General features: G+C 45.6%; 2 long non-coding RNA genes across 2 annotated transcripts; both read right to left on the minus strand.

Annotated features, from left to right (window-relative positions):
• Positions 1-34,599: 34,599 nt before the first annotated feature.
• On the minus strand, positions 34,600-36,079 carry LOC125758769 (uncharacterized). Its single transcript, XR_007416400.1, has 2 exons — positions 35,953-36,079; positions 34,600-34,770 (listed from the first exon to the last, which is right to left on the minus strand). It is a non-coding gene; the product is annotated as an uncharacterized LOC125758769 (long non-coding RNA).
• Positions 36,080-45,863: 9,784 nt separating this feature from the next.
• Positions 45,864-47,358, minus strand: LOC125758770 (uncharacterized). The gene is made up of 2 exons (XR_007416401.1): positions 47,131-47,358; positions 45,864-46,018 (listed from the first exon to the last, which is right to left on the minus strand). It is a non-coding gene; the product is annotated as an uncharacterized LOC125758770 (long non-coding RNA).
• Positions 47,359-69,708: the final 22,350 nt, after the last annotated feature.

A 69,708-nucleotide genomic window follows, 5' to 3' on the forward strand; every position in this document is an offset into this window, starting at 1 on the left:
ATGCGCCCTCAATTCAAGAGGGAAACCAGATCTGCCAGCACTCCTTCAAGAGAAAGAAGGATATGCAAAACAAAGCAGATGCAATGCAAACAAAACGTGTTTTGTCCGTGGCCAGAACTGCTGCCACCAAACTTCACGTAATCGATTCTTTTTAAACTCTGCATTGATCACATAAGGTTTGACAACGTACACATTTGGGCCAACAAAAACCACACCTCTTGGCGACCGCTCTCCAGAAATTCATTTCCATTCATGAAGAGACCTTGGCTTTTATACCAATCTCTCAATTCTGGCACAGCACATCATCATAAGAGACGCATGGCGGGAATGCGTTCTTTAGCACTCAAGATATGAATTATACTCAACTGAAACAGATGAAAGAAAAGGAGGCTACAACTGAAAGTGCATACTGTGGACTGAGGGATGTCTAACACTGGCGTGAAGTCGCAAACCACGCGAATGCATTTAATTGGAACGATCTTTTTTTTCTTTACAAAACAGTTCCCACTTTCCAACAATAGATCATTACTGCTGTTTAGCGAAGCTCAGAGAATAAAAAAGACGTGTTACTGTATTTTTTTGTTACTAGAGATGTCCTTTACGCAGTGGCCACCACGCTCTGGAAACACAATGTTTGACATTTTCTGCTTTTGTTGTAATAAAAATGATGCAACATGTTTTTTCATAATATCATTCTGCAGTCCTTTGAGAACATTTTGGGGGACTTTGAACAAAATTGAGATTGGGTTTTTTTTATTATAGATTTTTGAATGGAGGAGCACTTTTCTCTTTTTGGTGTTTCGAGCATGAAAATTTACTACTTTGAAAATTATTAGAGAAATACAAATGCAGAGGTTCATTATTCACATAAAGGCCTATTCATACTGCAACTATGAACAAGCTAAGATGTTCACAGAAGTAGCCATAGCGTCCCAAATTTGACTGATTTTCAAAAACGCAGCGTTTTTCGTGAATTTTTAAAAATACATAATTTACTCAGAATTCCATGAAATGATAAGAGCTATTACCTCTTCACTTCTACTTCCGCCAAAAAGAAAGATATTTGTAATATATAGCTTCAGTGGCTGCCAGCATGGTTCCGAAGTTACGAAAACGCATTCTTCGTAAAATGGTCGTCGTCAACCGGCGACACTTGTCGAATTTTCCTGTGTTGAAAAAAATTTTTATTTGAAAACGAACTGCGATTTCGTGCTGTGCAGTCATATGTGCACAACATACAAAATCATCAAGAAAATTGGAAACATCAAATATACACCCTTTTTCGATCTTTCGTGGAATCGAGCTGCTACAAAACGCCCTTCATGATCCCCTGTGTACTTGCAGAAAAAATGGGCACAGCCCAAGCAACCCTGGCCGACTGCCGACGTTTGGCTGATCACTGGCAAATAGCCGGCAGCCGACTTCACTGGCGACCAGGCATCCGAAAAGGGTCGGCCGGAGGTGCGCTGCCAGCTACGTCGGCACTAAGTCGGCTGCACGATTCGCGCCACCGTCGGTGGCCGAGTGAACGCCGAGCGCGCCAAACGCTTGTCGGGGCGACAAGTCGGCAACACGTCGTGCCAGCCTTGGTTGCCGACAGAGGATTCGAACAGCGTATATTAATTTTAGGGCTGCATAAAATACACTGTAGGAAGTATAAAGATCTCCTACAGTGTGATTTTTTAAACATTACAAAAATCACCTGTGACACACAACATACTTGTGGTCCTTCAGCTGATTACACCAAGTGAGATCATTTGTGCGAACAATCCAAATACATTATTGGCTAAATAACAAAAATAATAGCGAGCCATTTAATCCGTGCATGGTTTCGCCAGGCGTGATCTACTTTAAGAGATTTTTTCGAGACCATCATTCGCCAAGTGTGCGACAGTATTTATATACATGGGCATTAAACTAGGCTTTTGTCGTTGTTCGATGCTTAAAACGGATTCTTACAAAAAAAAAAAAACGTGACCGAAGCAAACAGTGAATTTCTACCTCAAATTTGATGGCATAAATATTAAATCGTAAGATTTCATTCCAATTATTGCAAACTCAGTGGCTACAGTTATTCAGTCGCAGTAGGTAAGTCAGTGTAATTTTAAGGTCATTAATGAACTTTATTTAGATAGGCGATTATTTATTTTGCTTTTTCATGCAAGTAATGTCACCCGCTTGCATTAAACCGAGCTCACGTAATACATTTATGTCATTTCTGAACTAAAACGGCCATTAAAAACCATTCTGTATAATCTAAAAGAAGCATCGTCTGTATACAGACAACATGAAGCATGAAAATTTTTTGCGTGCTGCCCGAGCAGCGCTGCACCCAAACCCTGTTTTGTTCTAACAGCTAGTCCTTTATTATGTAATTTGCGCAATGGAATGAGTAAAAGTTCTTATCTTTCGCTGACGGATAAGTCAGGCAAACGGAAATACCATATACGCTATGTGAGAAAAACTCATCAAAAGGCGTGGCCGCAATGCAAGATTTTAGTACCAATACACGAACAAGAAATATTCTTTCAAGATTGTTAGAACGAACACATAGCAATGGCAATCCACTGAAGACTCGTGCTGTGAAAAATAAAACGCAGGAGGCGGGAAAGAAGAGGGTCAGAAGGAACCGCGCTGCTCTACAGTATAGAGCGTGGAGTGAAAAGCACATTTAAAAAAAGAAGCAAAAAAACATGCGCTACGGCGGCCCGCGCCCCGGAAGGTCCCGGTGGGGAGAGGGAAACTTCTTTTTTTCTTTTTTCCGCTGTTCTCCGGTTTTCTTTCTCAGCGTGGAGCCGCCTCCTCTTCGAAGAAGCCGCACATCTGCAGGCCCGCCGTCAGTGCCCAGCAGTGCTTTTTGCCGCCAAGATAAGAAAATGGACACGTCCGAACAGCACCGCTAAAGACTTCGTTTGTCAAAATTTACGCATGTACGTCTAGGTAGCAACAATTTTCAATTAAGTTAAAGCGAATTTATCTTTTTTTTTTATTGTGCAATGTAGTTACACCTTTACCTCCCACAGATAATAAGCTCTGGCTGAAACCAGGGAACTATACAGTTACGACGGGTATAGGCACCGTGCATACGTTAGGAGCCGCCACAGTCGCGCGCGGCCTCCAGCGCCACAGCGGCCACGGCAGCAAACTTGACGGATATGGGAGCAGACGACGCAAGCGGCAGCAAGCCTCTGCGCCGTGTTCTGCTGCTTCGCTCGACGCGTTTTCGTTTCCGTTCGCTTTCAAAATACGTTAATTGTTAGCAGCTGCCACAGACCCTTGATGTTAGAGGGTATGCTTCTTTTCGCCAGACCTCGTGCACCCTCAGGGGAACGCGGCAGCATGAGCAAGGGAAAACTGCGCGCCGCTTCGTTCACTAAACGATCACAGCTTGTCACCCTCAGGCTAACGTGGCAGCAGACTTGGCGGCTGCTTGAAAGAGACAACACCGGCGACTGCATTGCGTTCACTGCGCCGATTTCAACCAGTGCAGCCGAGCGGTCGTCACAGCGGCTGTTAGCTAGCCATGGCACTGCAAAGCGTGTCAATTATTATTACATTTGGGTTCAGAGAGCTACGTGCTATAGATGGTTTCTTCCGAGGAGCTAATTTAAATAAGGGCAGAGAGCTTCTCGATCTAAGCGAGGCTGGCGAGGCATGTTCACGGCTTCGTGGAAGAGACGTTGCACGGCTGATCGTCAGTCACGGGGAAGTGCGCACCACAGATGCGAATGAACGCGCCGGGAAGATCCGTGAAAATCGAGGTATGTCGCTTAGTTTGCTTTTTGTTAGTTACAGGTCATGTAATGTTTTCTTATCACTTAAAGCAGGGACATCCGTGCGGCCAACTGGGAGTGCCGTGCCGGAGTCGCAGGAAAGTATAAAACCGCCTGAATAAAATTACTTGCGCATCGAAGACAAGCAACCCGCGTTAATGGGGCTTCCTTTAATTAAAAACGTCTGCCCGAAACACTCAACTGTGGCAATCACAAAAGAACAAAAGTGAGCGATTTTTTTTTTCTTCTCTCCTTTTGTCAGCGTTCATTACAAATAATTCTGGAGGAACTTGCCTCGCTTCTACAGTTAGGCAAAGAGTCATCGACGTCGAGCAATGTGCTGAGGTTTTTTCTGTCAGCAACTGATGGTGCAACTTTGTCTGAACGTGCTACCGGGCAGAGGCCAGCGATGCGGCATCGCATGTCCAAACCTCATGCTCCTTCCTTGCCTCTACTCAAACTCTGAGCTTGTTTTGTTTGAAAACGGATTATTTGCTCATTTTTATGGAGGCTCTCATGCAAAGCTGCTGAGTATATCACAAGGCAGTATGTTCGAAGTGCCACACTCAGGAAGTGGCCTGAAACTGGGTCAGCACGCAGGTTAATTAAAACAGAAATGCTTCGGCAAATGAGCGTTTCTGCCTAATTAAACTGCGACAAAGGTGTGAAGTAATACCTTTTAACACTTCGTCTTGGCAATGAGTCTTGCTCTGCGATGTACATTTAGTGCACTTGTTTAGGCCGGCACATTTTTTTTTCTTTTTGTACCCTCCAAGGCGCACAAGGTAATTGACATGCTGAGCAAACGTGCAGATTGCGTATGGTCTCGTGATTGGAAACCAGTAAAATCGCGTACCTGGAGAATTTCTGTAGGTGTTACTGCACCCAACAACGCAGCAATTATTCTAGAGTTTGGCATAACCGACACATAACGAACAGCCCGCGAGAAGGCCGCGCGCCGTCATCGCGGGAACCGTTGCAGGGCGAGCGGGTGAGAGTATCCCGTCAAGTCTGCGCTTGTTGTCCGCTAGGGCCCGCCTTCACTGGCGGCGGAGTTACGTCTGCACGAGCTTATATTCCCCGATATGCCTATTTGAAAAGTTTCTGTTAGCCCATCACTTTGTCAGAGGTCGCCTTGTATATGTTGTGACATTCATCCTTTTAGCACAGCATTTCAAATAAAAATGAACCCTTGTTTTTAATAAAAGACAAAGCAGGTACACCGTAACCTACATTATAAAGAAGTTGAAATACTGCACAATTAGGATATCACTGCCTCAAGATACGAAATAATGCCAGTCAGAAGTCGCATTGTGGTCGTTTTATACGTCTTGAAAATACTAAACAAAAAGATAAGCGAGCGAATATGATGCATGGAAATGCATGAGAAACATTCCGCGGATTTTTCTAATCTTCTTACTCATACGTATAAAAGAATCGCATATAATGGAGCATTTGCGGCGGGTAACGCGCAACGCACACTGCTGTTCTGTTGGATCAATGTTAATAAAATGTTTGCTAGTTCCGTTATTTCACAGAATATTAATTATCCATAGGAGCAACACGTGCTTAAAACTGGACGCTGTAGCTTTATATTTCTATGATTCTATGGACGCTGTAGCTTTATATTTCAAGACGCATTAGACAAGTGCATAGCTAGTGCCTCGCGGTAATCTGCCGTCGACGGTGCCTCGCATGCAAACCGAAAAAAAGTAATAAAATTACATTGCTAATAGTAGACGCTTCACGTGCCGTTGACGATGTGTGTGGCTGACTGTCTGCGCAACGTGAGCGTACAACACGTTTCTACACATATGAGAGCTTAATTATCAAGTCCCTTGCCGACGCACCACATGGGACCAGGTGCACTGCTCGACACCGTTAGATTGATTTATATATTTGTCCAGCCTTACATCGGCTGCATAAAGTGATGAGGATTTGTCAGCAGAGCTCATCAATCTAACGCCGTTGTTATCGAAAGCAGAGCAAAATAACGCGACGCGGTGAAAAGTATTCGTCTGTGATCGAGTGACAAGTTGAACACTGGTCAATTTTACTTTGAAATTCAACATTTAGGTTTCGAGCTAACAAGCGCGAGCGCGTTCGGGCAGTATGTTGAGGAATAAGTCATGTAGTGCAGCTGCAAACGCGATGACGGCCTTTGGTCAAACAAGGAAAACAGCAATGACCGTCAACCACAGACGTAAGGGAAACTTCTGGCTAAGGGATAACATCGAGTTTTGCTCTGCAATAATATAATAAACTGACTCCCAAAACCCCGAAGTGAGAGACGCCGTAAGCTATTAATCGGATGCTGACTGCAGACAGCCGCCGGCAACCGGGAGACATGCGATGGCCATAACCACATAATGATGAGCGCATGCATTGGCATCAATATGGAAGTTGGAGTTCTTCGGCGTTGTGAAGTCATTCGATGAGAGACATATCGTTCAAATATTTTTATAACCTTGAGAAATCTCAAAATTTGAACTCTGGAGATCAATGTATTTGCCGCCAGGAAGTGCATAACGGATAGGAAAGTGAAATCACGCGAATTTATCTTTAATGTGGCTTTACATTGGTCCCTTGTGCTGCGGTGAGAATTGACTGAAATAGTTCGCAAATGGCCCGTTGATTGTAAGCGACCACGTACATTAAACCATTGATTACGAATAAACTTTATTGAAAATGAATTAATTCAATTTTTCTCCCATCGGAAAGGTTTTGGCTGCTTTATTGCGAGCCTAAAAATTATTAGTTTCGTCACACAAAACGTGCGAAATATATAGAGTTCTCGCGGACTGTACAATTTTGGTGGAAAATTTCAGCTGCGTGTTTCAGGGGTGCGACAGCTCTAACTGATTATATTCAAAGCTAAATTGCGAAGTGATCTCAAAATATGGCGTTCTTGCAGCTTATTACACGTCCATTTGTCTAAGAATGATGTCGCATTTGCAGTTCTGCTGCAATCAATAACCCCAGCACTAAAGTTAGGTTTGCTGTGCCTCAGTTTTCCGGAATCCAGCCGAATATTTCTGATGTGCACGTTAAGTATTTCACCAGGAAATGGTACAATTACGGAGTTGGTTAGGATGCGGAATTTAAATGTCACAGTTTTTCACCTGTTTCGCAAGAAACTTCACAACCTTTAGCGATCGGGCCGCCGAGAGCCCTCCGCCACATTTCATGAGTACCGATTCAAGCCCTACCTCTTTACTGATGAAGCACTTATATGCTCACTGTACAGTGGTACGACATGAGTGTTTTTCAAATGTACTGAGGATTTACGGTTTCTGCTCGAAGCTCATGAAAACGTACCGCCTTTGCATGCATTAGATGCAAAGCACTTGAGCTGAACAACAGCAATAAATGGGAATAAATGCGAGTGCCGAGCAGAAATTTAATTTTGATCGTGATACTATAGCGCGCTAGGCTCTATTAAAATATCTTACGATTTTGAACTGTCCACCGAAAATTATGATCCCCGCCTCCGCCTTGTCTATGAGCTCAAGTGGAACAGTTCGGCACTTCTGGAACGCTAGCACGGTGCCCACGCTTTAGCACGGTCCGTGAATATAAATATATGATTGATCTGATCGAGCGCATGACAAGGGAGGACATAGATATAATGGTTACATATAGAATGTGTGCGAAGATTGAACATTTGGAATATCGAATCGAATATCGTCATACTTGATTCGGTCTTCGGAATAGCCCATATGCGTTAATACGAATATTTTCAAAATATCTATGTCCAAATAAACACAAAATTAGCGTAAAATACGATAATTTTCTACGGTCATAAGCTATACGTCGCTTGCAGAGCCAGAATTCGATAGTCCGCACACTCTGAACAGTTTAAAATTCGTACTTGATGCTCAGTTTTAGGTTTTCATGTTAATTTGTTTTAATGTTAGGGTGCCAACGATATTTTGTGTTAACAACGAAAACGGTTCAATTCAAATTCTGTTCGCTTCTTGGACGCATTAGCGCTGCCCTAAAATGTTTAGGCATGTGCTTGAGTGGAAATTTCGCGCGCCTTTTTTTTTTCTCACCAGGCAGAGCTGATATAAGCAACATGTGCGTTCCCCCGAAAAAAAAAAAAAGTGGTGAGATAGGGTCTTGTGAGTTTGGCTTCGGAGAGAGAGCACACGCCAAAGCGCACGCGGCCTGCATCATATCCCTCTCCCAGAAAGAATGACAAGACCTGAAAGGAGGACCGGAATGTGCCAGCATCGTCGTGGTTAAGAGGGTGGCGGGTCGTGCAGTGGGGCGCCGGACCCCGGGACCTCTCGCGTTTTTTTTTTTAAAGACGATAGTCTTTCTTGGGATACTTAAACGGAGAAATTTTGGTCTGTCTTTCTGTTTGTCGGCACGTCACTCGATTCAGCCAATCGGCCAAAGTGAACCACTTGCCCAAGGGCCAGCCATCATGAACGGCTGACTAGGTTCATACTTGTTTAGACTGTCGATCAAAAATCAACATTACGCATATCTGAGGCGCAACACTCACTAGGTAAGTATTAGGTGGTGTGTGTTCTTTAATAGAAAATGCATACATACGTACTCTAAAGACCCTAGTTTCTTAAGCTGCGCTGAAAATGCGACTGCACGTTAAACTGACTTCCTCCGTGCCCTCTGCACGAGCTCATTGTTGTGTTTCGGTTTCGGTTCTGTATTGCCCTGTACGAATGCCATGGGGCGCCGCTCTGGCATTCCTGTTTTTACTCAGGCGACGTGTAAATAAAAGAGTGTGTGGAGAGTACTCGTTGAGTGCGGGACGTTTCTTCTGCTTCAGCGCTTCGCGCCAAACCACGTGTTCGGGCTGGCTGGCGTCCCTGCCGGTCGTGTTGGTCACCGCCGGTCTTCGCCTGCTGCTGCGCCGGGACTACCAGCCCGCAACACAGCACTCATGTCTCCCGACGTATTGCCAGATGGCGTCCATATCTCACGCAGCACCTCTTCTATCGTCTTTAGACGACATTTGCAGCGAAGCACGCAGATACGCGGCCAATTTTTTCTTTGTCACAGCGCTGGGGAGGGGAGCAAGCTCCGTTCGTGAGTTCCCGCCAAATCGTTGCTCTTTCGAGCGAGGACGTGCTGTACAGAGACGGGCAAGCACTCAGAAGCATTTCGTCTGCCTTGATCCTGGAGGCGGCCGTCTCCCATTGCCGAAGATTTGAAGCGAACTCGTAAGTGGCATTCTATTTCCTCGGCGTATCGCATGGTGAGTTTTGTCTAGCGACAAAATAAAATTTTATTTGCACAATTGATGCGTCAATTTGGTCGTTTCTTCTAGCTGGCAGATCAGAAATGTTCAGGCGAACGGCGGTTATATTTGTCCGTGGACCCAAGACTTCGTTGACGGGCAAATATGTAAGATTTCTTTGTTTTTTATTTGTGGCATCTTATTGTAATACCGTGACATATTTTGCTGTTTTCTCTAGCGAACACTGCAACAAGGGCTGTAGTGTGGATAACGTTCTGCGCTGCTCTCGCCAACTGAAAAGAATTCTGGTAAGACGCATGCTTGGTTACAAAAGTCTCACGCAATCGCTTTTCACATTAAATTTGGTCGCAGGTGTGCTGTAAATGCCGACTGCACAATATGTGACTGGCCCGCGGCCGCTTTGAAGGTAAGATTGTGTTCTCATTAATCTATTTATTGTACCATTTGTTTTCCAGTCACAGCCAACAACTAAAACCTCGATTCATCCTGTCTCCACATATTATCTAGTTTGTGCGCTGTGGAGCTTGAAGCACTTCTGAGAATTTCAGCGCACTCGCATTTATTGTAAGTGCAGTGTTTTTCTTATTTGTGCAGTGACAAAATTACTTTGTTTAGTTGTGTGAATAGAGTTTCTAGACGCGACATGTCTGTGGAACTGGTCAAGTAAATAAATAGTCTACCTTTCTCAGAGTATTATTCATTGTTGTTTCTTTCAGTTTTCCCCGACAGAAGAACAATGCAAGTCTCACATCTCGACGGTAAAACGTCGCATCTGCGCACGTGTTCAGGGCCAAGAGCACGAGAACTGGCCGAAAGAGAGCCGATCCAACAGGAATGCTGTCCGTCTTTATATTTATATATGTCGGCGTTGTCATGCCGTGATCACATGGACTGTACGGCAGCGTTGCACAAGGGCTGATGCAAACGCTCCGTGCGAACTATGTTGCATGTAAAATTAGGGCATCTATACAATTGCGAAATAAACATCTAAAGAGGGAATATTCATGTCTTGCTTTTATTGTGTGTTACGTATTAACACGTTAACAAGCGCAGACCGTTAGAGGCGTTTAATTCCGTCTTACATGTGCACTGTGCCCGTAATTCAGATAGAGTTAAACGCCTCTGTGAATTGCCCGTTGACATTAAATACGACATGCACCAACATACCAGAAAAACAATTGATGCGTTTTGTTAGAACACGCACAAAAAAGCAGAGCAATACTTGCGAGAAACGTCCGCAACTTACCTACGGCCGTCGGTAAACCGACGCTTATGTAAGGTCGGACCTTGGTCAACCTGCGAGCGGCATGCACTCGGCCTCGTCGGCCACGGTGGACGGGCCTACATTAGGTGCCGACGCAGGCCCACATGAGGCCAATGTCAATCCCCGAGACCGGCCCTACATTGGTTGCCCGAGACCGGCCCTACATTGGGGCCTACGACAGTGCAGTTGGCCAGCGACGTCAGGCCGACATTTTGCCAAGGATAAAATGTTGCTTGGGAGTATACCACTGCCGAATAAACATTCATTGTATCCAGTATGTCCGCTCAACTGTTCGCATCATGAGCCCCTTTTTACAAGAAATTATCCTATGTTAAAGTACAATTGTTAGCGAAACATGCACCATGCAACAAAGCGTAGATATTTGCCACTTAAAACACCTTGCTGTCGATTCCATGTTCGGGCACCACCACCTAGATTACTGGGTCGGGCCGGGTCGGGTAGGCAGAATTTTAACACGAAAGTGTTTTATGCCGGGGTCCACCACGGCTCCACTGACGCATTTCCGTCACGGATATGACGTTGTAAAATAGAAAGACTAACATATGGCAAAGAAAAAAACTCTATAAGAATAAGTTCCGTCACCGGGAGTCGCACCTACGACCTCTCGATCGCCAGTGCGCAGCGCGAAACGACTCCGCCACAGACGGCATGTTCTCTGCTATGCTAACGGCGAGCTATTTATGTACACCATTTGCCGGCGGCGGTACTCAGAGATTGGCGGTACAGCGTGTTTTCGTTATCACTAGCGAGATGGCGCGAAGGGCTCGAAGAGCGCGCTTTAAAAGTCGTCCCCACGCGGATTAGCGCGCGCCTCGACAGGGCGTGGTCGCTCGTGCGGGCGCTTATCTCTTGATCTCGGTGGTTTGTACGTCTTTCGCTCTGCCTGCAAGTTTTCGTTGAGAGCACGAAGGTCACCTCGCTCATTGCAGCGGCCGATTTTGCGAAAGGAGCGCGCTGCTTACACAGAAATAAGTTACAACTGTGACAGTTCGCGCTCATCCTGTGTATGTTCGTTCCGCGCGTCCTTTCTGCTTGAGCAGCGCATTGCAAGTTTCGAGCGGCTTGCCGTTCTTCGCTTAACATTACAATTTGATGCTGTAGCCTTCATTCCTTCGCGCTTGGGGCGAAAGAATGCACAACAAGCGCTCAACTACGTCTGTGAAGCCACGTTTCACTTTCGTGTTATACCGATTCCTATGACAGAGGGATCAGCCGTGTTTTTTTTCTCGGGTTCGGGCCGGGCCCAGGTCTCATTTTGAGTCACCGGGCCGGGTTCGGGCGGGTAAACTTGAACGAGTTCCGGGGCCGGGCCCGGAATTACGGCCCGTGCAGTGCTCTAATTGTGGTGCCTGGGAATGCATCGTATATATTTAAATGTGAACATATTCGACAGAGATCATTCTGGCTGGGTGAAAATTCATACGAAAAAATAATACACTCTCCAGCCACTTATCGTCCAAAGTTGCTAAAGTTAAAATAAAAAAAAACTATAAACTGACCCGCCGTTTCGGGACCAATTCGGTCCCTTCCTCAGTGGTGACTGTTCGACCGGCTCCGAATGCGTGTCTGGTCCCCTTTATTTCCATCGATATTAGCTGCCCGCCGTCCTTCCGTGGTGCGAGTCCCAACGAGCCACTAAGCTAACGACTTTTTTGTTGGTGTCCCCCTCTCCATCGTCCTTCTTTCCGCCGTTCTTGTTGCTGAGGTATCTTTTCCAATGGTTCCGTAGACCGTGCACGTACACACTCGGTAAGGTTCCAGTTGAGGGGTTAACATTTCCAGGTGTTGTTTGGATATGCCATGACTCTAACTGTCTTTTTGTGTGGCTGCGTTTCGTGTCGATGACCCGGGCGTCGTCAAAATTGATGCGATGGTTCATCTTTTCGCTGTGCTGTGCGAGAGCGTTTCGAGCAGCGTTGAAGATACGCACGTCGTTTCGATGTTGCCGTATCCTTTCGGGGAAGTTTTTTGTCTCACCGATGTAAGTGGCGAATGAGAAAATCCGTAAACATAGGGTGGGTGCTCGAGCCGACGTTTCGACAAATCGACTTGTCTTTTTCAAGGCTGGAACTCCAGCCTTGAAGAGGCATTGCGCAGCCATGGAAAAAATGTTTCAAAGAAGTGGATTTCTTTCCTGCAAAGGTAAAGGCCAAGGCTACCGCTCTTCTTCAAGATATGAAGCTGGATGCACTATGCAAGATGGTCAAGTCGTGCAAGGGTGAGGGACTCAAGGCTTTCTTTACCGCAAAAACTCATGAAGCACTGTGCCCTTTTCGGGTCATCGTTACAGAAACTGGCAGCTGGCAGCGTAACGTCAGCGCCTTTCTTCAGCTTCACCTGAAGATACTCACACCGGTGGACCCCTTTGTGCTGAGGAATTCGGACGCTCTTGTGCAAGACTTGTGGGGAACCCAGGCGCGCCCGAAGCCACTGCGCGGGCATTTCGCCGTTCCGCGAATCCTTCCCCCCCCCCCTCCCGTTCTCCCGCGACGGCAAGTGGCGTCATCTTACGCTACGCGCCGGCTCTCGTGGTGGCGCTGCCCGCGGTCTTGGAGCCGCGAGATTCGGCGACTGACGCGCGTGCACGCCGGGACTAACTCTCTCTCTCCTCGGACGCCGCTGGGTAAGCACGTATTTCCTTCCGGTCCAACGTCCCCTTTGGGAATCGCTGGGCTGTAGTCTGCCTGGGTGCCTCGGCATCCTTGCAGGCGTGTTTACCTCAGTGTTAGCTCCGGTTCGTACGTGAAACCAAAGAGCGGTGCCTAGTGCTCGTGCGCGGTCGTACCACGCCGAGCCGCACTTGCCGGAGGCCCACGCGTACGGAGATTGCCCTAGCTCTCGCGACCAGGCCCAGTGGTCACCGCGAGAGTGCGCAGCATAGCCGCGAGGGACCTTTTCCCGAGCGGCGTGTAAAAGCTCGCCATTGCCAGCTGCGACGTGCTGGCGGTTCCCCTTGGTGTATCGTCCGCGTGGGAAGCCCTTTGTTCCCCGTGCCCCGGGAGCGGACGTGTACTCTGTGTGTGTTGGGTGCCGCCATAGGTCGGCAAACTCACTCATGAGTAGACTCACTCAGACTCACTCAGACTCAGATCGAGCCGTGAGTCTGAGTGAGTCAGGCTGAGTAATATTTTTGTGAGTCTGAGTCCGAGTAAGTCCGCTTGAGAAAAATTTCAGTGATTCTGAGTCCGAATGAGGAAATGTTTGGTGAGTCTGAGTCCGAGTGAGCCTTAAGGGCAAAATATATTTCATGAGTGAGTCTGAGTGAGCTCAAAATCTTTGTGCCGACCTATCGTCCTATCTATTCAACTTCAGCATTACTATCAGCCTTGTGATGACTCACGTTTATGCTCACGTCTACTCACAAATACTTCAAAGCACTGGCGTTCATATGCCATTTCAATATTTATTGATCAGAGGCATCAATTACGGAGGGGGGCTAGGGGAGCGGGGTTTGACCTCCCTCTGGAATAATCTTTCACGGCAGGGCGTAGCCAGAAATTTTTTTCGGGGGGGGGGGGGGGTTCAACCATACTTCATGTATGTTCGTGCGTGCGTTTGTATGTGTGCGTGTATATATACGCAAGCAAAATTGAAAAATTTCGGAGGGGGGGTTTCAACCCCCCAACCCCCCCCCCCCTTGGCTACGCCCCTGTTTCACGGGAAGTTCTTGATGAAACTATCTCGTGTGAGTCATTTCTTCCAATAAAAGTATCCTTACTGGATTGCAACCACTGATAACTCGTGTTTGAAGATACGAGACCAAAAGGTGTCAAGTAGAGCACCGATTATGCGAGATATTGGTGTTAAAGAGCATTGACACCGTGGTCGAAAAAGCTAATGATACACTAATGGACTCATGAGTCGACTCACTCAGATTAACTCAGACTCAGATCGAGCCGTGAGTCTGAGTCTGAGTGAGTCAGAGCGAGCAATATTTTGGTGAGCTTGAGTCCGAGTGAGTCCGGTTGAGAAAAATTTCAGTGATTGTGAGTCCGAGTGAGTCCGAATGAGGAAAATTTTGGTGAGTCTGAGTCCGAGTGAGCCCTAAAGGCAAAATGTATTTCATGAGTGAGTCTGAGTGAGTTCCACATTTTTTTGCCGACCTATGGGTGCCGCAGAAGGCAAATAAAGTGTTTGTGTGTTGTTTTTGATCGAACACTGTGTTTCTGTCGCGCGGCGCTCAACGCCTTTGCTAGCTGAGCGCGTGCGGAGCGGGGCGCTAAACGTAAGCAGGCAACAGCACACGCGGCCCTGTGGCTCGCTAAGCCTGAACCCGCGGTGGTCTCTACTCCGGTGAGTTTTGAGGCTACCACAGACGTGAAGATGGGATTGCCGGGAGCCAATTACGCGCTGTAGGTGGACATTGAGGACTTATTCTACTCTGTTCCACACGACAAACTCTTTGTCTCAGTCCGAGAGGCAATTGACTCGTATGGTGTGGTGTCCTTCCAGAATGGCTGCCTGGTTACGGTGGATAGTTTCATGGAGTTATTGGCATGCTATTTGGCCTCTACCTTTGTTAGCTTTGACAACAAAACGTTTTTACAGAAGAAAGGAATCTGTATTGGTTCGTGTGTGGCGCCAATTTTATGCGAGATTTATCTTGCCAAGTTTGACCGTTTGCTTCAGCAAGAATTGAACCGCTCACTGGTTTTAAAAGTATGTAGATATGTCGATGATTTTATTGTTTTTATCGCGGTCCCCATCAACGCTTGCCATGAAGACGTCACTGAAAGTGTATTGAATTGCTTTAAGCAGCGTTCACCCTCATTATCGTTCACGAAGGAAATTCCTGACAATGATACACTCCAGTTTTTAGATTTAGCATTGTTTTTCAATTGTGACGACCACATTTGGCGGGAGTATAAACCAAGGTCAAAAAAAGCCATCCTGCCTTTTGAATCATCTCATACTAAACTAGTAAAAAGAGTGATTGCTTCATCATGCCTCCACTCGGCTCTGACAAAATCATGTTCTCATAAAGCCAGCCTTAGCTATAACCACCAGATTTCGCGCCTTCTTGCGTCGGGTTTTCCTTCCACTTTGCTCGTTGCCGTTGCTTCCACCCTTTTTAGACAGATTGGTGCCTCACCCAGCGTTACAACACGACAGAGGCCCAACAGTTTGTTGTCATGCCCTACATACATAAGGTTTCACATAGCCTTAAGAGGATAGGATCAAAGCACGGGGTAGACCTCGTCTTCACGGCACCCCTTAAGCTTTCCCGTTTATACAATTTTGCATGTGAAAAAACTGAGAAAACAGTCTGCAGTAAGAAGCATAGGGAGCCATTTGTTCCCTGTGCTGCGGAAGTCGTATATAAGATACCACTCAGTTGTGGAAAATCTTACATAGGCCAAACGCGCCGCTGTCTTAACGACAGAATAAGGGAGCATGCAAACACGGTGAAAGCTCAGAATGATGGGGCGCACCTTCCTGCGCATTGCAGGAATTGCGGATGCAGAGCACTTTAGGAGGAGACTGACGTCATGAGCAGAGTAAAAGGCAGGCGAGAAAGGGAGATCGTAGAGGCTGACCAGATAAAAGCTGCCGTAGACACGTGCATCAGTGCACCTTCGGTGCATCTGACAATGAAGGAAATTGAGTTCCTTCAAAGCGGATAAGTGTAAAGCTGATCAAACGCAACCCTTAAACGGTATCGTAGTTTGTAAACGCGATCTTTCTCAGGAATTTGTTATCGGGTGCGTGACAATCTGCTGTGACGCGCCTGCGCATACGTTTTCGTGGTGAGATGGTCTTTCGAAAATAAACTCAGTTGCAAGTTGAGCGTCTGTTCTTCTGTGTGGTCCTGTCCTTCCTTCCAAGCCTTCGCTCTCCCAACCAGATAAATTGCGCAGAGGCATTGCGTTTACACGCAATGCCTCTGCGTTGTTTTGTATTGTATTTGCATTGCTTTGTTTTGTATATATATATATATATATATATATATATATATATATATATATATATCTATATATATATATATATATATATATATATATATATAGGAAGAGAGCAGAGTGGGTCAGGGAACAAACGGGGGTTAAGGATATCATAGTTGAAATTAAAAAGAAGAAATGGATATGGGCCGGGCACGTAGCACGTCGGCAGGATAACCGGTGGTCATTAAGGGTAACTGACTGGATTCCAAGAGAGGGCAAACGCGTGAGGGGAAGACAGAAAATCAGGTGGGTAGTGAGATTAAGAAGTTTGTAGGTATAACGTGGCAGCAGAAAGCACAGGACCGGGTTGATTGGCGGAACATGGGAGAGGCCTTCGCCCTGCAGTGGGCGTAGACAGGCTGATGATGATGATGATATATATATATATATATATATATATATATATATATATATATATATATATATATATATATATATATATATATATATATATATATATATATATATATATATATATATATATATATATATATATATATATATAATTTACTTGCCTGACTGCACTTGGGTATCAATTGCGAGTGTCTCTGGGCCCACACCCTTATGCTTTCCATCACACTTAGGCATTGTTCAGCGCTCACAGGTTGAAACTGTGCAATTTAAAACTGAGTTATGAATGCAATTTCATTTCTAGCATCTTCAGTTCGTGTCGTATTGGTGTAAATACAACTTTAACCCTCATATCAGAGGCAATATTACTTTTGGCGGCTGCATTTGTAGCAACATAACGCACTTAACTCGAGCAATTGTGCATACCAGTCGTTATTCTGATTCAGACACTTGGGCTAGTTGGGTGATAACTTGGGCATCTGAACAAATGTGAGGAAATGCTCGAGTAAGGAACAGACACGTAGACGCCCTTCCTGTGTACGTGTCTTCTTATTTGAGTGTTGCTTTGTGCTCGTTGTTCAATCTGTGAGCACTGTACATTCAGGAACAACATACGTATAAGCCTCCGTAATATGTCCACGACAGGATCCCGTTCTGGATATCCGGTAATACCTTCAAAAATGATTTTTTCCAAATCTGTCGGACATCCGATTGAACTCCAGCGGAGATTTACGGATCTCCAGTGGATATCCATTACAGCCGAAACGGCTATATATTGGATTCCTGAGGGATATCTGTGGTTGCTTGGTAGTGAATACACGTTCATTTGTGGATTCCTTCATAAGGACATACATGAATATCCTTCCAAGATCCATAATCGATTATAACTCGTATGTACGTCACAACTCCAAAAATGGTTATCCACTATGGTATCTCTAGTGTACATTCAATGATTCTGGTACTGGACATTGGGCTCTTGCATGGATACTGAGCGGCAGTGCTGCCAACCTGCGGAGCCATCATAGCCACTTTTTCCCTCTTGGAGTGAAAAAAAATTCCTACATTTCCATAGATTTTCGTGAGAGCGGTTTTTGAAGACTAATGTGTTTGTCCTGTGGAAAGCGTCTTCAAAGTTCACTTTAAATGACATAATGGTGCATTCGTTTGAAAGTATTCACACACACACACACACCACACACACACACCTTTGTTCATAGCCGTACATCGGAATGTTTTTTTTTTTGCTTCTTCGTGGTAGGTCGCAGTGCCGCGGGAGTTTTTGAGCTCGTGTTTAGTACGCTCGCTGCGTTTTCGAGCCCTAGTGTTCCCGCTGTAATGAACATGTGTCGCCATTCTATTACAAATACATGCACCGGATGGCCCGCATGAATAGACAGGCCGCGAAAACTTCCGATCGGTGAAGCGCATGCAGTGATTCCCCGCCCTCACTCAGTCCGTGTCGTCCTGTGGAATGTTTCGTTACCATAGCCTATGCAGCCCTAAAATGTTTTATTTGCTGTTTTTTCCTTAATGTGCAATTAGTTTCGAACACGTAAGCCACACGTGCTGTATAACCAAATGCGCTACACGTGGCAGTGCTCGTCTTTCATTATGCCTCTGGATATTGAGCCCTAATGCGTTCGACATCCAGCTTGTACCACCCGTGAAACCATCTGTTTTCAAAGTGCACGTATTGACGAATCTTCGGCATTTTCTCTTTGGAGTTTCTCTTTCTATAGTATGTCTTAATTTGGATTAACATTTTTCTTACGAAGTCATCTTTGCTCGCTCCCCGCGCGTGAAGGGATGCCAGTCGTTCCTACAATGCGCATATATTCTTCCTTCCTGCAAAAAATGTTGTGAAAGCAAGAAAAGGACTTACCTGACTTCAAGTATATGCGCATTAAGAAAAATTATTGCTTTCCTTGGCTGTCATATGCTAGCGCCGTGCATCGCGATTCTTTCAACTAATGTAAAGAGCTCGGTACGCATTCGTACACCGAGCGCGCCAGTCGACTACGAGTAATATTTCTCACGTGAATGCAAAAAGCATTTGTGAGGGCTGACATTAAAACGCCGGGTCACTTCTATATTTCTGTCGCATCAGTAGTTATAATTAAGTGTTCAAGAAGAAATTTGGGGGGGGGTGTAGGGGGGGGGAACACGCAATTGACGTATACGAACGTTCTTAACTGTGATCCCATATTGGATTGTTCCAACCGGTATTTTCCGATCTCTCTTTCCGATCTCTCGTAGTATCGCAGTCATAATGTATCATTATTAAGGTCGGCGCGTTCGCTCCTGTGAACTGAAGCTTTGTAACTAGCATTCCCTGCATTTTTATTCCCCCATAACCTTTGCTTGATTTGTGGCAAAAAAAAAGACACTTTGCTAGGCTGAACGCGAGAAAGAATAGCTGAAATGTGTATACAAGCGTGTAATGCATCACTTGTACATTAAAACGTTATTTCGTTTTTTGTAGCACTTATTTAGCACTATTGAACTGTCCTGCGGAAATGCGTGGTGGTGTTCATATAAAACATGAAGTGATGCACGCTTACATAACGTATAAACGATGTCTTCAAAAACGTACTCTCAATCTTTGTCATGATATCTGATACAGGATTTTGTGACGAAAAATAGTTTAACCATGAAAGCATATTATGCCAAGTTGGCAAGTTCATCCCTCGCAACCTGCTGAATGATTGCGAAAAGATATAGTTATTAGAAATTTGACTGCCATATATTCGTTCAAATATATCCTTGCAGTCTTCCACCAGCCACTTTTTTTTTCCAACTTCTTTTTTGTCAGCTGTGCAAATAACCGCATACAGCCTACTGCTCTGTATCTGGGTTGGGAGAGCAAAAGGCTTGGAAGGAAGGACAACACCACACAGAAGAACAGACGCTCAACTTGCAACTGAGTTTATTTCGAAAGGCATCTCACCACGAAAACGTATGCGCAGGCGCGCCACAGCAGATTATCACACACCCGATAACAAATTCCTGGGGAAGAGCGCGTTTATACAAACTACGATAACGTTGAAGGGTTGTGTTTGATCAGTTTTTACACTTATCCGCTTTGAAGGAACTCTATTTCTTTCATTGTCAGATACACCGAAGGTGCACTGATGCACGTGTCTACGGCAGCATTTATCTGGTCAGCCTCTACGATCTCCCTTTCTCGCCTGCCTTTTACTCTGCAGATGACGTCAATCTCCTCGAAATGTGCCCTGCATCCGCAGTTCCTGCAATGCGCAGGAAGGTGCGCCCCATCATTCTGAACTTTCACTGTGTTTGCATGCTCCCTTATTCTGAAGACAGCGGCCCGTTTGGCCTATGTAAGGATTTCCACAACTGCAGTGGTATCTTATATACGACTTCCGCAGCACAGGGAACAAATGGCCGCGCTTTTCACAGAAACCTTGGTGACCTTGGCAAAGCCATGGCTCCACGGGGCAGCTCACTAGCAACGCGACAGCGGTGGTAAAGAAGGGAAACCTACAAAAAAACAGCAAACCAAACAAATAACGCCGCAGGGTGAAAGGCGAGAAAATGCGAGGTTGGTGTAAAGGAAAACATATACTTGGCGGGCTCGGGAGAGAGCACATTCGTTTTCTTGGTTCGAACCGGGATTCGTTAAACAGGCAATCGACGAAGAACGCGGACGGCACAGAATGAACCGCAATGAGGTGGGGGAGAGGAGAGCGCTGACACCAGCTTTGGGGGCGGAGACGGGCCCTGTCGCCCCCTTGCACCCCTCGGAACCGCTACTGAGCATGGCACAGCGCCTTTGGGTAAGTGTAGAGGGGGTGTAAAAGAGAAAAGGAGGAGGAAGGAGCAAAAAAAGAGGTTGTGGGCGGAAGGTTCCTCCGTCGATGTGCTTAGTACACTGTACTCCACGTGGACGCGAAAAATTTCCCTAGCGAGCCCGACGAGATGTTGACAAATTTTCCTTTTCCCCTAAGTACTACCAAAATCCTCTAGATCTAGAGAAATTTCCCTAGAGTTGGCACGCACTGGATGGATGGATGCTATGAGCGTCCCCTTTACAACGGGGCGGTGACATGTCTGCCACCAGGCTCGAAGAAAAAAAAAACTTCCTTGTTTCAAGTTGGCTTAATACATTATCTACACTGATTAAATCTATGTTATTATGCAAAAAAAATATAAATTTACGGTCCATCTCTTTGCCTCTTAAAGGGACACTAAAGAGAAACAATGAATTGGTTTAGATTGATAAAGTGTGCTCGGAGAACTCTGGTGTAGTTTATTTCACCACCATAGGTTTATTATTAGAGGAGAAAACCAAGTTCAAAGTTTCATTTTTAAATTTCGCGTCGAACTTTGGAATTCGTGATGTAAAAGATTTGCAAGAGCATTTAACGTATTTTGGCGCTACTGGCTCGACGAAATTTCCACAAACTCGTTATGTAAAGTCTCTGGCCCCCTTAGATGACAATGTACTTCGATTTAACCGATTAGTAACTACGTAGGCCCAAGCAGGCGCCGTCAAAAATAGTGACGTCACGGCAAATGGTGCGGGAATTCCAAGGTGGCGTCGCCACCTGTATTTTCTTTTTGCGCGTTTTCTCGCTTATTAAGCGTCTTCTCGCAGCAAGCGTGGTGTTTTTGGTATCGTGGAAGACCACTTTACTAATGCGAGAAAAATCGTTTTGCTCTTTAGTGTCCCTTTAAGGCATAATGACCTTATTTTTTCCCCATTATTTATTTTTGTACTTTATCTCTACTTTTCTGCCACCAATACTCTAACCGTCTCTTACGTACCGGATGGATGGATGGATGCTATGAGCGTCCCCTTTAAAACGGGGCGGTGACATGTCTGCCACCAGGCTCGAAGAATAAAAAAAAAAAAAGCTTCCTTGTTTCATGTTGGCCTAATACCTTATTCTACATTGATTAAATCTATGTTATTATACCAAAAAAATATAAATTCACCGTCCATCTCTCTGCCTCTTAAGGCAGAATGACCTTATTTTTTCCCTCATTACTTATTTTTGTTCTTTATCTCTACTTTTCTGCCACCAATACTCTAACCGTCTCTTGCTTATTTTCTATCGCGGACGTGTTCAGCTTTCCATTGTTGTCCCTAAAACCCAAGGCTTCATGTAGACTCGTACCCACACGTATACCTGGGTGAATATCGCCACATTCAATCAGTACATGTTCCATCGTTTCCTTAGTTCCCCCGCAGCATGTACATTGTTCTTCTTCGTTACTGACTCTCGCTTTATAACTACGCGTTCTAAGGCAGTCCGACCTTGCTTCAAACAGTAAAGCGCTTCCCCTTGAATTATCATAAAACCTTTCCCTCCTTATTTCGTTTTTTCACTTTCGGTAGTTACTCAGAGCCGGCTTCTTTTCCATCGCTGCCATCCGATAAGTCCTCTCCGCCTCTCTGACCTTCCGCTTAATGCTCCTTGTTGCCATATCGCCCGCACTGCTAGCCGTATATTTACTGGTGAGCCTCCTAGTTCTTTTTCTCCACTGCGTGTCAACGCTTTTCTATACAAACACCTGAAAACCTTCTCTGCCCATCTACTCTTCTTCATTTTCCTCAGCCTCTCTTCGAATCTCATTTTGCTCTGAGCTTCCCGCACTTCAAAGCCTGTCCATCCCATATCACCCTTTACAGCCTCATTTGTCGTCTTCCCGTGAGCGCCCAACGCGAGGCGGCCCACCGTCCTTTGATTTACATCCATTCCTGATTGTACCTCTGACTTCATGCACACCACTGAGTTCCCAAATGTAAGCCCCGGGACCATCACACCCTTCCACAGCCCTCGAAGCACCTCGTACCTATTGTACCCCCATAAAGCTCTGTGCTTCATAATTGCAGCATTCCTCTTTCCCTTTGCTACCGATGCTTTCTCTTGTACCTCCATATATCTATCCCCCTCAACTGTTGTGTCGTGCGACCCCTGGTGACACGTTGAGACACCAGTGCTGTTGTGCTCTCTATTCATGCTACTGGGGGGAGCTGGGTCTCTGCCATGCCTCGTTGCTACCACCAATCCGGCGTGGTCATGCCGGTCATGTGACCCGTGCCCCGCTGACAATGGCATTTCTTCTTCCTCCTTAAAACCGCCTGCAATAAACGCGGGAGAGCAGTCTCCCGTCAGTCTCGCCGAAGCTTGGTCTCTGCGTCGTCACTCCGCGCGCCCCTCCCGTCGTTCGGCCTCTCCGTCGGCCCGCCGCGGGTTACGCCGCGCTCCTGCCTACACAACACATGGCGACGAGGTACTGAACCCGGTTCGACAGGCGACGCCAGGAAGAGCACGACGTACGTGACACTACGCTACTGGTCACATTTTTCTGCTGCGCGTCGGTGCTGGCTTCCTGCACGCTACAAGCGCGTCGACCTGACTTTTCTTTGTTCCGCTCCGGCTCCCTCTACGACGCCACCTTCCCGCTTGAGCCTACTGCCTACCTCCTGCACACATGGCGGCCCATTTTGCAAACCTTCCTCCGTTCCTCAACGTTCCCGGCAAGCCTTCCATTCCTTGGCATTTATGGAAAAAGATTTTCCAGGTACACTTGAAGGCGGCCGGCGGAAGCGGCTGGGAGGACGAAAGACGCGCGTCAGCACTTATCAGCGTGCTCGGTATCGAGGGCCAGCGCAAATACTTCGCGGCGCAGGAGCAGCTCGAAGCACAAGGCGGCCCAAATGCTACGCACACGGCCAGTACACCGACGGCGGCGGACTCGGGCACGGTGTCGACCGATGCGGCGACGACGGAGTACTACACGTTGCTACAATTCCTGGACGGGCTTTTCGCCGAGTCAACGAACGTGCTAGCCGAGCGGCACCTTTTCACGAGCCGCAAACAACTGCCAGGCGAAACGTTTCTTGACTTCGTCACCGCGCTCAAAGAAAAGGCCCTGTCATGCAAGTTCGGAGCTACGTACGACGACAGAGTCCGGGACCAAGTAATTCATGGGGTCGCCAACGCACATGTACGGGCCAAACTACTGTCGTACGGGGAAGCCCTTACGCTACAGAAAGCCGAAGAAGTTGGACGCGACTTGGAGGCGCTACAGAAAGCCAACGCAGCGTTTGAAGAAAACGAGCGGCTACTCGACTCGCACTCCGGTTTACGGCGGCAGCATTCAGTGCGTCGCAGCGGCTCAAAATGGCGGGTCGGCTGCTTCGCTGGTCCCGCATGTCACTCAACATGGCGGCGGCTTCCCCCCCGGCGCGGGTGGCCGGGTCCAAGATGGCTCCGCGGGCTCGACGGCGCTGGCACAATGCTGCGTTCGCTGCCAGCAAGTACAACAGCGTTGCGCCCAAGCCTCAAGTCGGCCCTTGTTTTCGCTGCGGCAAGTTAGGGCATTTGGCGACTTCAAGGAATTGTCCGGCCAAAAAGAAAATTTGCCAATTTTGCTGCATCAAAGGGCATTTCGCGGCAGTCTGCCGTAAGCGACGAGCGTCGGTACAGGAAGTTGCCCCCGTTAAAGACCGTGCCTCCGGCACTGCCACAGTCCTGTCCGTGCAAGCTGCGCCGACTAGCCCAAGGGACTTGCGCATCCCTGTTATCGTCGGAGGACATAGCCACATGTCATTGCTGGCGGACACCGGAGCCACTGCATCGTTAATGACCAAGAAGGACTTCGACATGCTTTTCGCTTCGAAGCACCGACTGCTCCAAATGTCCATCCAACTGCAGGATTTTCGAAGCATCGCATACCGGTACTGGGCTATTTCCGCACGGACTTGCAGCACCGTGGCAAGCACGCCTTTGTAACCTTCTACGTGACAGCACACGGCACGTCACTACTGGGGCTCGACGCCATCCAGCAGTTGGGACTCCTGATCGACGGCGCAACGTTGACGTGTCGTCTGGCTACACCAGTTTCCTCGCAGCTTCCTGCAGGTGTACCTCCGGGGTTCGAGCACCTGCCTGACCGGGCCAAGAGGCGGCAGCACATCATACCAGTGTCTGCCAAGCTGCGTCGGCTGCCTCTGGCGCTACGGCAGCAGGACGCCAGCGAGCTGCGCCGGCTCCAGGACGACGACGTCATCGTTGGCGGCCGCGGTCGACGGCCGCATTTGAGATTGGACATCAGCAACCAGGTGTTCCCTGCGCAGGCCAGTCGCGGTGGCCATGCTGTCCAGTGCGACTCTCCATCTGCTGAAGCGCAGCTTCAATTGCCTGAGACCCAGTATCACCCGTTGGGACTTCAGGAGGAAAGTCCTGGATATTCCTCCTCACCTACAGTAAATGCACCGAATTCCAACACGGGGAGGGAAGTAATGCGACAGGGTTTTCAAAACCGGCTCACGGCAGCCGCAATCCGCCAAGTTCTTGGAGAGATGGGGACAGGTCTTCGAAGTCGGCTCCCGACAGCCGCCACACGCAAAGTCTTCCTGGAGGGCGTGGGTCACGTCGCCCACAGCGAACGCGTAAGCCTACTGCTCTAGTGCGTGTGTGTGAATGATCAGTGAACGGTGCAAGTTGGCACTTGTGTTAGCTGTCGGTGAAATTAATTTTTTATAACCTAGGTTGTTTTTGCGTTCTCCTAGGACTGACCCTCTGCGTCGTTGCAGGCGCCATCTCGATCGGAACTCAAATGTGAATTTTTTTAGTGTTTCCTGATGTACCACAGTTAGAATTGTATAAGGATGCAATTCTTCCCAGGGCGGGACGATGTTGTGTCGTGCGACCCCTGGTGACATGCTGAGACACCAGTGCTGTTGTGCTCTCTTCATGCTACTGGGGGGAGCTGGGTCTCTGCCATGCCTCGTTGCTACCACCAATCCGGCGTGGTCATGCCGGTCATGTGACCCGTGCCCCGCTGACCAATAGCCTTTCTTCTTCCTCCTTAAAACCGCCTGCAATAAATGCGGGAGAGCAGTCTCCCGTCAGTCTCGCCGAAGCTTGGTCTCTGCGTCGTCACTCCGCGCGCCCTCCCGTCGTTCGGCCTCTCCGTCGGCCCGCCGCGGGTTACGCCGCGCTCCTGCCTACACAACAGCAACCAAGTCACCCAGCGTTACAACACGACAGAGGCCCAACAAGTTTGTTGTCATGCCCTACATACACAAGGTTTCACATAACCTTAAGAGGATAGGATCAAAGCATGGGGCACACCCATGGCACCCCTTCACGGCACCCCTTAAGCTTTCCCGTTTATGCAACCTTGCCGGTGAAAAAACAGAGAAAACAGTCTGCAGTAAGAAGCATAGGGAGCCATTTGTTCCCTGTGCTGCGGAAGTCGTATATAAGATACCACTCAGTTGTGGAAAATCTTACATAGGCCAAACGGGCCGCTGTCTTAACGACAGAATAAGGGAACATGCAAACACGGTGAAAGCTCAGAATGATGTGGCGCACCTTCCTGCGCATCGCAGGAATTGCGGATGCAGAGCACTTTTCGAGGAGACTAGACTGACGTCAATGAGCAGAGTAAAAGGCAGGCGAGAAAGGGAAATCTTAGAGGCTGACCAGATTAAATGCTGCCGTAGACATGGCATCAGTGCACCTTCGGTGCTCCTTGCAAAAACATTCTTACAGGCGTCATGCCGGGAAAGGAATCGCGTTAAATGTGTAATATAGCGTGGCAGAAGAGTAAAATAACGAACAGACGTCACACAATGCTAATTTCGCAACAAGTGACCGGGTTGGTAATTGCTTCAAATCCATTACAAAAGGCTCAGCCATAATTCTTCGTAGTCATCAGCCACAGGCAGCATCAACAAAGTTCACATATATACCTTACAGATGTGTAGCGGGTACCTCGCTATCCGCAGAAAGATGAATAATGGCATAGTGAATGCTTCCCTAGCTTACAAAAATTATGAATTGCGGCGTAGTGGGTACCTTGCAAGTTTGCTTGTATTGGTTTCCCCAAGGTAGTTTAGAACGGGCTCTAGACGATCGGGGCCGACGATCAAGAGGTCGCACGGAAGGGTTCTGAGATGGCATCGCACGTGGTAAAAGGTAGCGCTTTTACCATCCTGTGGCAGATAAGCATCATTTGTGGCGGGAAGCGCGCGCGAGCCATCGTCTCAGTGCGCGCTGTCTGCTACTCACCGAACATCGCAGGCCCGACGCAGTAACGAAAGTCTTCGTCGCGGAAGTGCTTGTTGCACACAAGACTCGTAGCCGATGGCTACTTGCCGGTTCTTAGCTTTACAACTCATGCTTCACGCTGTTTCTTGTCCCGCGGTTACTGGTGCAGGCTGACACTGGGCTCCGTTGCGAAAGTGCGGCACTGCGGAACCGAGCGGTAGAGCCCCATGTTCATCGCCTTCGGAGGCAGCCACTCTATTACAATGGTTTCAATTGAGTAGACAATGAGAGAAGACTTCCGAATTTGAACAGACCGCAGCGCATGTGGGACTTGAAACTCGCAAAGCACGCGACAGTGCTCCACAAGCAGCCGACGCGGCCGCTGAGACCACGTGATCCTTTCATTCATTCATTCATTTTTTATTTCAACATCAGATTTTGACAAATACAGATGTTGAGGGCCGTGAGCTAAAAGCCACAAAACGGCTTGACGAGGCCCACGGTCCCTTGAACTTGGCACCGACAGAAAAGCAACATGTACACAGAAAAGCAATAAATATGCAGTCTTCCTTTTACCCCCACAGATACAAAGAAAAACAAACAAAAAAGAAACAAATTAATGAATTGTTACATAAAAATACGCATGTTTTCACATAACGTAATGCAATTGTATATCAGAAATGCATCTTAACATAAAATGTGACAATATTTTATTACATTGCAGCACGTAGAATGTAAACCTGCTGTAGAACATATGTTGTCATAATATGCACAAAAAGTAGAAGTTTATAACGCATAAAAAAAATGCAAACAATCAAAACAATCAAAACAGCAAAAGCGAAATGTTTATAAACGAAATGTTTGTAAGCTTATTTCTCGTGAGCAAGAAAAGAGAAACGCACACGCTAATGAGAATTGTTTAAATGGTATGGCAATAAGTAGCATAACATCTGTTTACCATAGTTAGTTTGTGTTCGCGGAAAGTACCCATTCTTCAGTAAGGCGAGTCATGCGTAGCTTTTTATTTTCTTTTAGACAAGAAAGGTTGCGTAAGAAATTGTTGTTCTTAGCGACACCGGCATGATAGCGTTTAGATAGCATCTTTTCGTATAGTGATGGAAGCGGAACTAGGTTCAATTGAAGAAAGAGTGGTTCAGTGTGACTGTTATGTGGCGCGTTCATGATAGCACGGATCGCTTTTTTCTGGATTATGTGAAGATTTTTGATGTTCGCTAGCGTCGTTGTAGCCCACACTAAGTGGCAATACTTTATATGCGATGCCAATAGGCTGTTATAAATAAGCAGCTTAATATCTTTTGGCAAGTAGTATTTGCATTTATTGAGTAAACCGCACACCCGTGAAATTTTACCCGCGATTAGTTCAGTGTGCCTATTCCAGGACATGTGTTCCTCAAACAAAACACCGAGACTCTTTACGGAAGGCACTATTTCAACAGATGAATTTTCATAGCATAAACCAGTCTGAGCATCCATCCTGCGGTTTTTGGGCCTGAACAAAACAGCCTTTGTTTTAACAACATTTATTTTAAGAGAATTGTCAGCACTTCATGACGGTAGTAACGATAATGTGTGATTGGCATCTTTTATTGCATCAGCAGCATCGCGTGCGGTGAAAAGTAGCGTAGTGTCGTCTGCGTATATTATAAATCTTGCCGAATTATCGATTCTTACTATGTCATTAATATACAGGCAGAACAAAAGGGGCCCCAGAATGCTGCCCTGTGGAACACCGGCACTTAACGCCTTGAAATCTGAGGTGTGATGCTTGATGTATACCTGTTGTTGGCGATGTTTCAGGTAGGAAGTGAGAAGCTCTAGAAACACGCCACGAAAACCATAATGACTCAACTTTTTCAGCAAAGTAGAATGATTTATGTTATCAAATGCCTTCGAGTAGTCTACGAATACGCCTAATGTACACATTTCGTGCTCGAAAGACTGTAATATGATTTCCTTCTGTGACAAGAGAGCGTCTTCAGTAGAAAAACCTTTTCTGAACCCGAACTGACTGTCGGTTATAATCTGATGTTTGTCAATAAAAGTAATCATTCTATTATATATTAGCTTTTCCAAACCTTTAGAAAATACTGGCAGAAGGGATATTGGCCTATAATTGGAGAGTACATTAGTGTCGCCACCTTTGTGTAAAACGATTACTTTCGCCCTCTGTAATTCCTCTGGGAAATGTCCGTGCGAGAAAACAAGGTTAAAAACGTGTTCTAATATGGGCGCTATTATGTCCAAGACTTCTTTCACCGGTCGTATTTGGAAGCCATTGGCGTCAGAAGAGTTACTGTTTTTGAGCGACATAAAGGCATGAATTATCTCATTTGCACCAGTTCGAGCAAGAAATGCACTATCTCTTATTGGGACACCCAGGTACCGCAGACAGTGTGGGCTGTGGCTGTTAGCACTTGACAGAGAGGTGAAATAGTTATTAAATGTGTTTGCTAAATGCACTCCAGAAATTGTTTGACCATTTGAAATGATTTCTGAGAGATCCGCGTTTCCATCGGCTTTGCGACCTAGAACTTCATTCACCCTTTTCCATGCAAGATCTGGCTTTCTCATTATATTAACATCGAACACTTTATGCAAATATCGCCTTCTTTCACATCGCAGAAGATTATTCACTTTGTTCCTTTGCGCCTTGAAAAGTTTAAACGCTTCTTCACTTTTGACATTCAAGAACACATTATAAAGCTTATTCTTCGCGCGTATTTCTTTTAAGCATTGTTTTGTGATCCATGGTTTTCTGCATTTGTGGGAAGGCTTATGTGTTTTAAAAGGAAATGACCTATCGTAAGCATCTTTGAATTTGTTTATAAACAATCTGTATGCTACTCGAGGGCATTCTGCATGCACAACATCTGACCAATCGATCTTAATTAGTTCATTACGAAAAGTGGCAAGAGTGCATGAACTTACATCCCTTATAGTTCTAACATGTTGTTTAGTATGCATCGGATTATAAAAATCACAGCATATCCACGGAGTGAATGATGATGAGTGGGCGAAGCTGCGGAGGTTCATCGGTAAACCGTGAATCTTCCGTGAATTCTGCCCAGTACATCATCACCGACGTGAGATCGGGCGGGTTTATACTAAAGGTTCGATGAGAGTTATGACGACTTGCAGCTCACTTTAATTTTACATGTAAGCTGTGAATTTCCATTGTTTAGAAAACCATTGCTTTAGAAAACATCTGGCGTCTTTCGTTAGGCAGCTGGCGTCTTTTCGTTTTGCTTTAGAAACATCTGGCGTCTTTTCGTTTTGCTTTTAGAAAACATCTGGCGTCTTTAGTTGGTTTATTTCATCAATCAACGGCGTTTTGAACAAAATTTTTATTGTTTAATTACGCACAGGAGAAATCTCACCAGGCACTACCTTGGAGGTAAACAATGGCTGCTAATGGGAATGAGAGACAGAAGAAGTCTTGTCTTGTCTTGTCGCCTAGATCTTGGCTCATACCCACAAGGGGGATTGGCCACACTGTACTTTAGAAGAAGTCGGCTTTTTGCTAACACTTACACTTCTACTTCTACTAACGTATCCTACTGGAACATGCCAATGGCTGCTAATGGGGAATGAGAGACAGAAGAATTCGGCTTTCAGTTAACGCGCACGCTGCGAGTTTTTTATTGTTCAACAACGCACAGGAGAAATCTCCCACCGGCACCACCTTGGAGGTCAAGATCTGGTACTAGCGTTACGACTGGTTACGCACTACGAGGGACGAACGGGTGCCGCTTTAAGGAGCTTCGCCCCTAATAACGGAAACACAGCCATTGCTTCGCTTTAAGGTTCCTTTCGCATTCTGTAGAATGCACCGGCAGGACATTAATGAATGCCCAGCAACTGCCCAAGTCATTGGACATCTTAATATGAGCAGCGTTTCTTGCAGATAAAGGGCAGAAAAAGGCATTACGTGTTGGTGGCTTTCGATCTTTTTCTGTGCACAAATAATATATTGACGAAGAGGGCCTATGACTCAAGTCTTTAAAGTACATTCGAAATCTTGGGAAATAGGGCGCTCCTCGATTCATTACAACTTTTATGCTAACGGTTATCATGCTACAAATGGTTATCATGCTACCACACCATTCCTTCGCTTTTTAAACACTGAAAGTTACTGTCACGTTACTCAGACGGCTCGGCACACAGTGTGGCCATTTGCCAGACAATGCGTCAGCCTATATTACTGAAAAGAAACAGGTCTAATCGATATCTTAGTAGATATTAGGAGAAAAAATTACACCATTCCCCGCTAAAGGGGACCTTGAGGCGATGCGAAGCCGGAGCACTTGCACGATTGCGTTGCGTTAGCGTTCGTTGGGCATGTTACCGACCTCGCGTCGTGGAACGCGAAGAGGAACGCTACGCGCGTCTTGTCTTCCCTCTAGCCTGGCCGTTAATTCTCACAGGGCGAGCGGGGAACGCGGTCGACAGGCGCGCGAGAGGGGGGCAGCGTGGGAAAGGAGAGAGAGAAGGGGAGGGGACGCGCATGCGCTGGTGCTCATCGTGGTGTTTGCGCAGGAGAGAATTTCGGCATGTCTAGCCCGCGTTTCAGAGGGAGAGGGGAGAGGGGGAGAGGGGGAGTGGAGAGGAGGTGTGTGGAGAGGGTATGTGCATGCGCAGTAAGGGTGGTCACGCCGCACACCACCACCACCACCACCACCACTACCGGTTTGAACTCCGCTATAAGATGCTTCGCATCTAAAAAATCACAGCATATCCACGGAGTGAATGATGATGAGTGGGCGAAGCTGCGGAGGTACATCGGTAAACCGTGAATCGTCCGTGAATTCTGCCCAGTACATCATCACCGACGTGAGATCGGGCGCGTTTATACTAAAGGTTCGATGAGTTATGACGACTTGCAGCTCACTTTAATTTTACATGTACGCTGTGAATTTTCATTGTTTAGAAAACCATTGCTTTAGAAAACATCTGGCGTCTTTCGTTGGTTTATTTCATCAATCAACGGCGTTTTGAACAAAATTTTTATTGTTTAATCACGCACAGGAGAATCTCACCAGGCACTACCTTGGAGGTAAACAATGGCTGCTAATGGGAATGAGAGACAGAAGAAGTCGGCTTTTAGCTAACACTTACACTTCTACTAACGTTTCCTACTGTAACATGCCAATGGCTTCTAATGGGGAATGAGAGACAGAAGAATTCGGCTTTTAGTTAACGCGCACGCTGCGAATTTTTTATTGTTCAACAACGCACAGGAAAAATCTCCCACCGGCACCACCTTGGAGGTCAAGATCTGGTACTAGCGTTACGACTGGTTACGCACTACGACTACTACGACTACGAGGGACGAACGGGTGCCGCCTTAAGGAGCTTCGCCCCTAAAAACTGCTTGTCACTAAAAATATCGGCAGGTGGTCGCTAATAGGTGCAGTAATTACACCAGACATAAGATGGCTTTCCTCTAAATTAGTAATGAATACATCAAGTAAAGTAGATGTGTGCCTATGAATTCGTGTGGGAAGAGTTATAGTATTCTGAAACCCGTTTGTTTCTAAAAGCCTGCACAATTCTTGCTGCTGTGCTGAAGCCTTGCTTAAATCTATATTCAGGTCCCCTGCTAAAATTAGCTTGCAATGACTGTCATTAATCCATCCCAGAAAGTGATCAAGAAATAAGAAAAATTTAGGAACATTCCCGCTTGGTGGGCGGTATAAAACAGTGACAACAAAATCAGAGAAACAAGCACTCACGACTTCATAATCACATGTCACACTTGAGTAAGAATCAACCAGGCGACAATTTTTCTCATTTTTGGCCATCAGCATGACGCCTCCTCCTATTTTCGATTGTCGGTTCATGAAAAAGCTCGTGTAGCCAGGACACTTAAGAACATCTATGCTGTCTTTGTACCATGTTTCTGTGACCATAAATATATCTGGCTGAAAACCAAGCGTGGCAAAAAGGGCATAAATAAGCTCTTCTTTATTCCTTGCTGATTGAGCGTTGATATGAACAAATGACAAGCTCTTTTCATACTTCATGCGTACAGATTCTACTTCGCAAGGAGCGAAATAATTAGCACACATGTTGATAAAACAAAGCTAGCGACTGAAATGCGCCAAGAACTGCTTAGTATATTTTATCGAGGTCATGCGCATTGCTGATGCGCAGTGCTGGTGACGATGTGGATTTTCTTGCAAATATTTTGCCACCCTTTGTCCAAGCGAAACGCCATCCCTTCTCATTCCCACTGTCGGCGTGACGTGCCAAGCACGTCACGCCGACAGTGGCGCCGGCGTTTCCAGTGGTGGGCCTCGAGGCCAATATGCGTCTATATCCTTCAGAAATGCTTTATTCGATGATTTGGCGATGTTTTGTAGTGTTTGGAGACGATTGGAGCGGGTTGAAATATAGATGAGAGATATATGCTGCTAGCCTTCAGAAGTGCAATTCTGCGATTTGACGACGTTTTATAGTGTTTGTAGACGATTAAGGGTGGCGGAACTTATCAGAGATATGCGCTTGTCCGCTTCAGGAATGCTATATACTGCGATTTCACGACGTTTTCTACTTTTTTGAGAAAGTTGGAGGAAGTTGAATTCGTGATCAGAGATTCAGCTTTTAGCTTTCAGAAACGCTGTATTTTGTGATTTCACGACGTTTCGTAAGGTTTGAAGAAGATTCGAGGTGGTTGCATTTTTTATTAGAGATATATGCTTCTAGCCTTCAGAAATGCTTTATTCTGCGATTTGACGACGTTTTATAAAGTTTGTAGACGATTGCGGGTGGTTGAATTTGTGATGAGAAATACATGCGTCTATCCTTGAGAAATGCTTTATTCTGCGATTTGACGATGTTTTATAGTGTTTGGAGACGATTGCATGGATGGATGGATGGATGGATGGATGGATGGATGGATGAATAAACTTTATTTAGGTCCCTCGGAACGCGCCCTAGCACGTTGCGGGCCGCTCCCACGCCGGAACAGAAAGATGCTGCGTCGCGGGCCCGTTGGACTGCCCATAGTTGTGTTTCGATTCCGGAGCTTGTAATAGCATCTTCCCATTTTGACTCCGTGATGACTTCGCCGCCGTGTAACGCGGGGCGCCGCCAGAGCATGTGTTCGAGATTAGCGATATCTGCGCATAATGAACATGCATTACATGGCTGTATTTCAGGATAGATCTTCTGCAATAGCGCGGGGTTAGGGTACGCCCCGACCTGAAGTAACCTGAGTGTCAGAGCCTGTGGTCTGCTTAATTTTCTGTGTGGTGGAGGGCACTGTCTCCGCTCCAGGTAAAAATGCTTGGTGATTTCGTTATACGAAGTGGGAGGGTCCCGATTCTCCAAAACCACAGCACGCGCTCCGGTAGCTACGCGGTCTACTAGTCCTCGCGCAGCTATGTGGGCCGACTCATTGAGATTGGGCGGGGCTCCCTCGATCTGTCCCATGTGAGCTGGGAACCAGACAAGTGTGTGTGGCTCGATGCTCTTGTCCCGAAGGATCCGCAAGGCCGGTTCCGAGATGGTGCCCTTGGCAAATGCTCTGATCGCCGATCTCGAGTCGCTGTAAATCGTGGACCACCTGTTGTCCAGCAAGGCCAACGCAACCCTAGCAAAAATTCCCAATAGAAAAACCAATAGCCTATTGGTTTATGAAACACCTATTGGTCTATTGGTTCTTATAGGTCTATTGGTTCCTATTGGTCTATTGGTTCTTATAGGTCTCTTGGTTCCTATAGGTCTATTGGTTCTTATAGGTCTATTGGTTCTTATAGGTCTATTGGTTCTGTATAGGTCTATTTGTTTTGTATTTGCATATTTGAACTATATTAGCCTATTGGTAATGTATTAGTTTTGTATCTGTCTATTTGCCATTCATTAGCCCATCACAAATGGTCTTGCATAAATGCGTCGTTGGTGTCAGTTTTCATGCAGAAGACCCACAATGTGGCAGCGCCCCTGCAATGATAATCACAGTGGATGAATGAGGCATATGTTCAAATATATTCTCATAATGAAAACTACAAGTGCTTCTTCTGGCCCTTGATGATGTTGGCGATCTTGCGGGCGACTATTTTGCCAAGGCAACTATGTCTTGTGTCAATTTCTTCTGGACTGCCTCATCCGCACTCGAGGAAGTGCCTGAAAGATTCTGTAAATAAACAGAGCCATGATATCAGAAAACAGTAACACATATTTAATTAAAGTTTATACCTTTGAAGCAATTTATAGAAAGTAGGCGGCACAGTGAGAAATTATCTAGACCTTCATTCGCTGCACATGTTCACAATGTTGCAGGAGCTGAACTATAGCAAAAAACTGAGTGAAATATTACACACCCAACTGTGGCTTATTGCGTGAAAGAAAACAGTATATCGGCAAAATTTTGCGGCAAAAAAGGAAGGAAAAGAAAGGGGCAATTTTTTTTTTTAATTAAGCAGCGCCTTATCCCGTTTACACGCTTGCGTGCTGTGTTTTTTGAGCTGTACCCAAGAATGAACTGCAAACTCGTCCTTAAATTACAGCAAACTCAATAATCACTTACTATCTGTGACGTGCTCTTTTTCACGATGGTGGTGCGACTATCATACCTAGAGCATGCCACTAAATCTCAACTTAAAGATGGCATGAAATAAATTAAGCTAGGGTAGATTCACGATGAGGCAACAGTAATATGTAAGACTGTAGTAAAGGCAGCCTAGATTCCATATCATTGCAAGCCCAACACAGCAGTCAGGCTACAATGAGTTGGATATAACACACGTGCTGCATGTTACGTGCTTATGCAATTAAGCCAACAACATCAATAAATCGCACCAGTGTAGTACATATGCTATGGACATTTTGTATAATGAATTATCATGTGGCCTTCATGTGGTTCTTGTGACATTATGTCGAACAAGTATGATAAGCCGATTGGCGCGCACTACAACACACAAACCGCATCGACTAGAGCGTTTTACTATGAGGCGATAAACGCGTTTTCGGCTCAACATGCACGTTGTAAATACTTACAAAGGGCTTGCGAGACTGCAACTACACTCACGAGCGTCTGTCCTTTACCTGTCCTTTATCTATGGTACGTTTTTTTGTGCATACTGACAAACACAAAAACAAACTGCAATAATATATGCGCTCAATCATTCAACTTCTATTAGAGCGTGTGCACTTGCAATCGAGGCATCGCTGGTCTCGCTGTCATCAAATACCGGAGACAAAGGACGAGGGACTTGTTATCCCGACCTTTCGGCTTCGTCCCAAGTTTGGATACAAAAAGGAAGGTGATATCAAATAAATACTAAATAGGAGTAAATACCATGCCCACTCAACTCACCAAACAATCGGAGCACATGGGCCTTGAAGTATAACCTTGTTGCTCGTCTTGCCATTATTCTTGGTGCCACTTTGTAGAGTCGAAATCGGTCGAAATCCAAGACATTTATGGCTCAGAACGTCTCCATCTGGTGCTTGCTGAACACAGTCTTCACGTTATCGTCGCGGAAGCACACTAAAGCAAACACCGTGTAAGCAGGCTTACGTGAAGCATCGAGATCACACAAAGCGCGCGCTAAGGCAGGCGACAGCCACAGAACGTTTTGGCTTAGCTTGGCCGCAGGCTGGGCTTGTCTTCGTATCGGCCGAGCGTGGATGGCGCGCCAAACGCACGGTCGGTCGCGTTTGCAGATCCACAATTCTTTCTCCTGTATCGTTACAGCACTACTTATATTGCTTAGCATAAATAGTTATAAACTTTACATATTATCCAAAGCTTCTCTTAAAGCTTAGCACATGGCTTAGCCTGCTTAACCAAGGAACGTGTAAAAAAAATGTTCACACATGCAGCGTCGCCACGCCGCGCACCATCTCACTTTTTTTTTTTTTTGTCACCTGGCTGGTTCTATGCCGGTTGTGATCTCATGGCGGTTTCTTTATTATTATTCTGTGGTGTCTGTGTTGTCGATTCCTTCGCAAGTTCTTCTTTAGCGTGTTTTACTCACGACCTGTACGCACGGCAGGTACGGAGACACCGTACCGCCGTGGTCGACACGCAGCCTTTTTATAACTCTTTTAGTCGCGCGAGTTGCTAACTGCACACGGTGTCTCACGGTGTACGATTAAGCTCAATCGGGATCAGGCTTATCAAAAGTGAATTGATCCCGTCTGCAGCTTGCGTATAATAGCCAATCATGATCAAGAAATTTGATCGGGATCGGGTCCGACGCGCTCAATCAGTCATAAGATATTATGAACAGCTACCAATAGGCGGTAGCTGTTTGAACAATAAAACTCCTGTTGGCCTTATACATCGTCTGTTAGTACATTAAGAAACCAATATAAGTACTTATTTGACCAATACAACTTCTATTGGTCCAATAAGACACCAAAAGGCAGCCCCTATTTGACCAATACAACTTCTATTGGTCCAATAAGACACCAATAGGCAGCACCTATTTGACCATTACAACTTCTATTGGTCCAATAAGACACCAATAGGCAGCACCTATATGACCAATACAACTTCTATTGGTCCAATAAGACACCAATAGGTGATGGCTATTGGTATCTATTGGTACCAATAGAGGTCTTATACAACCAATACAGCTCCAATAGATGTCCTATAGAACCAATAGCGATTTTCTTTGGACCAATAGAAAATCCTATTGGTATTTTTGCTAGGGAATCGCAGCTTGCTCCGCTATTTCGGCTGCCGTCGTCCGGACCGTCGTCGAGTTTGTGATTATCGCCTCGTGGTTGATGCTCACTGCCACATACGCCTTCCCCTCGGGATACCGGGCCGCGTCGACGAAACAACAGTCCCCGGCCTGATCGTGAGTCCTTTCTAAAAGAGCCTTTGCCCTGGCCCGTCTCCTACCCTCGTTATGCTCGGGGTGGACGATTGGAGGTGGTTGAATTTTTGATGAGATATATGCTTCTAGCATTCAAAAAATACTTTATTTTGTGATATCACGAAGTTTTAGAGGGTTTGGAGAAGATTGGAGGTGGTTGAATTTATGATGACACATATATGCCTCTAGCCTTCAGAGACCTTTATTCTGCGATTTCGCGATGTTTTATAGCATTTAGAGATAATTGGAGGATGTTGAATTTCTGACCAGAGATATAAGCCTCTAGCCATCAGAAACGCTGTATTTTGTGATTTCACGACTTTTCGTAGGGTTTGGAGAAGATTACAGGTGGTTGAATTTTTGTGAGAGATATATGCTTCTATCCTTCAGAAATGCTTTATCCTGCGGTTTCAGGATGCTTTATAGCGTTTGGAGACGATTAGAGGTTGTTGAATATTTGATATCTTTATGCTCAGAAACCTTTATTCTGCGATTTCGCGATGTTTTATAGCGTTTAGAGATAATTGGAGGATGTTGAATTTCTGATCAGAGATTTAAGCCTCTAGCCATCAGAAACGCTGTATTTCGTGATTTCACGACTTTTCATAGGGTTTGAAGACGATTGGAGGTGGTTGAAATTTTGATGAGAGATATATGCTTCTACCCCTCAGAAATGCTTTATTCTGCGATTTGACGACGTTTTATAGTATTTGTAGACGATTGGAGGTGGTGGAATTTCTGATCAGAGATATAAGCTTCTAGCCCTCAGAAACACTGTATTTTGTGATTTCCGACGTTTCATAGGGTTTGGAGAAGATTGGAGGTGGTTGATTTTTTGATGACGCATATATGCTTCTAGCCTTCAGAAATGCTTTATCCTGCGAATTCACGATGCTTTACACCGTTTGGAGACGATTGGAGGTGGTTGAAGATTTGATATTTTTATGCTTCTAGTATTCAGATGTGCTTTATTCTGCGATTTTGCGTTGTTTTATACCGTTTAGAGACAATGGAGGATGTTGAATTTCTGATCAGAGGCATAAGCTTCTAGCCATCAGAAACGCTGTATTTTTTTATTTGACGACTTTTCATAGCGTTTGAAGACGATTGGACGTGGTCGAATTTTTGATGAGAGATATATGCGTCTCTCCTTCAGAAATGCTTTATAATGCGATATGACGATGTTTTAGAGTGTTTGGAGACGATTCCAGGTGGTTGAATATTTGATGAGATATATGCTTTAGCATTCAGAAATGCTTTATTTTTTTATATCATGAAGTTTTATAGGGTTTGGAGACGATTGGAGGTTAAATTTTTGATGAGAGATATATGCTTTTATCCTTCAGAAATGCTGTATTCTGCGATTTGGTGATGTTTTATAGCGTTTAGAGAGAATAGGAGGAGGTTGAATTTCTGATCTGAGATAGCTTTTGGCCTTCAGATGCGCTGTATTTTGTGATTTCACGACGGTTGTATTTGATGAGAGATGTATGCTTCTAGCCCTCGGAAATGCTATATTCTGCGATTTGACGATGTTTTATAGTGTTTGGAGACTATTGGTGGTGGTTGAATGTTTGATGAGATATATGCTTCTAGAGATATATGCTGCGCGTGAAGACACTAGCCTTGGCGACTGTACTTGTGTGGATCCTATCTGCGTGGAGCTCGGTGTCGACGGATATTGTGTCCTTAAGTTTTAAAGTCACCGGGATATCTAACAGCTTGGATGGGGCTGAAGATGACTGCTTGTGGGGTGACGGTGCTTCGCAGCACACCATCTCGGGCTCCGAGTCCGAGGACTCGTCGAGTGACGACAATTGAGCACGTAGTCGTATACTGCAATAAACGCTCTTCGTTCGCTAACTGGTGCATTTTTAATTTTAAAAGTCACAACATATCCACGTGGTGAATGATGATGAGTGGGGCGAAGCGAACTCGCGCTGCAGCACGGCGATGGCATTGGCGCGAGCGTGGTCCTTCTTGATGGAAGATATTGTGACTAGAATTGTTTGAGAACCACAATCTATTGCACACACCGCAACTATGGCCAAAACTGTTATCAAGGAAGTCCCTCTGGAAGCGCGCGTCGGCGCCTTCGGGCAGAGCCTGCCTGGTGCGTTTTGCAGCCACTTCACGTGCTCGCGCAGCCTCGCGGGCTCTGTCTGCCGGTACGCGCGCTTTTTCGCCATTTCACGGTCCTTCACACTTTGATGAACAGATTCGCGCCGCAACCGTGCAGCTTCGGCCTCGCGGGCTCGAACGGCGGGGTCTTCGCGCCGCATCCGTGCAGCTTGTCGAGCAGCTTCGGCCTCGCGGGCTCGAACGGCGGGGTCTTCGCGCCGCATCCGTGCAGCTTGTCGAGCAGCTTCGGCCTCGCGGGCTCGAACGGCGGGGTCATCTCGCCGCAGCCCTGCAGCTTGTCGAGCAGCTTCGGCCTCGCGGGCTCGAACGGCGGGGTCTTCTCGCCGCAGCCGTGCAGCTTGTCGAGCAGCTTCGGCTTCGCGGGCTCGAACGGCGGAATCTGCTTCGCGGCGTCGACGTGCAGCTTCGGCCTCGCGGGCTCTCACCTCAGGATTCTGTCTGCGAGCGCGCGCTGCCGCCGCCTTCCGTGCCCTCCGTTCCGCAGCCTTGTCTTCCATCTGGCGACTCCGTGCCAAGGAGAAAGAGTGCCAAGAGTGTCACTCGTCAACGTCTTCTTCTACTGCATACCAGAACGCGCGCTTATCACGAGCTAGAGGTGACTACTACAACGCTACAAACGGAGGATGGACAGACCCTTGGCATAAGGAGCTTCGCCCCTAAAAAGAAAAAAAATGTCGCGTGTATCCCTAGCAAAAATTCCAAATAGAAAACCAATAGCCTATTGGGTTATTGACACCTGTTGGTCTATTGGTTCTATAGGTCTATTGGAACTGTATTTGGCTATTGGTCTATTGGTTCTATATCAGCCTATTGGACCTATATTGGTGTATTGGTTCTCTATTAGCCAATTGGAATTATATTGGCCTATTGCTTCTGTATTTGCCTGCTGGCATTGTATTAGTTTTGTATTTGCCTACTTCTCAGCCCCATTAGAATTAGTCTTGCGCAAGTGTTTTATGGGTGTCTTGTCGTCATGCATGCCCACAATGTGGCAGCGCCCCTGCAATGATAATCACAGTGGATGAATGAGCCATATGATCAAATATATTCTCATAATCAAAACTACAAGTGCTTCTTCTGGCCCTTGATGATGTTGGCGATCTTGCGGGCGACTATTTTGCCAAGGCAACTATGTCTTGTGTCAATTTCTTCTGGACTGCCTCATCCGCACTCGAGGAAGTGCCTGCAAGATTCTGTAAATAAACAGAGCCATGAAATCAGAAAACAGTAACACATATTTAATTAAAGTTTATACCTTTGAAGCAATGTATAGAAAGTAGGCGGCACAGTGAGAAATTATCTAGACCTTCATTCGCTGCACATGTTCACAATGTTGCAGGAGCTGACCTATAGCAAAAAACTGAGTGAAATATTACACACCCAACTGTGGCTTATTGCGTGAAAGAAAACAGTATATCGGCAGAATTTTGCGGCAAAAAAGGAAGAAAAAGAAAGGGGCAAATTTTTTTTTTAAATTAAGCAGCGCCTTATCCCGTTTACACGCTTGCGTCCTGTGTTTTTTGAGCTGTACCCAAGAATGAACTGCAAACTCGTCCAGCAAACTCAATAATCACTTACTATCTGTGACGTGCTCTTTTTCACGATGGTGGTGCGACTATCATACCTAGAGCATGCCACTAAATCTCAACTTAAAGATGGCATGAAATAAATTAAGCTAGGGTAGATTCACGATGAGGCAACAGTAATATGTAAGACTGTAGTAAAGGCAGCCTAGATTCCATATCGTTGCAAGACCAACACAGCAGTCAGGCTGCAATGAGTTGGATATAACACACGTGCTGCATGTTACGTGCTTATGCAATTAAGCCAACAACATTAATAAATCGCACCAGTGTAGTACATATGCTATGCACATTTTGTATAATGAATTATCATGTGGCCTTCATGTGGTTCTTGTGACATTATGTCGAACAAGTATGATAAGCCGATTGGCACGCACTATAACACACAAACCGCATCGACTAGAGCGTTTTACTATGAGGCGATAAACGCGTTTTCGGCTCAACACGCACGTTGTAAATACTTACAAAGGGCTTGCGAGACTCCAACTACACTCACGAGCAGGGCGCCTGTCCTTTACCTCTAATCTATGCTACGTCTTTTTGTGCATACTGACAAACACAAAAACAAACTGCAATAATATATGCAATCATTCAACTTCCATTAGAGCGTGTGGACTTGCAATCGAGGCGTCGCTGGTCTCGCTGTCATCAAATACCGGAGACAAAGGACGAGGGACTTGCTTTCCCGACCTTTCGGCTTCGTCCCAAGTTTGAATACAAAAAGAAAGGTGATATCAAATAAATACTAAATAGGAGTAAATACCATGCCCACTGAACTCACCAAACAATCGGAGCACATGGGCCTTGAAGTATAACCTTGCCCTAGCAAAAATACCAATAGGATTTCCTATTGGTCCAATAGAAAATCGCTATTGGTTCTATAGGACATCTATTGGAGCTGTATTGGTTGTATAAGACTTCTATTGGTACCAATAGATACCAATAGCCACCACCTATTGGTGTCTTATTGGACCAATAGATGTTGTATTGGTCAAATAGGTGCTGCCTATTTGTGTCTTATTGGACCCTTTTGGTGTCTTATTGGACCAATAGAAGTTGTATTGGTCAAATAGGTGCTGCCTATTGGTGACTTATTGGGCGAATAGAAGTTGTATTGGTCAAATAAGTACTTCTATTGGTTTCTTAATGTACTAACAGAAGATGTATAAGGCCAACAGGAGTTTTATTGTTCAAACAGCTACCGCCTATTGGTAGCTGTTTATAACATCTTATGACTGATTGAGCGCGTCGGACCCGATCCCGATCAAATTTCTTGATCATGATTGGCTATTATACGCAAGCTGCAGACGGGATCAATTCACTTTTGATAAGTCTGATCCCAATTGAGCTTAATCGTACACCGTGAGACACCGTGTGCAGTTAGCAACTCGCGCGACTAAAAGAGTTATAAAAAGGCTGCGTGTCGACCACGGCGGTACGGTGTCTCCGTACCTGCCATGCGGTAAACGGGCACTATACATAACTTGCAAGTGACGTCAGTGCCTGTCTTCCGCCCGCCATCACCGAGCACATACGTCTCAGTAGCCGCGCTGTGTTTACGTTCGTGCGCGGATCGTTCGGCGTAGTGCGCGTGTTTTGATCGTTTGCCTTGCGCTTATGACGAACGAGAATCGTTCAGGACATCATGCAGCCTGCAGTGTTGTCAGTGGTGTCGCAGTGGTGTCAGTGGTGTCAGTGGTGAAACAACTTCGCACGAGTCACCTACAGCGGCGCTCTTCGCCCCCTGCATTTTGCGGCGCTCAAACTGCACAAATTTCGTCGCTGATTGCTGCATAAAACCATGGCCCAATAACACGTTTGACGCCCGGTCGGGGTTCGTTTCACCGAAGAGCTAAGAGAGCCTCCCGACAGCCAAGGCGCGACCGCTGTGTTCAATTCGGTGCTTCACATTTCGACAAAAATTGACCTCGCGCATAACTCCGTGGTGATACACTCGGCGAAAAGGTGAGGAGATGCGGAAGCATAACTTGCCTTTATGAAAGTGACACCCGCACACATAAACGTTGTACAACGTCTGCGGTCCTTCCTGTTTACGCGCGCATAAGCCATGTGCTCCGCTTCTTGGACAGCTCTTTCGTGCGGTCGCACGGGTTTGTGATCACGTTTGGCATACAGTACGTCCCCACGTCTGGTCTTTTTTTTTTAATTGATTTACACTTCTCGTGCAGCAGCCAAATGTCGCACAAATCGCCGTTGCGATGTGCAGCATTGACGGGAAATGCGAGAGCCGCCCAGCTTGAGTCGGTGTCGTCTGCTGCCATGTGCTCGCGGCGCATGCCGCGAAATCGTATCCCAGAGTTCCGCTGTGTGACGCAGTTGCAAGTAATCGACAACACAGACACCACAGAATAATAATAAAGAAACCGCCATGAGATCACAACCGGAATAGAACCAGCCAGGTGACAAAAAAAAAAAAAGTGAGACGGTGCGCGGCGTGGCGACGCTGCATGGGTGAACTATTTTTTTACACGTTCCTTGGTTAAGCAGGCTAAGCCATGTGCTAATCTTTAAGAGAAGCTTTGGATAATATGTAAAGTTTATAACTATTTATGCTAAGAAAAAGTGCTGTAAAGATACAGGAGAAAGAATTGTGGATCTGCAAACGCGACCGACCATGCGTTTGGCGCGCCATCCGCGCTCGGCCGATACGAAGACAAGCCCAGCCTGCGGCCAAGCTAAGCCAAAACTATAGCCACGATACCAAAACGTTCTGTGTCTGTCGCCTTAGCGCGCGCTTTGTGTAATCTCGATGCTTCACGTAAGCCTGCTTACACGGTGTTTGCTTTATTAGTGTGCTTCCGCGACGATAACGTGAAGACTGTGTTCAGCGTGCACCAGATGGAGACGTTCTGAGCCATAAATGTCTTGGATTTCGACCGGTTTCGACTAAGTGGCACCAAGAATAATGGCAAGACGAGCAACATGCAGCTTAGAAGAATATTTATTTAAAATATTTGGACAAACACAGAGAGAAAAGTGTTGAAAATGTGCGGGCTACTCGCTAAGGCTTTTGTTCCCTGCCAATGCTGCTAGGCTACGCCGGCGCACAAAACCGGAAGCCGTCCAGCAGCTGTGTTTGTAAACAGCGAAAGGGTCTATTGGCCGCGAGATCGAGCGGAGTCGCCGCCTAGCGGCTTCTGGCTGAACCGCGCCTAGTGTGGATTGATCCATGCGTCGTCTGCTAGACCCGTTGTGTTCGCATGTGTGCGTACGTTATGGAGATCCTCAAAAGGCGGTTTGTTCCGTTGCGTTAGGTTAGGTTAGGTATGCCTAACACGACGTAAAGAAGCATTTGGCCTTGATCGGCTGTATATGTACTGTAATAAGATCAGAGAGTGCACTTGTCGAGAGTCCTGTGTGTCGTCGTCGTACCCTCCTCTTTGCGCGTCTTTGCGTGTCTCTTTGCGCTACCTGCCTTAACATGAGTTCCCACAAACTAGCCCAGTTATCCGTTCTCGTACAGTTTGAAGTTGGCGCTTGTCCTGTGCACTTATTCTTCGCTCGTGTCCGTGTCTCTTTGCGCTACCTGCCTTAACATGAGTTCCCACAAACTAGCCCAGTTATCCGTTCTCGTACCCTCCGTTCACGAGAGTCATAGCAGTGTAGGTGCCGCTCTTTGGTTCAAGCGCATTGCAAAGTGCACTTGGCGTAGCCCTAAAGATGAGAAGTATTAGGTCTCATGTGAATATAGCCTTTTAGCGGCGCGGTGGTAAAAAAAAAGGCTCGCTTGTACTCGAGCGCTGTGGTTAGGTGTTATTTATACGTTACGCGATGAGCTTTAGTTGTCTACGGTCCTGGTCTCACTAGAGAGAAATATTTCCGTTAACTCACGTCTGACACTTCGGCACTTAAATTGTCCCCTAAAAAGAACAGAAAAAATGACAAGGAAATCGCAAAACTGAGCTGCCTTGCGCAATTTTAACTTGTGGCGAAGTTTACACAAATACACCCGTGTACTTAGATTAAGGTGCGCGTTAAAGAGCACTGATGGTCAAACATAATCTAAACGGCGTAGTTTACATTTATGTCGTAGTAATTTCACGCGAAGCCACATCTTTTTTTCTTTACATTATCTTGAGCGTTTGTGTTGCGTTGTTTAGATTGACGGAAGGCAGCGGACATTATTCGTATGAAAAAACGTACTCTGGTTCCGTGAAATAACCGGACCTTTGCTCCATTACTGTCGTGCAAGTAATCAATCGAAAAAATTTCCGTGCTGTACAGTTACCTTTGTGTAATGTTACTGGAATAAAAACAAGCGTGTGCGTGTCCCAGGTGAAAATTTGCAACTGGGAATGCAACTGGTCCCAACTGGTCCCAGTTCAAATGGTTTATGGAACAATTCCCAGCGGGGACCAGTTGGGTCCCCACTGCAACTGGTCCCAGCTGATCCCAGTTGGGTCCCCACTGCAACTGGTCCCAGTTGCTTCCCCACTGCAGCTGGTCCCAGTTGTTTCCCCACTGCAGCTGGTCCCAGTTGTTTCCCCACTGCAGCTGGTCCCAGCTTGTCACTGTTTTTTGCCCGCTTGTCCTATTCTCCTTTTTTGCCCTATTAGAATTAGCCTTGAGTAAGTGTTTCATGGGTGTCCCGTCGTCATGCAGAAGGCCTGCAATATAGCAGCGCCCATGCAATGATAATCACAGTGGATGAATGAGGCATACGTTCAAATATATTTTCATAATCAAAACTACAAATGCTTATGCTGGCCCTTCATGATGTCGGCGACCATTTTGCCAAGGCAACTATGTCTTGTGTCACTTTCTTCTGGGTAGCTGCAGCGGCACTCGAGGAAATGCCTCCAAAATTCTGAAAATAAACAGAGCCATGAAATCAGAAAAACTGTAACACTTCTTTATTGAACTTTAACTTTGATAGCAATGTGTACAAAGTTGGGGGTACAGTGAAAAATTATCTAGACCTGTGATTCACCGCATATGTTCACAATGTTGCGAAAGGCTGAGTGAAATATTACACACCCAACTATGGCTTATTGCGTAAAAGAACACAGCATATCTGCAAAATTTTGCGGCAATCGAGGAAGGAAATTAGAAGAGAGGGCAAAAGAAAAAAAATGAGTGGTGCCTTATCCTGTCTACATGCTTGCGTCCTGTGTTCTTTGAGATTCACCCAAGCATGAACTGCAAAACACTGAATTACTGCAAACTATTTCAATAATCACTTACAATCTGTATGGTTATCTTTTTCGGGATGGTGGTGACTATTATGCATAGAGCATGCCACTAAATGTCAACTTAAAGATGGCATGAAGTAATTAAATTAAGCTATGGTAGATTCACGATGAGGCAGTCAGAAAGATATAACAGACTGTAGTCAAGGCAGCCTAGTTTCCATATCGTTGCAAGCCCAACACAGCAGTCAGGCTGCAATGAGTTGGCTAAAACACGTGCATTAATAAACCGCACCAATGAACATATGTTACGCACATTTTGTAACGAATTATATCGTTCTTATGATATGTTGAACGAGTTTGATAAGCCGATTGGTGCGCGCGCCAACGCACACACTGCATCGACTAGAGCGTTTTATTAAGAGGCGATAAACGCGTTTTTGGCTCAACACACACGCTGAGCATAAAGTACACAAAGGGTTTGCGAGACTTCAACTACACTCACGAGCAGGGCACCGGTCCTTCAGCCCTGATCTACGCTTATGTTTCTTTGTGCATAGAGTCAAACACAACAACAAACTGCAACAATATATGTGTGCAATAATTCAACCTCCATTAAAGCGTCTGAACTGAAGCGTCGCTGGTCTCGCTGTCATCAGATACCAGAGACGGAGGACGAGGGACTTGTTTTCCCGATCCTTCTGCTTCGTCCCACGTTTTTAATACAAAAAATAAGGGCAATATCATGATATTGCCCTAAATAAGAGTAAATACCATGCACTCAACTCACCGAACAATCGGAGCACATGGGCCTTGACGTAAGCTTGTTGCTCGTCTTGCCATTATTCTTGGTGCCACTTTGTAGAGTCATAATCCAAGACATTTGTGGCTGAGTTCTTATGGTGCACGTTGAACATAGCCTTCACGTTCTCGTCGCGGAAATACACTAAAGCAAACACCGTGTAAGCAGGCTTACGTGTCGAGATTACACAAAGCGTGCGCCGAGTTAACTATTTGGCTTAGCTTGGCTGGCTTGGCCGCAAGCTCGGCTTGTCTTCGTATCGGGCGAGCGCGGATGGCGCGCCGGACGCACGACGTTTGCGCCTGTTTGCACCACATTATTTTCGCCTGTATTTTTATAGCGCTACTTGTCTTGCTTAGCATAAATTGCTGTAAAATTTAAATATTATTCAAAGCTTCTTTTTAAGGTTAGGACCATTCTGTAGAAGCAAGGAACGTGAAAAAAAAAAAAGTTCATAACAATTACCACGCAGCATCTCTGGCGCCACGTTAGCCACGTCGCGCACCGGTTCACTTTTTTGGTCAATCGGCTGTTTCTATGCCGGTTGCGGTCTCATGGCAGTTTCTATGTTATTATTCTATGGTGTTTAACAACACCTTCGCTATTTAGGCGCTGATGTGTTGTGATTCATTCGCAAGCATCGCGCGTTTGCACATTTTTCTTTAGCGTTGTTTACCAGTGCCTGTTTACCGCAGGGCAGGTACGGAGACACTGTACTGTCGTGGTCGACACGCAGTTGCTGACAGCGTACGTTAACGTGATAGATTATCATGCCATGATTAGAAAAGCTACGTGCCAACCACGACGGTAAGCATTTCCGAACGGTAAAGCGGCGCTGAAAAACCCTTTCGTTGCGCCACGTGTGTCTCGTCACCCTCGCTCGATCATGATCTTCGTTTCAACATGAGAAGCCGATCGAGTGCTCTGCTCAACCGCGGTTAATGAAGCGGAATCACTGTTTATTTGGAGCCTATCAGGCCCGTAGCCAGGAATCTTTTTTTTTTTTGGGGGGGGGGGGGGGGGCACTTGGTGAAGGCCTGACTATTCGAGAAAAACACCTATTTTCATTATTTTCGGTAAAACACCCCCTTAGGCAGCGCACAATTGGGACCACTTGCTTCCAATATAACTGGTTAGGATTTCCAACTGGGACCAACTGCTTCCAGTTCAACTGGTCATGGTTCCCATTGGTGGCCAGTTGAGTTGTAACTGGGACAGCTGCTAACTGGAACCAGTTGCAACTGGAATCAACTGGGACCAGTTGAGTTGTAACTGGGACAGCTGCTAACTGGAACCAGTTGCAACTGGAATCAACTGGAACCAGTTGAGTTGTAACTGGGACCAGCTGCTAACTGGAACCAGTTGCAACTGGAATCAACTGGGACCCATTGGTTTCCAACTGGGGCCAGTTGGACTGCAACTGGGACCATTTGATCCCAGTTAATACCAGTTGAAACCAGTTGGATTCCCAGTTGCACATTTTCACCTGGGGTTAAACGTCTCCATAGCGCTAAAGCGCTGTCAGCCACGTAGCTTTCCTCAGTAAACCTATCAACTGTCCTACATTTCATGCAGAACTGAATAAGAAATGCGAATGTATATTAGAGCACGCAGTGCACAAAGTGCTATTTCAACTCATCGTGCAGGAATGCGGGCTTTCTTTTTGTTGAGGGGCACCCAAATGAGCAAGAAGTAAATAGTTAATTCAGTCGCGCAATACAGCAGTGCGTAGTGGGTGGAACACAAGGTAAACGTACAAATAAAACAACAAGAAAACGTCACCCATTACGAAAACGCCGACTATCGCCGAAGGATAGCAACCCGTTCGTTGGCAGAATGCGCTTCTCTCATAAGTAATTGTAACGTTCGGCGCGCTTCGTGCATTAATTCGGGAATGAAGAGCGCACATATTACCACAAAGCTACAGTCAACGTATTTTGTTTGCCGGAAATCGGGTGACATCGCTCACAACGAAGCGCTGTTGTGCACGTTTGTATACGCGCCGACAACCTCCTATCCACACTAGCGCGGCGACGGTGCTGCCACCTGTAGCCCGATCTCGCGGCGAATAGGCTCCGTACAGTGAACAGGCGGCGCGCCCACGCGGGCACACACGCGGATGTCCGCGTGTGTGCCCGTTATCCGACGTTTTGTGCGCGCGAAGTTGCAAGGCTGCCTGTTGCTTGGCGATGTCCCAAGTACTTTTTGCGGGGTTTAGGCCCGTTAAAGGACTTCGCGATTACTTTCATGATGCCGCGTTAACCAGCGGAGAGAAGCTACATCCCAGACAACAGTAACACATCTTCAGAACGTTTTCAAAACGTTCTCGTGAGGACATTGTGACGTCCCGAAAACATGCTCAACTAGTCTTGATGGAGTCCAAGAAAGATACTATTGTCCGGCCTCAGCATGTCTTTTAAACGTGCACAAATGGTTCACCAGGGCATTTCTGGCACACTTTCAGGATTCGTTGAGGACTGAGACATACTCAAATGGTCCACCAGGACATTTTTGGCACAATTTAAGGATTTATTGGGGACTGAAACATACTCAATTGGTCCACCAGGGCACAACTTCAGGATTTAATGGGGACTGAAACATACTCAATTGGTCCACCAGGGCACAATTTCAGGATTTATTGGGGACTGAAACATACTCCATTGGTCCACCAGGGCACAATTTCAGGACTTATTGGGGACTGAAACATACTCAATTGGTCCACCAGGGCACAATCTCAGGATTTATTGGGGACTGAAGCATAGTGATCAATTGGTCCACCAGGACATTTCTGAACGTGCAGCGTACCGACTGGGCTACACACCAAGATTGGTTGCATGCTTAATTACTGCATTTTAGATTTTACTTTTACACGAATTTAATATTAGAGCACGGTTATGTACCACTGACTAGTTAGTATAAGGAATGTCACATAGTATAGAACAGTGTCGGTGCCTATGCAGAAAATGCACATGCAATGTACGTGGCCGTGCCACCTGCTAAAGCAAGCACAAAAACAATATGTTTCTAGGTAATACATTTTTATTTCGATGCCTCCAGCAAACCATAAAAACTCTTCAAGGGATGAGCTCGGCGAGGCATTCGATGAAATGTTCATTCAGCTGAACAATCTGACTGTCCTTCCGGTGATCCTAAAAGAAAGTCAAGAATTTTTTATGAGGACATGATAACAGTTGTTGAGGGTACCACCGTAAAATCCCGAGCAAGCGCCGTCCCTACGTCGAAGGATAATTCGACAAGATTTGGAGAGGGGCATGCTTGCTCAGTCATGAATCGAAATTCAACATGGTGGCGGAGGAGCTGTTAAGAATAAGGAATGCACACCTGTGCTAATGAAATGCTTTAATGATTATGCATGTAATCACCCTCGCCGGGATAATGAAAACAGTGAATGAAACAGTGGAAATGGTGGGAGAGGGGCGCTTGCTCGGGACTAATGGCAAACCGTCAATATTGAAGCAAAGGCTGAGTTCGTCAGGCAAGTGTGTACAGTCCAGCAGAGTTTGCCGCAGTCCTGCCTCAAGGCCAAAATGGCGGAACTTCCCTCCTGCCAGCTCTCTGATGTGTAGGACCCTACCTGGAGTTTGCAAGAGCATCCTAGCTAGCCACCCTATCCTAGCAGTCGACGGTAGTGACACAAAACAAGTGTGGCTCCGCAAAACTGACAGCAGTGACGTGACAGCGGCATGCGAGCACCGCGATTCAACCGCCCATGCACGCTTGTAACCTTTGTCGGAAGTTCACATTGCTTTCCTCGTCGTCAGACGTAATAGCTCCACTAACATGGTCGTAATCTGCACTCTGCACATCGCTGCAACGGCGGCAAGTATATGCTGTTATCGCGCGAGCCACCACTGATCGGACTACTTACTGGCCCTACAACATCCTGATACACCACGTGTAGTACATCATCACTAACAAAGACGGCGGAATCGCCACATAACTCAGGAGGATGCGCTACCGTCTGTTCATTTTGCCGAGTCCCTTCGACTTGATGCAGGGCGCGACCACTAGAATTGGTGTCGGGCAGGGACTCGGTCGGACTTTGAATGCGACACGCCGGCTGAGCGAGGTCATTGTTCATGCTCGCAAGCTGAACAGACGCATCGACGCGGCGTTTTCGCTCGCGGCGAAATAGTCGTTCACTGCTCTCCGCCATCACCAGAACACAAAAAGGTGGTGGTGGTGATTAGAGGAAGAAAAAGACGCTTGGATCGAACTCACCGATATTCAGTCCGGCATGCGCCATGTCACAACCTCTCCGTGAAGACACAGTGTGGGCAGAGAACACCCATACACGTGTGGGCCCGTGGGGACTGCTGGGAGTCTGGGACCACCAGGAGGCAACTTTTTTTTTTTTTTTGTCACATGGGTCACAGTGTTGCCAGCGGTCGAAGTGCGGGAAATTTAAATATATGTCACCGAATTTTAACTTCGCGAAGCGTATTTCCCTTAAATTGTGCTTTTTAAACAAGCAATTAATACATCGCATTACCCTCGCCACGTTGGCGATTAATACATGTACTCATTCTGAACAAGGAGAAACGTGTCCGTCGGCAGTCATAATTATGTCACCAGATAAAGATGTTCTATTTTTTTAAATAAAAAAATAACATGCAGTCAAATGGTGTTCATTGCACAAATGTTGTAATTCCCAGTTCAGCGCAAGCCTGTTGCTGTCCCGAACACGTCCGCATGAGAGCATGTTTAGGATAATCCTGCAAACGAGGTCCTGAGGACGTACTCAGAATGCTGCCAAGCGGACGAAGACGTTTGTACCTTTTGAGGACGAGCATAAGATGTTCGACTGGTCTGGGAACAGCCGGTTGAAACAGCATGGACAACCACCAGGCAAAAATAATAATTACTCACACTTAGCTGATCATTGCAAAAGAGTGTCAAATTGTGAGCCAGTTTGGCCTGATTCAAAGATGTTCTTTGCTTACAGAAACAAAATTGCACGTAATATAACAGAAGCCTTACATATCAGGAGACGTTCAGATAACTGCGTAAGCGAGCCGTAAAGTTTTACTAACGAAGAATTTTCCCGTGGCAGTGTCACGTGATTATTTTGTGGTTTTTGTAGACAAAATACTTTATTTGCAAATTGGTTGTACAATGTGATACCTTTTTTTGTATGGCCTTGCTCACGTGCGCTACTAGAGTTTGCATATTCATGTAACTGCCTTCCGCAGTAAACTGAGCAACGAGTCGGCGCTTGTCTGGTCCCTGCATTCCATTCTCGTTCATTGTCTTGGGTTGGCGCTGCCACTTAATGAATGAACAGTATTGGTTTGATGAAGAAGAAAACGCATATTTCCGCTAAACATTGGGGAACACGTATCAGTGTTGTTGGTAAGAGGAGGGTGAAAAGAGAAGGGCAGGCCACCTGCTCGATAAATGAGTATTCCCACAACGGCGAGCTCTAGTATTCCTTGAACGTAGTTTCGGAGTAAGCCTCCCTTTGTTACCCCGCCCCTCCTCCCCATTGCCTTTTTTTCTGGCGGTCGTGTGTGCCAGAAAATGCCCTTTCTATCTCCGCAGCCTAAGGACGGTCAAACGGAGCTTTCGGAGTCGCGCTCGATTATACCCCGCGCACGTGCTCTCGGAGGCTTGCTCGGTACTTCGGCGAATATAATTCACAGCACCACTGCCTGCCTTCCTTCTTTTTTTTTTTTGGACCAGCCGCTGAAGGTTGACTAAAAGGTAACTTGTTCTGCACGCTTTGTGGGACCACGGCCGGGCTAGACTGCACGTGCGCGCTCAAGCGCGCACGTGCAGTCTAGCCGGCCGTGGTGGGGACGAAAGATGCCAGTTTGAATGACACAGAACAGACTCCTGTCTCTGAGAAAAGATGGAGAATTGAAGACCCCCGCTTTGCTGAAGAGCTGATGGCCCTGGGAGTGGGGAGGAAACTTTAGCTCGCTTCCATAAAGGCAGCAGTTGCTTTAGCAAAATAGTTGAGGCTTGTGCTCGTCGGTGCCTATTTGAAAGATGCAGGACGCAGAAGAAATCTTTTCTAGAAAGCCTGTTTCGCTCTTAACAAAAGCGCTGGGCTGTGTGAGGGGTGCTTCCCTAGTTACAGTGAACTCCCTAGTCTCGGATTGGGATGGACACAGCGACCACCTGAAAAAATTCTACGTTCTGAAAAATGGCCTTCGGTGAGGTGAAAAGCGGGGGGGGGGGGGGGAGGGGGGGTGGGTTGGCTTATAGCTTTGGGGGGGGGGCGATCGCCCAATCCCCCCCCCCCCCCTGGATCGCGACATGGCCGCAATGCCACTTTAGGCAGCAGGAGTCTGCATTGCAGCGAATCTTGGCGTCACGGTGACAAGACAGTTCCTCTCCTCCAGTGATGAGTAGACTTGAATATTTTCGGTAAAACGCTATCTAGGCCTTACAATTTCCAGTGTATACCAAAATTTGTAGTGGGGCATGGTGAGGGGCCTTTTAGTGATTCTATTCTTTATTAAGACAGGTGTTGAGAAATTTGCACTGAAAATGAACAAAAAGTATTTTGTTCTGGCACAGACAAAAATTGCCTCAGCTGGCTCTTGTTTCAGAGATTGTTTTGTACCAAGGCTTCCGACAATTCTGAACACATATAATTTTCAGATGCGCTCTCTAGACACACTCTCCAAAAGTTCACTATCTTTTACTGCAAAGAGGTCCATATGGCTGCTCGCACCAGGTTTTTGCCAAGCTCCTTTTGCCATATTTCAATTCACATCAAAAACTATATTTCTGCTGAAGAAATGATTGTTGGGCCCAGAGGTGCCAGAAATTATGATGATGTAAGGCAGGGTTGTTCTCGATATATAGTTGAGGAAATAAGAATGGCAAATTGCACAGCACACCAGTGCATAACCAGTTTCTTTTATTTATTTATTTTTACTTTATTATTACTTTTTTTATTTTTTCAGTAGAGAGACAACTGTGGATGGGGGGCTGGGCAGATGGGAGTTGTGTCGTTTATGCTATGCCGGTCACAACCTAACAATCCAGTACATTACTTCACTTGGTGGCTGTCTGGGCTGTGCTCGAATGATAGCATGTGGCACACGTAGGTTGATGAATGCAGAACACCATTGCAATTGTTGTCAGAAACAGTGTCAACAGTGTCGTCATTTTGGGTGTCTGCTAGGGTATGGCAGTTGCACTCTTCGGTACTTCAATTTTGGCAGTGGCGTAGGTCGAATTTCATCACACTGCAAAAATTACGAGTGGCTGCTTCTTGGAAATCTCACAGTGGCAATGGGCTTTTGGCAGGAAGAAATTCGATTCTCCCATTTGACCGGATCTGCTTGTCACTTCTAATAAAAAGATAATTATTTAATTTCGAGAATTAATATCTCCAGTCACCTTCAAATGCCCACTGTCACAGACAAAGTAATTATGAAGGCAGCAAGCAAATATCGCATTTACCTTATATTTAGGGATCTTCGAACACATTTTTTGCAATGGCCAGTATTGCTTTTTGATGGAAACTCCTTTTCACACGTATGTCACAGTCATTGACATATCACTCAACTAAAGGCATGCCTACTATACAGGAATGAATTAACAGTAAGTGTAGGATACACCATCCCTACAATATGTAACATTCAGGCATAGCAAGCACAATGTCTCTTCCATACAGGCAATTGTGATAGATGTGAAAATTTTACTCTAAGTAGGATCTCCATACAATGAAAACAGACGTAGCGTATTGTAAAATATGCTGCGTTCGCTTTTCGAGACTATGTATTCCAGAGCCTTTTCCTCTTATTACTCCAATTCTTTAGAGCACTTCTGTATGAACGTTAATCCTCTAGTTGGATTTTCATCAGGCAGTAGCACCTAACGCTTAGACTATGAATGCAACATTGTCTTAAAGGGGTACTCACAGCATTTTTCGAAGGTGAGTTTACTCTGCCATACGAATCTCCCGAATACAGAGACTGCTCTGGACAAGTGTGAAGGTCCGCATATGCTGGTAAGATATCTTATTTTGATGTTAAAGTCAATTTTCACAGCGCACCTACCGACATCGACACTAGCCTGACGTTGGTAGGTGCGCTATGGGAAAATTCTGGTGACTTCAAGCAGCAGTATGGCTAGTTGTGACGACGTCGGGTACCAAAACTTCCATTATGACCGCTTGTGCATCACCGAAACATTCAAAAGAGCCACTTGCACGTCACCAACGGAGCCACGGTGCGGAGCGGCCATGGAAACGTCATGGTGTCTTGTGCAGTCACATGACGAGAAGCTCCTACAGTGCTGACGTCAGGGTACAGTAGGAACCGAAACTAGCTTTTAAAAGCATGCTGTAATACTTTTTCAGGGTGCACTCGCGCTTGGCAGTACATTTTCTAGACTCGTGAACGCTTGGACTTTCATTTCACGTAAACGACAACTGAAAATTTTCGTGTCAGTACCCCTTTAATTCAATCTCAATTGAGTGGTCTACCACAATTTCTTTTTTTGCTTCATGGGCAGAGCTGCATTGGATGCTTAACTGAAGTCACTTACCACAGTCAGTGACATTGCAAACAGTGCATGTTGTATCAGAAATTGTGTGTGTGACCTTCACTCTCACTCGAAGTACGGCTTTTCGGCAAGAAAAGGCACCAGCCTTCTGTTTGAAATTTTGAGTTTTCACGCTGTGAACCAATTGGCGCCAAGTGATCTGCATGCCACACTTGTTGGTTTTCAATGCCCAAACCTGGCGAGGGGCCCTTTGATAAGAGTACACAAAAACTTCCCATAGAGGGTGTCTGGTTCAGTATCAAGTTGATGCTTGTTAATAATTCTTTTAGTAAGGCTGAGCAATTAACTAAGTATGTAACACATAGATAACTACTTTTACAGTCGCCCGGGCACCCAGAGAAGGAATCTGTAGTCGAAGGCGGCAGAAAACGACCCGTTATGACACAATTAGAAATGTGCAGGCATAAGATGGAGCCAGCTTGCACAAGGGGGCAGTTGGAGACTGCTGGAAGAAGGCTTCAGCAGTAGTCCCAGATAAGCTCATAGTAACATTCCCAGAGAAGATGCTGTCAAAACTAGGCTCATGTGAATATAAATTTTTCGGTTCAGAGTTAAGTCTTAAGCAAATAGTTATACGTACTGAAAAATTTCCAAGTACATAGCGGGTGCCTGATGTTGACAAGCTTTTTAGACAATTTGTGTTCTTTACATGCAAAAACAGTCTAATATATGGAGCTTACATTGAAAGCCTTGTTATTTATATAGGTAGTTGTATGCCATTAGTTTCGTTGCAAATTAGATTTTTTTCTGATCAATAATAATTGGCAGTATGAGTTACATGCAGTAAAATATGCCGTTTTAAGCGTTGCTATATTTTGCGTGAATACCATCCCCTAAAACTTTTTAAAAAATTATTTCTACATGCAGGCAATACAAGCATTCCCATTAGGTGCGGCTCTTTGGCAGTGTGAACTGCAAGCCATGAAACCACCTTTGACGAGGGTTATACAAGGGGAAATGCATATATATTGTTCGTTTTCAAGCTGAAGCAAATATGGATTAACGTAGCGCACTTGATAAAATATTTAAAAACATCAAATATTCCCCATGCCTATCAAAGCCTATCATACCACATGAACGTGGAGTGAGAATCTTCAAGGTGGCAGAATTGCAAATCTTTACGTGCACCTGCTGGTTTATGTCCCCTCACAGTAAGAGCAGTAGCACATAATTTACTACATGTAATGCATTCTCAAAAGGCTGGCATATTTCCTGCCCAAAGCAGCTGCTATATTTGGCATCTTTCAGTATGATAACCGCATGAAACTCATGATTGTAATGGTAGTGGCAATAAATTGGCATTTAAAGTCAGTAGAAACAAACTGCAGTAGACACGAGGGATTCTCTTAGTTACAAGGTTTTAATCAACATTCTTCATAAAAGTGTACAATTCAAGACGCTGCACAGCACAATTGGGCCATGTAAAAAGGATCTAAAATGAGCTAAGGCTGTACACTTTTTTTTCTTTTATACACAACACTGCTGGCCCATGCACGCACACACAATGCACACGCGCATACATACTGACACACATGCCTGCCATAGTGCTTCCTATGTACACATTCCACAAGAGCAGCGTAGCATCCACTCCGGCTGACTTGGTGTGCATGAAGCCCCTGGTGTTTTTTTTTCGTTTTCTTTTACATAGATGTCTCCTGTTGCCCAAATAGGTTGTCATGTGTACCTCGTATTTATATGTATTTATTTTTATTTATATATATATATTATATATTTATAATATGTATAATATGTAACAAGGCTAAGTAGATACATTGCTCTTGAAACCACTGTAGATACAAAAAAAAAAAAACCCACTCTTCACCAAAAGGGCTGCGTTATTTACAGGCACAATAAATAGATTCACAGAAGGAAATAAAAAAGAAAGGCACAACAAAAAAAGACCACGACTTCCTGTCCCCTTTTCATTAAATAGTATACACATACACAATAATGTACAGCTGAGCTGATGGGAGAAGGGGATAGGGTGGGAGGAAAAAGAGAAATTCTGTTATATACAGCACGGCTGACATGTTCTCACACGTCCATCTTGTTAGCCCTTGTCAATATTAGTCAAAAACTGGGTTGTCAATATCTATGATCAACATATTTATAGCTCAGTGTTCCATGGCATGCTGCACTGAGCTCAACGCATGTAGATCGTCCGGTATAAGTGTCTCCCCCCCATTGTCATGCTGATATGTTGACTTGACTGCAGTACTTTTTATTTTACCAGTCAATTTGAGGCAATACGCCTATTTGCGCAAGCTAAAAGTTCTTTGCCAAATGTTCTTTATAGTGATCCTTCAATAATGTTAATACTATGCGTAAGAGTTAGTCTCAGAAAAGACATAGTATTTCAGCAGCTACCAGCCAAGTCATGACTCCTAAAGACCAAGGATCAAAAAAAAGCCTTAGCTAGACTATAAGAAGCTTCCTTCTTGGCAAAGAATGTTATGCAGTGACACAAAAATGCATCTTACTCTGAGCAAGAAACAAAATATATCGGAGAGAGAAGCCTCAGCTAAAACATCCTTCCACCAGCAAGAGACACAAGCAGTCACGCTGCTGTTGCTGACCTAAGTGCTTTCGGTAGTGTACATATATTATGTGCATATATTAACAACATAGCTAATGTTCAAGAAGGCAGCCTTAAAAATGAGCAAAACAAGAACATGCTTTTTCACTTCCCTTCTCCCTGCAGTTTGTAAAAGAGGCAGGAAACCATTTTCTTTTTCTTTTTACATTTGTACAGGAGATGCTGCATCCTCAGAAAGAGTATGAAACAAGTGCATTGAAGGAACAAGGGAGAAAGAGGAAAAAATTAAGAACATAGGAAGTAAGCAGTAAGTGCTCATACATGAGAAAGTCACAAATAGAAACAATGCCACCAAAATAACCGACTATGACGTGTGTGGCAATGACAACTGTAATGCATGCAGTCAGAATGAACTGTGGGATGACATTCCATTCGCAATGGAAGCAGCTGCCACTGACTCACTTTTCCCTGAGAGTAGCAACAGAACCATTTCACACATATGAATGCATGTCATAATGGGGCAAAAGGTATTGCTTCGTTGACTATGGCCCCAATGCATAACATAGCGTGGTTTGTGCTGAACTGGTAGCCTTCTGAATAGCAGCCAATGATTAAGGCTGCCTTCTCTCTTTGCTTTGCTTTGCAATATCTGTCTTGGAGGTAAGGGTTCATAATGTATTATTGTAAGAACTCTCTTGTGGCGTTTCTAATGACTACATGAGACACAGTGTGCACTGCATGAATATGCAGACTGCCCCGTACATGTACAAGGAATGTCTCTGTCAAACTAAAACAGGTATTGCTGCTCAACCGATACCATGCCTGTGAAAGATACCAATATACTGGTGCATTAAAAAAAAAAAAAAAAGCACCTCTTGCCTTATATCAAAAATGAATAATAAACCGGGAGAGAGAGAGGAGAAGCCTTCAAGTCTTGGCCCCACAGCAACCAGAAGCATAATCTCACGTTGTTAAAGACCTTTTCGATTAATCCAACAGCGTTCCCTTAATCCGAAATCGTTTCCCAAAGTGGTGACAACACAGTATCAACCAAGATGCACATATGTTCACACGGTGAAAGCAGCAGTAAAAAAAAATAATAATAAAAGAAAGCACAGTACCGGGTTTCGGGACTGAGGATGACAGCATCGGTATGATACATAACAACAACAAACAACACGACGTAATGGCAGCGCTCGCAGGATGGGAGAGAAGAACCAAAAAGAAACAACTTTTCTCCTGCACCGGCCAACCTCGTCCACACAAAGCTGCACTTGCAACCAGCACCAGTCTCCCATTATTTTTCACACGCGAGAGCGCTCACAGCCTTAGATGAGACAGAAACAGGGGACTGCTCTCTCCTTAGAGCAGCGCCTCAACAGCGTGGTAGGCTCATCAGGTTTTTGGATGTGTAACGGCAGACAAGACTGCCTGTCATGGCTGTGTGGGTCAAGGGAGAGCCACGACAGCGTGTTGTAGCCTTCCAGCACAATACCTGCAACCAGTAATCACATGTTCCAAGTCAAAACATGGCTGGCATATACGCTTTGCACCACTAACTAGTAGTCGATTGAAAAATTCATAAACAGGTGGTGTGCTGGAGCCAACGTTTTGATAAGTGGACTTGTCTCTTTCAAGGCTGCAACTGCCTACCTTAGCACTTGTGTGTATATGCTTCGTGCCCTCTCCTCCAATCCAAACAGAGGAGGAGGAGAGGGCAACTGCAAAAGCAAGGGAGAAGGAGGGGCCGCCGTGAGCCAATTAGGGGAGTCAAAAGGAAAGGAGAATATTCTGTGAGAAAAAAAAAAATCACGCCATATCCACGAAGTGAATGATGATGAGTGGGCGAAGCTCGGAGGTAATCTGGTAAACCGTCAATCCCCGTAAATTTTGCTCACTCGATCATCACACAAAGACCTGACACAAACGCGGGGGTCCTCATATATGATGTTAAGCTCAGGGGAACGTTTGTTGTCGGCGTTGCCAGTTTGCCTTCGAGGGCAAGAGCGCGTTCACAACGTTTTCATCCAGGGCAGAAAGAGAATGTGTGGTCTGGAATGCGCTTATACTTCATGGTCATCAGCGTCATCGTTATCACGTGTAGTGGGTACATTCCACTATACTGGAACGCGCTTATTCTCAGGGTCATCAGTCGTCATCGTCATCTTTATCACACGGAGTGGATACATCCCACCATGCCTAGCTACCTACTACTACATACTACAAAGGAGGGACAGGCCCGCACCCTGAGGAGCTTCGCCCCTAAAAGAGGAAGAAAGCGGGGGTGGGTGGGGGTAGACATTTCGCTGAACTGTGGTTCAGTGCTTCAACTAATTGTTTGTGTGAACTAGTACTTGCAATTTTATGGGTGCCGTGGCACAATAGAAGCACAAAAATGTATAAAGGTTTGCCTTGTCTGGAACATGATGTGGTGTAAAAAAGCCATGGCTCTCTTGTACTATACCTTGCATTCTTGTTACTGACAACTAATTAATTAAGCTAAACTAAAACCAATGCAGAGTGAATGCAAGCCTTCCCTTTCTTTTTTTGGTAAGCCACCAGGGCTGGTCACATTTAGTGTAAACTGTACACACTGGTACAAGACCTTACGTATTGACTAAATAATGCAGGAGGGGACTGTACAAAATAGTAGAGAAAAACAATCATTTTACACGCTGGTAACACTATTTATTCACTGAACATCTCAACTGTCCCTAATATGACTTAGCAAAATGAGCTACTTTTAATCCAATGACATGTAAGCTGATACATACCGTAGCACATCGGTGGTCAAGTTTGAATCAAGTGGGTGGTAGTTGCGCATGTGAGTGTTTCCATGCAAAATGTCATCATGGTTCTGGTGCACAGTGGGGCAGTGCAGAAGCAGGGCACTCTGTAGGAAGAGAACAAGCAGGATGGATCAAGTGAAAGAATAAAGTCATTGACAGGGTTCCATACAGGTTTCCAAAGCAAAAATTCAAGAATATTCAAGGACTTTCCGGAGCCTGTCACAGGTTTTTCAAGGACTCTAAAGGCATGCAATTGGATTTTTTTTACTCTGAAATTTTAAAAAATTACTAATTTTATTGCACTCAGAATAGATGCAAATCACAATTATAACAAAAATATCTAGTCTTCGAGAACTTATCAAGATTACAACATACAATGAACGCTTACAAAATCGGTGAGATTTCTCCAGTATAGGCTTGAAGTTTGCTGGAATATATTCAAAACGTTCAGTTTAGTGTTATTTCACTTATATAAAGATAAATAAATTTATATCACAGTGATGTTACAGGGACACTAAAGAGAAACAATGAACTTGGTTTAGACTGATAAAGTGTGCTCGGACAACTGTTAAGTAGTTTATTTCACCACCATAGGTTTATTATTAGAGGAGAAAACCAAGTTCAAAGTTTCATTTTTAAATTTCGCGCCGAACTTTGTAATTCGTGACGTAAAAGGTTTCAAAGAGCATTTAACGTATTTTGGCACCAGCTGGCTCGACGAAATTTCCACAAACTCGTTATGTCAAGTCTCTGGCCAACTCAGAGGACAATGTACTTCGATTTAAACCGATTAGGAACTACGTAGGCCCATGCAGGCGTCGTCAAAAATATGTGATGTCACGGCAAATGGTGCGGGAATTCCAAGGTGGCGTCGCCACCTGTATTTTCTTTGCGCGCTTTCTCGCTTATTAAGCGTCTTCTCGCAGCAAGCGTGGTGTTTTTGGTATCGTGGAAGACTACTTTACTAATGTGAGAAAAAATCGTTTTGCTCTTTAGTGTCCCTTTAATAATGACTAGCCTGGATCACTTTGCAAGTCCTAAACAGTGCAAAAAAAAAAAAAAAAAAAAAAAAAAAAAAAAAAAAAAGGGAGAGAGAGCTCACAACACACAATGAGTTCTAATAACACCGGCTGAGATTTCTCCAGTATAAGCTGGTGAAGTTTCACCAAACATATTCAAATTTCACTTATATAAAGACAAATAAATGTACAGGAGGTATGCCCTTGACGTCATACCACGAGGAGCGCTGGTGGCAGGGTCGCCATTTTGCAGGTTCACGCACTCGCCTCACACATGCAAAGAACTTGCACGCGCCGAGTGCTTTTTTTCTACTGCAGTTTGGAAGAGAATGTAGGAACCTATCAGGAAAGCGCGAAGCACTGTGATAGACAGGCTGGAAACCTATGCAAGCACAGATTTCGCCTTTGCAGACAGACCTGCGGTGAAGGCGAAATCTGTGCTCGACACCAGGTGCTAGACCCGGCGTCGTCGGCGACATCGCGAGAAGAAGCATGACTAATGTTGAGTGACAAGTTCGGTCAGTTCAGTTAGCGCCCCTCTTCAGCGTGTACTGGACCTTATTTCTTTGTAATGCACTCATGCTGCTTAAACTGAGCGTTTGAGCTGTTACCTTGCGGATATGTGGTGCTGGTGTTCTGCGCAACTGAGAGGACATTTATAAGTCACCGCTGTGCGCACACAATTTTACAAGCACATCTACGTTTTTGTGCGGCTTCTAACAAGATTAATACTGCTGTACGCATTAAGCTGTCATTTACAAGTCATAGGAAGATCATATAGTAGCGCAAAACCATTTTTTCCTCGCCTCATCCAAGCCGCACCGGCAGGATCCCCAGCGCATGTATAGCTCTCGGTGATGCCTCGGTGGCGAGCACTGCGGCGCGGAAAATTCAGCCACGCCCACCTCTGAAATTATGCTATCTCCATGCGATTGGATGGCCTGAGAGAACCATGCCGGCACATAATCTCAGAGGCCATGCTCCACGCGCCGCAGTTTCCAAGAAAAAATGTCTAAGCGTGTTGGGTTGTGCACAATCGACACTTGCAGTGTGCTGCTCAAAACACAAAGAAGTAACAACTGTGACAGTCGATAGTTCACGCTCATCTAGTGTATACCTGTGCGTTCTTTTCAAGCAGCTTTCTTTTTGTTTAGGCAGCGAGCTGCAAGTGTCGAGCTATGACAGTTGTCCGCGATCATCCTGTGTGTGTTCTTCTCGTGCATCTTTTGTGCTTGAGCGGCACGCTGCAAGTATCGAGTTGCTTGCCGTTCTTCATGTGACATTCTAATTACTTGCTATCGCATTCATTGCTTCGCCCTCGCCGCGAAGTTTGGATTTATCTCGTACATCGGCACCGTGAGCGGAGTTAGGGCTAGCTACGACAACGAGTAGAAAGCTCGGTTGCGATGTGCGTGGCCGTGGTGCCCGATGTTTCAAAGTACGTCATGCTCGATTGCAAGTACAAAGAGTTGTCCCGCGGTGGTCTTCGTCATAAACTCCGAAGTGCTGATAAGGAGAACCTCTAACAGCGGGTCCAACGTCCGCGATGTTCGCGACGAATGCGGCGCGCTATCGTAATCTGATGATTGAGCTTCCGCTTGCAGCTGCCAAACTAAAGCGTTCTAAATTATCGTTGTCCCGTGAACACAGAACGAGTACAAACGCGCATCACTAAGTAGCACAATTTTCGACAGCCACGACCTCGCGACGCACAAGCAGCAGACGACGATCCCGAAGCGAGCATCACGGCAGAAGCAGCCCAATTGAGGCCTTGAATTGAACTTCAAACATGTGCTTTTTGTATGCTTGTTACTGAATGGAGGAGCTAGCTGAAACGGAGTACTTGAACACAGAGAAATGCTCTTTACGACGAGCCCAGAATGGTGGCGCCCAGTTGCGCCGTTGCCGTGTTATAATTTTGAAAACGCCTTTTTTTGCTTTTTTTTGGGTGCTATTTCGCAACTTTGCCAAGTGAGCAGACGTAAAAAAAGTTTATAGCACTTCTACGTAGTTTCAGTGAAGATATTTGGAATCAGAAAATGGGCCACAGAAACTGAAAAATGCGATTTTCCAAAAATCGCATATTTTTTTTTGGTCCCCCGTAAAAATAAGACCACGTTGGTGACTCGTAATTCTCTACGGATATAACAGACCCATTCTGTGTTTACATAAAAGTCTGTTGTAACAGTACTTGGATTTTACATACTCCCTTTACAACAGACCAAAATCCTCTTCACTATGAAGGTCTGTTGTAATGAGGTTATACTGTACATACATATACATATCCGGGACATGAAGGCGGCCGCAAAAATCCGCCGAGAGTGTCCATATAACTGCTATCGCAATAAATGGAACATATTTTACCGGTTATCACTCGCATCCTACTGAAATTCAAATCCTGCCACCATTCAAAGTTCCTTCCACTGCATTTTGAAACAAAAAGAATGACATTCGCACGTGCCTTGGTCCAATTAAAAAAAATCTTGTGCAGGTTAGTTGGGTCGTGACAAATATGCTCATTTTTCTCATAATATGTGATATACACTATTCAAAATTATTCGACTAAATCACTATTTGCTTCGAATTCACTTCGAAGCTAAATTTACTATTCGCACATCCCTAGCTTTCACTTCTGAAATTGAAGGGTGACCAGGGTCTCATAATGCGACTCCCGCACGTCATCTGTTTGCAGCAGAAGACACAGTAACGTGTTTCCTCTTCTGGCCTCCACTGCTCTGGTGAATGGCTGCCCGCTCAACATGGACACATGTTCTCTGGCTGAGATCAAGAGCAGGCTTCACATTGTTGCAATCTGAATACCGTATTTACTCGCATAATTTGCGCACTTTTTTTCGCGAATTTGGAGCTCCGAAAAGGGGGTGCGCAAATTACGCGGAGATTTCGCGAGCACATCTGAAATAACGCACAATATATAGTCCCTAACACGCGCGATATAATACATTAAAGAAGAAAATAAATTATAGCGCAAACGAAGGGTTTTTTAACAGAATTGCACGTACTTTAAACCAGCCAGATTCGGTCATGCGCGGTCTAGTCAGAATCACTGGTTGAGAAGTCCGACTGAGAATCATCGCCGCGGCCGCTGTCACCGCTTTCCCAATGCGCGTCGTCCTTGGTTCCGTCGAGTGCGTTGAGGCGTCTTCTTGAAGCTCTTCGCGACAATGCTGGGAGTACGAGGTTGCCACGGAACGGCGATACCGGTGGGCCTAAGCTCTCGCACATATTTGAAAAGGTGTTCTTCAACGGCAGGAAACTTTCCATGCTTCGGTCGATCCTCGGAACGGTCTCCTTCCCGTCTTGTATTAAAAAGCGAACTCTTCTGCGGCACGGTTCCCGTTTCCTTAGGCAAATTCTACAACAGTGAGCTTGAATTTTGCCGAATAGTTATTGTAGCTCAGCGCAAGAGAACAGTGAAAACGCAACTGGCTGATCGCGAAACCTAAACTTCCGAAATCAACGAAGGCTGCGTCGCAGCGCGGACGCAGAGGAGGAGGGTCAGCGCGGGAAAATGTTGGCGCGACTGGCCCTCGCACGCCTCCGATGCAGAAAGTAGTCCGTGCCGTGTCGCGTGCATGCATTCTCACGGCGGGAGAACGCTCGAACAGTTCCGACAACCGGTGAACAGATTAACGGTTGGTACGGTCTCGGCGGTTTCCAGAGAATAGAACGAAGTAATCGGAAGAAGGGACTTCGCACTCGCAGCCTGTCTTGTGTATGACTGCGCTCGCCTGCTCGGTGAGGGCCGCGGGGCGCGGCGGCGCGGCCGTTCAAAGTTCGCCCCGTGCGCGCGCGCCGGCGAGCTGGCTCGAGCGGGCGGGGAGCGCAAAATATGCGAGTAAATATTTTTTTAGCAAAGCTGGCTAAATATTAGGGGTGCGCAAATTATGCGAGGGCGCAAATTATGCGGGTAAATACGGTAATAGCACGGTGGCACCCAGACGAACGTGCCAACTGATTACTAAGGAGTGGTGGTTTGGCAACACTAGCACTGCAATTTTTAACAAAGCATTGCAGGATAAAAAAAAAAAAGGTTGAGACACGTGTGGAAAACTTTTTCTACCTTGTAATTTCTTGTTTGTGTTTCCTTTGTCTATGACTGTACAGTTAGCAAAAAAGTTTAGAGACCACAAGACACATGAAACATGAAAAAGCTCAATACTCCCGCTGCTTCGGCAGGCAGCCTTGAATTTAGATTTCTGACCTGTTCTAAAATACATTAACAAGTACTGTGCAGTTCAACTGAATACAATCACAAATTGATGGAAGTTCAGTTTTCTCAGACCTAGTAGTCTCTAAACCTTTGATGCCGACTGTACACCCCAAACTGACTAGCAACATTGAGGTTCTCTTATAAAACTGTCAAGTGTGAGGAACACACAACACACAGCAAAAGAAAGATAAAGGATGGGAATCACTAGGGTTGAGTTCTCACCCTTGAGGAAAGACAGGACACGAATCCCTTAAGTGGGGACATGTAGACCAGAAACCACCGAGGCAAAGGGCCCGTAGGTGCAGTGGACACGTAATAGCCCAAGGCCAAAGTTTGTTGCAGCAGCTGCATGGGTTCTTCTCTGGGGCTCCCCACCACCACTTCCAGGACCCTGCAAACATCAAGCAAAGCACTCAGCTTGTTAACTGAAAACACAAGTGATCTTGCCATGAGGCTTCACCTAAATACTATTACTGAAATGTGATAACACTGTTATGGCCTTTATGTGCAAAAAACTGAAATCACTAGTGCAGAAGTGCATGATGTGTTCACGCTCGGACTATCATTTCTCAAGTCCAATACCAGCACAAAATGAAAGTTAACATTTAATATTCTCACTTCCCATTACAGTCACAAAGCAGTGATTGAATCAACAATGACTAAGCTTATTTCAGTCCCTAGGAACATAAGCGAGCTCGGTTAACCATTAGAGATCATGTTATGCCTGATAAGTTGCGTCGCTAAATAGCGTGTGTTACTCTCGAATAACAGCAAAACCTCATTAATTCAAACTTGGTAATTTTGAAATCCCACTTGATTCAAAGGATTTCTGCAGTCTTGTATTTCGCGATGTAACTTTGAGTGGATAACTTTGAGTCGCATGCTCCTCGCAACGACAGTGCATCATGATTCGCCCATTCTTTCTGGGAAAAGAGAACATAATAAAGGACAGTCTGACGAAATTTACGATGTATGCAAACCTCTGAGTGGCGGTTGCTCAGGCGATTCGCGCACTTGCACTGCTGGCAGAGTTCTTGCTTGCAATGCCTACTTCGAAACTTCAATGATCATGTTTTCCAGCCAGAACACACTGCGAATTCCATCACACTGGCCATTATTAAATTCATTTTACCAGAAAGAGTGGGGCGAATGGTCGCACCATGACGCACTGACGCTGTGAGGAGCAAGTGAAATGCTGCCCGCGTGTAACCACTGTGCTGACAGTGAAGCACATCTTCTTTTCTGCAGGCGCGCATTTCAGCTGACCACGAGGCCATTTTTTTCTTTGCGCTGGCAGCAGCGAGACCCGCCGTTTCATAAGCTTGCGGCAAAATTGGGACTGGGTATTGCTGGAAAACATAACCCTTGGAGTCGCAAACTAGCAGGCACAGCAAACAACCACTTCTGATAACTTTCAGTAATTCAAAGTTCCTTGCATCCAGCTTTTTATATGTTTCGTTAATTCGAAAACCCGCATAATTAGAAGATTTTTCACAGTTCCAGTGACCTTGAAATAACGAGGTTTTACTGTATACACATGAACTACATAATGCTTAGCCTGGCAATTTATTGCTTAACACTGAAAACGAATTGTGTTTTGTCCCCTCTCTTATTCAGATTGTTAGTGGTCCAAGAAAAACGTAACAAGGCCTGGCATCTCACCCTAAGTGCACCACCATTGTGAAAGGGTGATTGGCGCCCGCTTGGACCACTGCCCCAATTGCCACCACCTCCTGGGAACCTGGTGGCGAAGATCGCCGATTGGTGAGCAAGGGTGCCTCTGGACTGTCTGTCCAGTTTCAAAATGTCGTGAAGTCGTTGCCACAGCTATGTCTTCAGTGAGCGACTTGAAAATCTCATCGTCATCGCAAAGTGTAGTCGACAGTGGGTCGTGGTCCTGTTGAAAGGTGGCCTGCGACGACTGTCAACAAAAATGCCAAGACAGTGGGTCAGAAGTTGCCACTTTTGTAAACTGCCCTCGAAACAATGTAATAAGAAACATGATGCGTGGTACCTGCACTACCATCGTCATCAATGCTTATCCACTAACGTACAATTATTTCATTGTCAGCAGCAGCTTGCAAGCCTCATCTCACAACACTACATAATCCTTACAGAAATCAGCCGTGTTTCCTTACTTAACTATTAATTATTCTCTATTGACTATGGTAATCATTACAACGAGTTGCTGAGCTGTTCCTTATTAAAGGGCCCCTGCAACACTTTTTCAGCATGGTCAGAAAACTCTGCCGATCGGTGGTAGGGCTCCTGAGAACACGTGAGCCAAACATTTTAGTGCAGCACATGGCCTAAAATACAATTCTCAAAGGCAACTAGAAATCGTTCCCTATGCCATAAATCCGAAGTTCACGTCCATAGGCTTATTGGAGCATTATGACTGCATAGTTACCACGGATGCCGCCACGTCCACGTGCCCACGCGAGCACTCGTGATCACTGAAAGTAAGCCTTTGAAAGCAAGCACGTTCAAGAAAAAAAAAATGTGCTCAAGATCATGACACGCACTGATCAACGGACTCATTTTTTCTCGCCCCCTTGTCCCCCCCCCTGCTACACATAGCTTTCAGTGAGCTCTCTGATACAAAATGAGAGAGAAAGAACTTGAAGCGTGCGGACAAATCCCTGTAACTCTGCTCGTACTTGACGGATTCTAAAATTTCTGCGGCAGTCGATTCGGGAGGCAATAAGCTCTTTTACTGAAGCCATTCGATGATTACTTGGAAAAGTGTTGCAGTTAATGTTCACAGTTAGTGTTCTTCTGACTCAGCAATGAAAAACATATTTCGATTATTTAAACCTAGCTATACCTCTAAGTCGGAATAAAATTTATGTATTCTACACCTCTCTAAAATATGCCCCTTTTTTGTGAAGAGGACTTCTGCAAAATTCTTGTAAGCACCTTAAAGACTTCACACAAGCAGCAAATCTCATGAAAACTCATGCCAAAAGCAAAACGATGAACTTAGTAACTTGCTGAACTCAATTTCATTACAGCATCAGCACCGTGGTCTGGTAAAGTATGAAGTTCCTAGTAACTTTACTTACACGTTTTGACAGTCAAATCCAGCTACAACGAAATTGACGGGATGAGTGAAAAAGTTTGTTGTCGCGGATTTCGTTGCAGTGAAATTTCATGTACAGATCACAAGATTTAGGAAGCTCTGATGATTATAACTCGTCCTTTCGCTATGATTATAACTCTCGCTAAACTTGGACGTACTGGGCGCACACCAAGTGAATGTATTTTCTTGCGTATAACACGCACAAATATACAGAGACTTTAGCGCTAAACTTGGGGTGCGGGTTATACGCGAGTTTCGGTGCGCAAGTTGGCTTCACGGTAATGAAGGCCTTTGTCTTCAATACGCGAGGTACACGTGTAGTGGACGATATGCCGGTTTTCGAATTTGCCAAAGTTCTAGAG

Source organism: Rhipicephalus sanguineus, chromosome 6 (assembly GCF_013339695.2).
Source record: "Rhipicephalus sanguineus isolate Rsan-2018 chromosome 6, BIME_Rsan_1.4, whole genome shotgun sequence".
Lineage (NCBI taxonomy): Eukaryota > Metazoa > Arthropoda > Arachnida > Ixodida > Ixodidae > Rhipicephalus > Rhipicephalus sanguineus.